We start from the raw sequence: 71,892 nt of genomic DNA on the forward strand, positions 1-71,892 counted from the left end.
TAAGTTGTAAGAGCTAGTTAGTAACAAGCCTAAGCTATCGACTGAGCTTTTATAATTAATAATAAGTCTCCATGTTGTGATTTGGGAGCTGGCTGGCAGGATAGAAAAATCTGCCTACACCTGTGGGCGTGTAAGAGGCCCTGGGTGATCTGTGGCACTGAAAAAAAGAAACAAAACAAAAATTGCTCGTACTCAGAATCCTTTCTGATGTAACTAGTGAACTTTGAGGCTGTATGCCTGGTTACAGCAACAGAAACTGACTTTTTCTAAGTTCAGAAGAAAGGGGATTTGTTGGAAAGGTATACAGTAATTCACAGACAGCCTAGGACTGGATTCCAAGGCTGGAAACTGCACGGGAGATGGGAAAGGTAAGAGAACAGGAATCAGGCCCAAGTCTCATTGACTCAGTAAGCATGATGCCCACACTTGGCCACAGCTAGAAGCTCTTGCATGAACTGCTTGAAAACTGGCCCTATACAAAAGCTTTAGTGAACTCAAATTCAAATTCTTGGGCATGAACATCCAACCGCTTTTGTCCAGAGGAATCACACAGCATAGATTCCATCAAAACAGATTCTAGGTGGCCCAGAAAAAATTTACTGCACACTGCTTGTGAGTTTATCCAAGTATTGTTGTAATGAAGACAGAATTTCAGTGAAAGAATTCAGAGCTATCTGTAAAATATAACAGAGAAGGTCTGCTCAGGAACTACCTCCTGTGGGACAAGTGACTGTGGGGTTCCCAGTCCCAGTTGATACGGCTATGACACCTCCAGCACTGAAGGCCCAGGGGTCATCGAGGAAGAGTTGGGATTGGAAGATCCAGGGGAACCGGAAGTTAGCTATGAGATTGAGTCTCCCAGAAATGCGCCCACACCCATGAAGATTCATCAGTAAGGCTGCCAAAGCAACACCCGAACAAGGACAAAGCCAATGGACATCTGAATTTGGAAGGAGGTTAGCTCAAGGGTTTCAGCTTCAGGCAAAGAACTACAGGCAGCTAAGGGTTGCTAAGAGCCAGAGAAATAGTCTTCCCCATGGAAGAGCTCACCAACTGCTCATCTAACACCACATATTCAGGCCTGAAAATATACATACAACTCACATTATACAGCCTGGGCACGGTGTATTTATGTATGTAGGTGTGCTGTATGTAGGTGTGTGTGTGTATGTGTGTGTGTGTGTGTGTGTGTGTGTGTGTGTGTAACAATAATTAAAGAGGCCATAAATTTGAAGGAGGTGGGGAGGTTCCTGGCAAGAGTGGCAGGGAGGAGGGGGGAGGGGAGGGAGGGAGGAGGGAGGGAGGGAGGTGATTTTAATTAAAAAAGAAGTATCTTCACTGACCAATTCACACATACGTTACCCTAGACATCCTTGATTTGTTTCTTGTATCTTAGAGCAAGGCTCTTCATCAAGATTTCTACTTACTAAGAGAATTTTATTTGTTATCAGAAGCCTCCTCCATCTCTGTAAGGGTGTAGGAATCACCATACTGACATACCCATTTTACACATTCATGTCCATCTCAGAGAAGGTACTAGAGGCAACTTGGTTATTATGGAGTACAACTAGATTTGGAACAATTAGTTTCTTCTGTCTTATTTAATCAAAACTTAAGCAAAATTATTCAGATACAATTTCCTGTAGGAAATATTTGACATTTATTTCTATGAGTGATAACAATTTGAAAGACACAGATGGCTGACTAGAAATTTTACTACAAGTGAAACTGAATTCATTCATTATAAACCAGATTGCTCTTCAAAGCTTTATATTTCACTTGGAAAGAAAACTAATTATTAAGATTGCTTTTTACAAATCCATTTTCTGGCCTATTTCTTTACAGAACTGAGACTAGACAAAGATATTTGTTCTGATTCAGTTATATCTGAGTTTGAAACTTTTCTCTCTGGGCTTCTGTAGTACTTTTATAATACTTTTAAATCCAAATGCATTTTAAAATTAAGATTACAAATTTTAAGAACAATAATTTTATTTTTTGTTTTTTTGCTTTTTTGTTTTTTCAAGACAGGGTTTCTCTGTGTAGCTTTGGAGCCTATCCTGGCACTCGCTCTGGAGACCAGGCTGGCCTCGAACTCACAGAGATCCGCCTGCCTCTGCCTCCTGAGTGCTGGGATTAAAGGCAGGTACCACCAATGCCCAGCAGAACAATAATTTTAGAGGAACATGCATTGCCATTATGCCAAACTAGGTGCTTCAAATTATTTAAAGGAATTTTCCCATTACCTAATTATTTTCATTTACCTAGCACTTCCATTTTATACCTGCGAAGGTAAAGATGAAATTCCCTTTCAGATAATTATGAAGTCTGCAAAATTTGTGTTCTTACTGTGTGCATAGAATGCCCAGACCCAATTCTGGTCTGGTAAAATGGGTTTTGGTGGCTGGGAGCCACTACGGTGCCGTAGTCCAGTGGCATTACGAGCTTGGTCAGAATTCCAGGGCTCACCAGGGGAAAGGTAGATGGCACAAGGGACGGTTTTACTGTGGTTGTTTGGCTCAGCAGCCAGATGAGGCAAGGACAGAGCCCATTATTCAAGTGACCAGTACATGGCCAACTGCCATGTTGAAGCTAATTTCAGAGCGGGGGCGGGGGCGGGGGCGGGCGGGGGGGGGGGGAGTTCAAGCAGAGCCAGATGGAGAGAGGATGGAAGACACTGAGCATCTGGGAACTTATAAATCCCCAACCCTATGCCTTCCCATCTATTAGGAAGAACAGAGACCAGAATGCACCTGGAGAGTTATCTATAGGGCCCATCAGAGACATAGGGTAATGAGCTAGGAAAATTGGCCATCAAAATGAACCAAGGTTGACATTCGGTCTCCTTTTCCCATGACCTTTCATCAACTTAGCAATGACCTGTCCCAAGTCATTCTGGGTACCTTTACACTCTTCCTTCATGATATAAGGATGTTGCTATTTATTTTGATGATTTGCTAAGACGTCCCGGGCTTGCCTACCCACATCCAAGGCCCCCACTTCTAGATCATGCTAAGCCAGTGACCATAACCAGACATCTCAGCTGGTAACTGAGGCTACTCTGCTTCAAGGACCCCATTCCAAATATACATGGAAGGCAGCTAGAGAGCCAACGGGTGGGTCACTAGAACTAGACAGTGACATCAAGTCAGGCTAAGGCAACTGCTTTGAGACACACGACCAGAAGTCAGTTTATGGAGATCACAGGATATGCAAGCCTCAAGCTCCATGGGGAGGTCTGCTCCAGTGTACTGAAATCCTGCCCAGGGCTTCACCACTCCTCCCCCACGGATTTCTTGAACTGTCTTGCAGCAAATACTCTTTGTAACAAAATGATCCCCAGTCTATAAGAACCCATGTATTAACTGGAAATTGTTTTATCTCTGTGTTGTAGCAGACATGCTTTGTTTCAGTCCCTCTCTGTGTTGTCCTCGACCGTCTGATTCTCTTCCCTCAGCAAGTGAGCTGCTATCTGAAGTACGTGCCAACACACCCATCTTCTGTTTAACTTTTCTCGTGCTAGAATTACAGGCATGCACCACCACACTTCAGTCTATGTGGTGGGGATCAAACCTAGGGCCTCAAGTATGCAGGCAAGAATTCTACTAGCTGAGCCACATCTCCAGCCTATTCGGGCTTAGTCTGAAATTTAGCCCCTAAAACTAATTTTCTCCTTTAGTGGGGTGCATTGTGGGATAAACATCCAGAAGCATGTCCCCCTCCCTCTCTCTGTGACTAGGCTTCTCTGTCCTTTGCAAAACGTCTTGTGTATACACACACTGGACCCGGCTCACTGTCTCCACCTACAGCGTTCTGCCCTCTGCTCTAAGGTGTGTATATTTTGAGTTTTGTGATCCATTCATCTCTACTATCTAACAAATGACTTATACACCCTAACGCCCTTCTCCCTCGGGAGAAAGACTATTAACCTGACCTTTATCCATTGACCTAGAACAGAAAGTTTCTAATGATATGGCATTGCTGGAATATATCTCTTTCTTTTTTAATGAACAGGAACGCACGGAGAGGTCTTGAGTTTACTTTGAAAACATCCCTCCTCCACTCCTGCTCATCCCTGCAACAGGCTAGTCTCTGCCGGTATTTGAGAAACACTGCCCTTCTCTGGGGGGCTGTTCCTTCCCCAGCAGGCAGGCTTTTCTAGTGTGCTACTGTGTCATCCTACGAAGACATCCTAATGCTCTGCAATTACTCATTTCCTTTGAGACTGACCCCTTCAGGTTATGTAGATTGAGTACAGACTATGAACTGTAATAAGGCCTCCCTTTGGGGGAATCTTACGAGAATTCAAGGGAAATTAGTTTCAATTAAGTATGTTGTTTAATAAACAGCAGGTCAGCAGCTACTGTTGTTACAATTTTTAATAAAGCCTGTGGTCTAATAGATTTTCTTGAGAATCTCTGTAGGTGGTAGGTGTGCTATTCAAACAGAGAGTGCAAGAGATGACATTGAGGGTTTGGAGAAAAATAATGAGTTCATTTCCTGGCATTGGCTTAAGTGCTCATGGAGAAAATCAAGTACAAAGATGGTATCACCCTTTACTTAAAAGGCACACACACACACACACACACACACACACACACACACACACACACACACACACACACACACACACACACACACGGCTGGCGATACAAGAGCATGTGCACACATGAGCACCTGCCCGTTAGGGCTCAACAAAGGTTGATGAAATCCAAGATCACATATTCAATAAAATAATCCATCCACTCACAATATCCAAATACTGGCAAATACCAATTCGTGATGCTCCCAAGTCCCTGCCACCGGTACTTTCCATGTGGCTTTAAGGTCTCCTGTGAATGAATTAAGTGTTCACTGGGCTGTAATCAACTTTGAATTCACTACTCCACAACCCAAACTGACCAGGACTGCTCTCTAGACATCTGATTACCTCAGTCTTTCTTGCCCGTCACACAACATGACAAGGGGAATTACAAACAAGCTGAAGAGCAACCTGCTTTCTTTTCCCACCAAAGAGAAAGTCACAGTGGCAGTATGGCAAGGCTTAATGACAAGGCATCTGACAGATGCACTTTTCTTCCTAGGGCTACTCTAAGCCTTATTTCCTTATCTTCTTCTGTCTAAGCAGGTTCTCATTACCACCATCCCCGCTTCCTTCAGGTTTTAGCCTGACGACCTCACTTGAGGAAACCCATCCATGCATCTTCTTACAAAAGACTGAACCCCAAAGTGACATTTCAGAATGGTCAGAATCATGCTAAGTCTAGATTAGTCCAGGCTCCAATTACAGGAAATTGCTCATGTCTGACTAGTCAGGCTCTGTAAAGTGTGGGACACAGAACTATCACCATGGAAACCAGGTTGTGGCAGAGCAGGAGGCGTGTCAGTGACTTGGCAGGTGGCACTTCTCTTCAAGGAGGAGCACCAAATGCTCTGACAAGACACCAGGCAAACACCACGGTGGTTTCATTTGCTACATCACAAATGAATCAATTGACAGCTGATTTTGCTGCTGTGCAACCAGCTTTTAGATCAGCCAAAACTCGAGTAAGAAGAGCAGAGACAGAAGCAGCGTGAAAAGACAAGAACACACACAAGTGCAATGTTTACTATGAAACCAGAGTCGGGTCGTTTATTTACAGAGTTCCAATCACAAGCAGCAAATAATTATATATCAAGCTTGATAGGAAGACAAAACATTATTTCACAACTGCCACTACGTGCTTCTTCCTCTCTGACACAATTGGCACAGATCCAGGCTTGCTATGTTTACGACGATTCATTTCCCTAGAAGTAAACAAAATACATAAAATATGAGCAAGTACGTAAGAAATCATCTCAGCCAAAGGGAAAAAAATTTAAATCGTAAAGCATTTTCTTTCACTAGAAAAACTACTGAAAGCAGGCGGTGATGGCACACGCCTTTAACCCCAGCACTCGGGAGGCAGAGGCAGGCGGATCTCTGTGAGTTCAAGGCCAGCCTGGTCTCCAGAGAGAAGAGGAAGACAGTTAAAAGGACTGAGGGAACAGTCAGATGCTCTAACACGTACTTTCGGCGGCGAGCTTCCTTCATGACGCGCTGCTCCTGAATCTGGCTGTAGATAGATTTCGGGAGATGCCGATGTCGAGCAATCCGTTTGACATGCGGGTGATACTGAAACTTTTCCTTTAACTTCTGGTTATAATCGTTTGCTGCTTTTTCCCGTGATGTAAGCTAAAAACAAGGAGCATTTGGCATCTCGAATTCTTTCATTTTCCTGAGTATAAAAACCTAGGAAGCACCCTCTGCTCATTCTCCCCAAAATTCAACTTTGACAACTACAGACAAAATCACCAGTGAGCTTGCACGCCTCTGCAAAGTTGTTAGTAGCACTCTGCAGACACCAACTGTTCTGAAGGCAGCATACCGACCACGCAAATAGACGCCAGAGAGTAAACACAAGTGTACTGCATGGGCAGAACTGTGGACCCCACAGAGGGGAGCCTGCTGGGCACAGAGTACAGAATAGGCATCCATAGCAATCAGTCAATCAGGTTCTGGTAAAAATCTAACTATGTGAAAGAAAAACAGTGATCCCCAAGTAGGTTTTGTTTAAGAATGCTAAGAATAAAACAAACATATTAGACCATTTAATAATGAGTGAAGACATAGTGCAACTCCTAATGATAACTGAACTTAAAATAGAATTACCTTTCATTGCTTACTGTGCCTGGATTCTACTACTGGGCTAAGCCGAAAACACTTCAAACCTAACATTCCCTTTTCAGTACTTGCTTCTCACATCAACCACGTTTCATTCAGGAAAGTGGACATTTAGAAATATCAACAATAACAAAAGCCACAAGTCACCATTATCCCGACAGCCCAGATGCAGCTGCATTTTCATGGAACCAACTTTGAATTCAGGTTGTCAGGTCTTAGATATTAGACGATGTGCCCAATCACTACCGCTATAACACAAGAGGGGTCTCCCAAACCTCAACTTCTAGTCCCCACAGCATCTTGCTCTCCCAACAAGGAAAACAACCAGGAGAACACAAGAAGATCAATCTGAATTGATAAAAACCTGCTGACACCAGGTGGTGGCGCACGCCTTTAATCCCAGCACTCAGGAGGCAGGGGCAGGTGGATCTCTGTGAGTTCAAGGCCAGCCTGGGCTACTGATGGAGTTCCAGGACAGTCAGGGTTACAAGAGAAAGATTGTCTTGAACCCCCACCCCAAACCACCAAAAAACAAAGCAAAACAAAACAAAAATCCCCCTCAAAACAAAACCAGAAAGCCACAAACCACAACGAAACCTTCTGAAAGTGCATTTGTGTGTGTGCACACAGACAGCAGGTGCCTGGAAAGACTCCAGTCTACATGGGGCCTCCCCCACTGCTCTCTATCTTATTTTGTGAGACTAAGTCTGTCTCTGAACCTGGAGCTGGCCAGCCAGTCTAGATGGTGGCCCCAGGGATCCTCCTGTCTCCTTTAGGAAACTGTCTGGTGTACTGGTCTGTTGCTATGTCTAGTTTTTTGTTTTTTAAGAAAGAAGTGTGTTCTAGGAAGCCAAGTCCCAGCCTTGCAGGAAAACATGTCAGTGAACCTTGCTTGGGTTAGCTTGGGTAAACTGGCCTTACCACACCCAGTTTCTCCGATGCATTGGCTTTCCACAGACGGATGTTCATTTCATCAGACCCACACATAATGTACTTGCTGTCAGAGGTCCATTTCACACAAATAACATGCTGCATCCGTTTTGTATGGTAGACTTCCCTGTAGAAAAGGAGTTAAGTTAACATCTTCGGGGCTCTTAGAAAAGATTTTCTCCAACCACTGCCTACCAATGGTCAGAAAAGCAGGTCCTGAGGAAGTATACAAGGAACATTCAATTGTGTTTCATTGCATTTTCATTGAACTTAACCCATAAGTTCTATTCTAAGTACTTGGGAATTAAAACAAACAAACAAACAAACAAAAATGGATGACCTGACAGAATGTATTAATAGAAATAAATATAAACACACTAAGCAAAACCAGACATAGAAAGCTTCGAAGAATTGCAGAAAGCATAAAATAAAATAAAAAACATTAATTTTAATTCAGGGACAACTTTGGAAGCTTAAGAAATGACAGCCTCCCACCCACCCCGTTTTAGAGATAGGGTTGCCCTATGTAGCTCTGGAGACCAGGCTAGCCTCAAAGTCAGAGATCAGCCTGCCTCTGCCTCCCGAGAGCTGGGTGGGAGTGAGGGAGTGAGTGTGCTCCCATGCCAATCTAGATAAGGCTTATTCTTAATAAACACTCACTCACCCCATTCAACTCCCAATCAGATAAGGCTTATTCTTAATAAACACTTACTTATCCCCAATTTAATTCAGGTCAAAAGCCACTCTCTCCTTGGTAAAATAAAATGAACCAAAGGGCCTACAAAAAGCACCCCCTAGCACGCTGAACCCAGTTCTGATTTTTGCTTGGGCACACTGTTTTAAATGGCTAATTAAAGTGAGAGTTTATTTACATGTGTGAAAAACACAGGGAGGGCTGCAAAAGTGTCTGATAAGTTGAGGTAAGTATCATCTAGTAAATGGCGACGTCAAGTCATACCTATTTGGAAAGGCTGTGAAACATGCTAAGTGAATTCACAGGAGATACTATATTGGGGAGTGTTAAGAAGGGCATTTCAAAGCAAGTAAAAGGTCAAAGAAATTAAGATGAGACCTCTTAATTCCAAATATGGAAAAATGAGTCAAAATGCAGACAGCCTGATAGAAAAGAAAACAGGCTGGCCAAATTATTCACAGCAAAATAAAAACCACAGATAACCAAATCAGATATAACTCATATTTATACACTGTATATCTAAAGTGTACTCACATACTAGCCTTGTTCACCACTTTTAAGATATGTACTAAACATTAAAACTGTAAGAAATTTATGTTTGAAGAGGGAACAATGGTTATTAAAATGAAGCTTAGATGAGACTTTCTCTTCAATGTCCTGTTTTTTTGCATGTTGATCTCTACTTTGTTAAAAGCCATCTGACACACACACATACAACTTTTCACAAGGTGGCCTGAGTTTATGTCTGGAATTTCAGTTAAGCCTTCCTTTCCATACTAAGACTCCCCTTCTCTTTCCCACCGCCTATAATGACTCCTACTTCCTGTCACCATCTTTCCACGTAACTATAATTTTCTCAAGTAAGCCTAGGCCACTCAACCAAGAAAGGATATGTACACACACACACACACACACACACACACACACACACACACACACACACACACATATATATTCATTATTTTCTTTTTGTATTTTAATGTGCATTTATTATTATTAGCCTCAGTGACACTATCGGAATCTTTCAATAGTTTTGTTTTACTGTGGTCTTGGAGGATAGCCCAGGTTAGCCTGTATGGTTAGTATTTCTGTCAACTGAACACAGACTAGAGTCAGCTGGGACCAGGGAACCTCAACTAAGACCTGCGTCTGTCAGACTGAGCTATAGGCAGATCTGTGGGGCATTTTCTTGACTAATGACTGATGTGTGAGGACACACCCCATTGTGGGAGGTGCCATCCCTGGACAGGTGGTTCTGGCAGTTAAAAAAAAAAGCTGGCGGATGAAGCCATTGGGAAGTAAGCCAGTAAGCAGTAAGCAGCACTCCTCCATGGCCTCTGCTTTAGGTCTTGCCTCCAGGTTCCTGCCCCGACTCTCCTTCATGACTGACTAACTAGGATGTGTAAATCAAACTCTTTCCTCCCCAAGTAGCTTCTGGTCATGGTGTTTCACCACAGGAACAGAAAGCAAACCAGAACTTACAACTTCCTACTTCTACCTCCTGGGTACCACCACCAAGCATCACTGTCATAATTTCTATGGGATCATTTGTTTCAATTTCTTGTGGTTTATGTGTGCTTACAGGAACATGTCTCAGCAGGACTAACAACAGCAAGAGTGCACGTGTGAGTGCTCTGTAAATCACAGCACATGAGTCAGGGTCTCGGGCAGGGGATCGTCTACGGAAGAATTCACTGGTACAGCGCTTGCCTGAGGACCTAGGTTCAATCCTCGGCAGCACAAAGCCAGCCAGTAAAGCAAAAAATAAAGTACAAAATTTCCCTGAAGTCTCTGAAAATGCCAGCTTCCTATGTATTACCTCAACATAAAAGTACATGGATGCATAAATGCTACACTGAACTACATATCATAAGTAAGAAAGTTAAGCTGCAGAAGCAACTGAAATCTTAAAGACAGGGGTCACGCTAAGTGTGCTCACAGACTGAGAGACACACACGGGATGGCTCACCACTCACATCTCCTCCTCCCAGTTCACAGAGAATACAGGGGAAGTGACCAAATTAAGACCATCTTGTCCCCACTGCATTTATGATGCCGCATCTCAGCCTTCCACCCCCCTCAACAGCCACGTCTGCCTTGGCAACGCTTTGGGGACTGTCCATGACCCTAACCACGGTCTAGACATATTACACAAAACATGTGGTGTTCGTGCAAACTTAAACATAAAACTAAAGTAAATCAGAAATAATTGTCATGTAGTATCTGAGAAATATTGCTGAGCTTTGCTAGAGAGCAGATGTTACTAGGTAACATAACCCCGCCCCACTGACACCCCCCTGAGCTGTCTTTTAAAGCGCTGTACCCCTGAGCTGGGTCACCAAGATATGTTTCAGAAGCACAAGCCTGCTCTTGTTCTGGCCATTAATAAAATGCCTCAAAATTTTTAACTCTTGGTTTTCATAACTACCTGTGTGGAGCACTTCAGACACTGACCAACAATCTAAACCACTTTTTCCTTCATCTTTACCTGGTGAAGTAAGCTGGACTTGAATGCATAAAAAACAGTATCAAGGAGTATCATTTATTGCTTTTAAAACTACTTTCAGAAAAAATTTTACCTGAGTTCTTAACCATCAAACTAATTTTTTTAGTAAGTTTATTAATTATATGGAAATAATCACCTACTCAATAAAACAAACCACCAGATCTGTCCTTTCACGACACAGTAGAAGACTATACTCCATGTCACACTACCTGGGCATACTCTATCATACACACACAGCCAACAACCACCTTCTAAGAAAAAAACATGTTTATCCAGCCTAAAGAAATATCATGCAAAAGCGGCTTAGCCGGGCGTTGGTGGCACACACCCTTGATCCCAGCACCTGGGAGGCAGAGGCAGGTGTATCTCTGTGAGTTCGAGGCCAGCCTGGTCTACAGAGTGAGTTCCAGGACAGGCTCCAAAGCTACACAGAGAAACCCTGTCTGGAAACAACAACAAAGTAAGCGGCTTGCTGGCAGTCACATACCTGCTTCGGCTTTTGTCCACAGGAAAGATTCTAATAGATTTATCGAAACTAGCAGACACAAATTCTTTGCCAGTCGGAGAGTAGTCCACATCAAGTACCGCAGATACGTGATCCATGTGGACCATGACAGGAATGTCCAGTGCACGCATATCGAAAGTATACAAGCTGTAAAACATGGTTAAATATGTCACTCCCATTTCTAGAAAGAAGACATTAGTAAAAACAAGAACATTAGCTAAATAATGACCCTCTTAGTAGGCAGTCTGATTCTGAATACAGTTAAAGAACTTAAGACACATAGAGAAACACAACAATCCCTACTACTTTGAACATCACACAAACCCAAAAAACCCCAAACCACTGAGATGGCTCAGCGAGTAAAGGTGTATACCACCAAGACTAGGGGACCTGAGTGCAGTCCCCAGAACCCACATGGGAGGAGAGAACCAGCTCCCGCTAGCTGTCCTCGGACCTCCACACCTGCATGCTGGACAAGGGCCCCAGCGGCCCTGATTATGCCGGCAATTCCCAAACTAGGATAAATAACTCTCCTTGTTTAAACCACTCAGTCTACGGCAGTTTGTTAGTTGTCTGCACTAGGATAATGATACAAGACAGTGCACGGAGGCAAACATTTGAAAAATTCATGATATTCTTATCAAAAGGCAAACCACTCTGGGTACGGTACTTATGCCTTCACGCCTGTAACCTCCGCAATCAAGGACTGAAGCAGGAGGCTCACAAACTGAAGGGAGGCCAGCCTGAGCTAGGTAGCAAGTTCTAGGCCACCCTGAGCTTAGTGATTCTCAACATTTTTTTTCTTTTAGCAAACTGCTTTTTTTTTTATCAACTTCTTCCAACATTCTGTGGAGAAAAAAATGCAAATTTGTTCAAATTCCAAGCACCCCAATCCCTCTGGACAGGAATACCTAATGCTCTGAGTTATGGCAATTCTCAGACAGTCACCTACTTTACGCCCTTCTTCTCACAGACAGTGAAACCACAGCCCTAAGTAAGTTAAGCGGCCTGCCCACTTTCAGCTTAACAATCGGATGCCTTAGATCTGAATTTGAGTTTAATTAAAAATTACTGTAATATTTAAAGAAAAACAAGGAAGAGAACAGAGATACCACAGCAGACCCTTTCTGTCTGAGACAGGCTCTCGTGTAGCCCTTGAGCCATGTAACCAAATTTTCTCGGTAGCAGATAACCCTAAACTCTTCATTCTTCTTGCCTTACTTCCCCAGTGCTAGGATTACAGGCATATACCATCAAATCCACCAAGAATATTTTAAAAATAAGGACAATTATGGAAAACTAGCAGTCATTTCTTATAAGAGATACACCTTATTTTAGGAACTGCATATAATTCTTCCCAAGGCAAGAGATGAGAAATTCTAAAAAGGCTCTGGAAAAAGATTATCTTGACAAAACAGCTAGTTGACAATGTACTTTAGAAATATTAGTAGAGGTCACTACACTGCAGAATTACTCTTGTCTTCTATGGTCTTTCATTGCAACAGCACCATTTCATTTCAAAGCATTTATGACAGCAAGTAAAGGCTTCAATGTGGTTGGCACTGCTAATGGCCAACTGCACGTCTTCTCAGTATAGGAGTGTAAGGCACTGTAGTCCCTCGTATGAGCTGACACCACTTACACTCTCCTATTTATACGCTGGACACAGGGAAAGCTATACTGTGTGTGTGTGTGTGTGTGTGTGTGTGTGTGTGTGTGTGTGTGTGTGTGTGTGTGTGCATGCTTCCCTTTCTACACAAGCACTACATATGTGCAGGTGCCTTAGAAGCCAGAAGAGGGCATCAGATAACTGGAACCAGACTTAAAGGTGGTTGTGAGCTACCCAACGTGAATACTGCTGGCAACGGAACATGGGTCCTCTGCAAGAATAACCAGTACTCTAAACTGCTGAGCAGCCCCTAGTGGACAGATTTTTAAATACAGAAAATCTAAAGTTCGAATCCACCAACAGGCTTGTACCCTCTCAAAAATATGTATTAAGAATGTACTTAAAGCCAGGCAGTGGTGGCTCACACCTTTGATCCCAGAACTAGGAAGGCAGAGGCAGGCGGAGCTCGGAGTTCAAAGGCCAGCCTAGTCTACAGAGTGAGTTCCAGGGATACAAAGAGAAACCCTATCTCAAAAAACTAAAAAAAAGAAAAGGGGTAGGGGGGAAGAAGTACTTAAAAACAATAATCAAATGCATTACAGATATAGAAAGACTAATACATAATTTTCACTAAATTAACCTCTCTGGTTACACATCTTACCTGAGAACAATACTAAAAAGATGAAATGAGACAGCCAATGTACAATGTTTCAACAAGAGTAAAGCATTACATAAGGAATCATAAAATCTCATAGTTCAAAGTAAGTCTACTAGGTCAGTTTTACAGCACAGAAAATACACAAATTTAAACTCTCACTCAGTTTGACTCTGTGAGCATCAGCTACTTGGGAAGTCACAAACACCTATAAAACAGACACTGCTTCCAACAAAACATGTATGGGCCACGCATTACTTGCTCATGAAGACTGAAACAATGTCTTCCTATGTAACACAAGCTGGCTTTGAACATACCATGTAACTCTGGGTAGCCTCAAACTCAATTCTCCTGCCTCAACTTCTGGAGTAGTAAGAACACAGACAGAGACCACACCTGCTGGTCCAGTCATTATTTAAAGCCTACATCAGAGGTCATCCAATTCTTCTGTGTGGTCAGGTGAACCATCGGGTCTTTACTGAAACTATCCACCACAGGCATTACAACATAAAGGCAGCCATACCAGTACATAATCAAACGGCATGGCCATTTTCGTGAACTGTTGTACAAACAGAATTTACCCAGAGATGTTAGTTTACTCTTCTTTGACTAAGTTATTCTAAAATCGGAGAAAATAGTTTTTCTAAAAATTTTTCTAAAAACCTACTTTTCCATTTTGGGAAATTATTTTCAGCAAAACAAATGACAGTTTTCAGACTTCCTCATGCAAGTGGATTTGCCAGGTGAAACACACTGTATTAACAAGGCCAGGCATGGCAAGGAAGCCATTTGTGATAGGAGTAAGTTTTTCCTGCAGAAAGAGACACTTACTTATAGTCCTCATTGGCTGCGGTAAAATGGAAAGCTTCCATAGGGTTCCAACAGATTGTGTTTGTTCTCATATCCAAGACGACCTGAGAAAGGAAAGACGCTGCATTACCCCATTACCGCAGAGTTAACACGCACAAACGAGTACGTTGTCTACTTTCGTCTTTCTGATTCAAACAAATCCTTTTATGTGCACAGCACACAATGCAGGCCAGTGGGGAAAGAAATCAATGACTGTTTCCTCAGAACAGAGTGGTTAAAATACAACAACAACAACAAAAAAGTTTAACACCTAGCCCCTGAACTTCAAATCTTCAAATGACTTCATAGTTTAGTTAGGAAGTGGAGGCATACAGTCAAACAACAACAAAACTACACTCAGATGCAAGAAAAAGCAACAAATGGCAGCATAACCAGTGAGGCACAAAACTAACAGGGAGCTTAGGGCTAACGCTCAGAAGAAATGTTTCAAAGGGGAAGCAAGATTTGAAAGGACCTGTGATGACTGGAAACTTCTATTGTTTCTCAACAAAATGGTATTGGTATTTGGGGAGGAAGAAAGTAAAGAAATCCATGGATTTACTGTACAAAGCTTAGCTCTCAGGTACTTTCCCCCTAACTAACTGCTCCTGGGGGAGAACTACCATTAATAAAAAAGATAAAACAAGGTAGCCTAACAGACATAGGCAGGCAGATCTCTGTGAGTTCAAGGCCAGCCTTCTCTACATAGTAAGTTCCAGGACAGCCAGGACTACCTAGTGAGACCCTGTCTTGAAAGAAAATAAATAAATAAATAAATAGCAATTTTTAAGATAGCAAACAAGATAAAGTAGCAGTGTCCATTACTATCTATGAGACAAACCCCAATTAAGCACTGCTTTACTGTTTAAAATAAGCATAAATGCAATGCTCCGGTTTTGAGTGCACTGAATGACAGGCTGTAATTATTTTCTTCAATTTACAGCTAATATAATCCCACTACAAATGGACTGTGCATGGAGATGTGTGTGCTTGCCAATGACTAATATTTAGTAAAATGTCAGCACTCTGCTAAATGCTAAACAGTATCATATCTCACTTCTATAAATACACTGCCAGGTACTAGTTAATATCACTATTTTACAAAAGAAATACAGATAGCAGAGTTCATTTGTCAGACAAATAACTGAATAATGAATATATTAATCTCATTCTTCCTACCTTTAATATCTCTGAATCTATCAACTCATTAGGAAAATGTTTTGTTTTTTTCTTATTCTTTTGACAGTCTCATAAAGCCTGGAACTCAGTGTGTTTCGGGGATGACCTTGAACTCCTGATTCTCCTACCTTTGCCTAACAAGTGCTAGGATGGCAAACCTGGACCACCACATCTAGTGGACAAAAAGAATTTTATATGTGAACTGTGTCAACGGACTCACAGTGCATGAATGACACCTAGCCCTTCTTTTGTCCTGACAATACTACAAATGCTAGATATCATTCTGTGTACAAACAGTATTTCTCTCCTGAAAGTCAGCTTTGATATCAAGGCCCTGAAATGACCATGGTGAATGAAAAGACTATTGAGAAACCTCATTGACAAGACAGTGCTTTCAATGTAATGAAATACCTTTTGTTTTAAGAGTTTCATTTTAGCAAGTACTGATTTAGATGCCTAAAATTACTGGCATTATGGAAGAAACAAAGAAACAGAGTCTAAATCAGTGGAAAGATGAATGTTATCGCCTTCATCCTGGGGGTTAAGGAACAGCTCTATGAAGGAGGGAAAACAAACTGTGAAGCACTGGTTTCATTTCTTCAGCGACTTGCTATACAGAATGCTGTAACAACCTCATAAACAAAGATGAGACGGAAACGCACCTTCTTCAGGGGAGTTGCTTGTCGCATGTCATACAGTACTATGTTCCTATCAGAAGCACAGCTTCCCAAGAGATATGTCTAAAAACAATTGTAACAATCATCAGTTAGAGGCCAGGCTCGGAAGCAAACCGTGTCTATTCAAAGCACAAATTATTTATCTTTAAAATTTATGTTAAATCCTCAAGCCGAATCCCATTTTATCAGGATATGATCAATCACCCAAAATGTCACCTAAGTCAAGTATTGTCATGGTTAAAACCCCATGCATGTGTTTCAGGTACTGGCAACAGCAGCGTGTCCTTTTTATAGCAGAACGTATTTTACTTACCTGCTCTCCAATGGAAGACTTAAGTTACTGCTTCTGACTATTATACATAACACTTCAGCAAATATTTCCAGACCTTTAAATTCTTCTTTTGAATTTTTCCTTAATGTGAAATTTCAGGAGTGGTATTATCGAGTCAAAAGTGTAAATAATTTTACGATTTTTGTCATTTAAGGCTTATTTTTTAAAAATGATACCACCATCACTGTAATGTGACAGATAATGTACTTTTTATGCGTGTGTGGTGTTTGTGTGTGTGTGGACTTGCATACGTGGGAGCCAGAAGTCCATTACGGTTCTCTATCACTCTCCACATAATTTATTTAGTGCATGTGCGTGATGATCAGGAAACAAGTTTACAGGAGTGAGTTCTCTTCTTCTGCTCGATGGGTTCCAGGAACTGAACTCAGGCTTCAGCCGGTGGTGTATGAGCAAGCGTGCTAACCTACTGAGCCATCTCCCTCATCTCCCCGGCCCCATACAAATCTCTGAAGATTCATTTGTTTTATGTGACTGACTGCTTGGCCTGCATGTATGTCTATGTACCACATGCATGGCTGGTGCCCCTGGATGAAGAAAAGAGTGTTGGATTCCTTGGAGCTGGAATTACAGTGGCTGTGAGACACCATGTGGGTGCCGGGCACCAAATCCAGGTCTTTGACAAGAACACCAAGCCCTATTAAGCACTGAGTTATCTCTTCAGGCCCTCCTTATTTTCTGAGACAGTCTTTCGCTGGCCCTGAAGCTAGCCATTTTGCTAGAAGAGCTGACCTTGGAATCCCTGCGATCCCTATCTTTGTGCCCTAACATAGGCTACAGACACGCCACCATGCTCGGCTTTTACATGTGTGCCGGGGATCCAGGTGCAGTCCTCATGCTTCTACAGCAGGCTCATTAGCCACTGAGCCATCTCTCAGCTCCTCACCCCACTCTCTGTAACAATATTCTTCCTTGCCTGGTGGTGGTGGTGCACACCTTTAATCCCAGCACTCAGGAGCCAGAGACAGGCGGATCTCTGTAAGTTCAAGACCAGCCTGGTCTACAAGAGATAGTTCCAGGACAGCCTCCAAAGCTACACAGAGAAACCCTGTCTCGAAAAAACAACACCCAAACCAACCAACCAAACAACCAAAAAGATATTCTTCCTTATTCATGGATCCAGACACTTCAACTCTTAGCTCCTGCCTAAAGTTACTTCCTACTGAAAACAGAGCAGGAGGAAAGGGATTTACTACACAGTCATATGGCCAGCTAACTCCTATTGTGTCCACACAGTTTAATGAAATATCATAAACTAATGTTAAAAACATGATTTGGGTCCCACTCTTTTCAAAAGCATGTCTCAACAGCTGTTTCTGAAACCTCTGTTAGTTGCCCCTTAACCTCCTAACCTTTAGTGGCTTTTCATTGTACTTCTATTACCAATTTCTAAAACAAAGACTTTAATCTGAACATAGCAAAAAGTTCCACCTAGACTGAATAAAAACTTTCACACTGCAAAATGTGGCAATTCTCAGTATTAACTTTTGGCTTTACCAGAATTTTAGGCTTCAATAATTTAACAGAAAATTAATTATTAATGAATAAAGGAAATAACTACTCTATTTGTTCACGGCAATCTGCCCTGCCCTTTCCATTAGCTTGAATACTGGGGAAGGCATGTGCATCATTTGCTTTTATCACTAAGTCAATTCATAAGATTAAAAAAAAAAAAAGCCAGTGGACAAATAGAGCTATTAAATAGGCAAGTTTGAAAACTATGGTCGATAGGTCATAACCAGTAATTATGATTTTACAATTGGCTATTAGCTCTTCTGACAGTTCATCAAAACAGGAAAGCAAAATATTTGTCTGTCCCCTCAAAAAGTAGCAATCACTGTCTGTCTACGTTTACTGTTGTGTTGATGATGGCCACCAAAGCGAGGATGCACCCAGGGACACACGGCTGAGACAGAAATCAAGACTAGGGATCAGCCAACCTTTTCCATAAAAAGCCAGAAGGAAAGTATATTAGGCTTTATGGGTATGTGGTTCCCAGAGCATTATTTGAACTTTTCCCTGTGGTATGGAAACAGCTGCAGATGGTACAGTAAGAGGGTCTGCTTGTGTTCCAGGAAGACTCTAACAGGCAGAGGGACAGACAGACACCCTGGCAACCCCTGCTTTAGAACTGTATGTAGACTCACGCAGAGGAGTGTGTGCAGGCGCAGGCTGGTGGCAGGGTGGCCTTGTCTGCTTGTGCCCCCCCCAGTTCACACTGCACTACAGCCCACCATGTCCCAGTGCATCAGTGTCACACACAGGGACTGTCACAAGTTCACACTGCACTGCAGCCCACCATGTCCCAGTGTGTCAGCGTCACACGAGGACGGTCTGCTTAACCTTTCCTCCTTCTCCTTCCACGATGGGTCTCAGAGAGGATGACATTTGCATTTCAGGATCTTCTCTTACAGAAATTAACATACTAGCTTCCTATTAACACTGAAAGAGAAAGCATCCTGGCTGAGTCTTCTGGACAATGGGGGTCGGTTATTGTTACGTATATCCAGAAAAAGATGAGGGAAGGTCTGGAGTCCAACAGCCACATTAGCTTCCAGGCTAGCCTCTCTTCCCAAGTTCACACACAGATGATGGCAGACGACAGCTGACCTCCATATCTGCACTTAGAACGGAAGATCTCAGAGCAGAAAACACCTCTGGCTGCAATTCCCATGCAGTCTAAGAGTGCTCATGCATATCACTGCGAGGCATACGAACAGCATGTTCAGTGCTCACTCCCGTGATCTCCAAGAGGGTCAAGGAGAAGGAGCATCTTCCTCGAGGTACAATCTGATGGAGCTCAAGTGTGGAAAACTAACCAGAGGCTTAGGCAAAAAGATCACAAGCTCAAGACCAGGCTGTGCTAACCAAAGCCTGTCTCAAAAACACAACCAGAAAGAGGCAAGTATTTATTTGCAGTCTATTCTCACGACCAGTTGAGATTTCACAGAACCCAGATATAACATGGAGAACTTATGAAATGCTACACAACCATTAAAATGTAGAAAATGTCTCCCAAACAGAGCTAAAATTTCATGTGAAACAATGAGCAGAACATAGTTTAGAAACAACATACCTCAATAGGGTTAAATTTCACACTGCTTATACTGTCAAAGCCCCAGTTCATTGAGCATATAGGGTTGGTTCTTTGTTCATCCCAAATGTCTACTTGCTGTCCACACGTGGCAAAGGCGGGGTCTTTCCAGTGATGATCAATGCCAGTATACACTGTCTTTGGAAGCAGAGAGGGCGTTATACATGCTCACCTCGCTGGCACTGTAATCAGCAGACCTTAAGTGGTTTCTTTCCTCTTCTCCCACCACCCTTTATCACAAACTGTGCTTCCTACATCTGGGGAAGTCACACGGTTGGCATATCCAGAATGTAACAGGTAGATTTCACCCTGGGAAAGCCACCTTACCAATCATGGTATCTCCCCTTTGGGTAAATCTAAAGAAACTTCTTTGAAGCCCTTCAAAAGGGGCAAAAAAGTGCCAGACGATGATGGTGGTGGTGCACACCTTTAATCCCAGCACTTGAGAGGCGCAGGCATGTGGATCTCTGAGTTTGTGGCCAGCCTGGTCTACAGAGGGAGTTCCAGGGCAGCCAGGGCAACACAGAGAACCCCCCCCAATCAAAAAATGCTAAAAACATTTCATAAAATGAAGTCAACTGTTTTTTTGAATTACTGTTACCACCTGGAAATGTTTTTCATCTTGTACCCATATCCTACCCCATCTCCCTTTAAGAGTACTCTGAACTTGCTGAACCCTGAAGCAGCACCTAAACATATACTAACGTGTAATAGTCAGACAAAGCAGCACACCCAGCTGAACCTAGCTTCAGAATTCTGTCTGCTTCATGGAAGAACGCCAGCATCACAAAACATTTGTCAGCCACTTAGGCTGCAACTGAACCCCATGTGACTTGGAGAATAATCTGTGACAAGTCTATGATTATACAAGAAGCACATACTACTCCACGTATGTCTTCAAGTCTTGATGGGTTCCTTAGGAAATTCTGAGCTTTACATAAGATCTATGATGATATGAACCAAACAGAAACCATGCCTTTACTCTCCTACCATTCACCTTACACAGTTCTTCCATGGTCTTCTATGAGAACTGTTTCACAGCATCCTCCACACGACCTGTGAGGTCTAGTGTGACTGGTACTAGCCAAAGAGAAATCAAACTCTACTACCGTGAGTGACAGAGAGATGCTCGTATTCTTTAGCTTCAAAGGATTTTAATGACATAAAATGTTGCTTTTAAACATTGCTTTAGTAGGACAACTACTGAAACGAGGCCCCCTCAGCTGGTACATCACTCCCTTTTGTAATTACCTTTCCTAGGATTGTGTGTAGTGGCTCCTCCTCTTCTCCATAGCCTGGTCCATCCATTTTCCACTGCTTGACAGTTTTGTCATCACCAACCTAGACACAAACAGATATCAAAGCGTAAGTATCCCATTCCAAACAGTACCTCGGGCCAGCCTTTCATTCTGATATGTACTGATGCACTTGTTTTCTACTACTTTATTGTAACAAAGATTTGTAACAAATACACAAAGCATAGAAAATCACAAACAAAACAGTATGAGTAAAACAAAGAGCTAAGACTAGATCAAAGTTAGGGCATATAAGAATAGCATTTCAAATCAGGAAGAAAAATGTATTATAATAAATGGGTACTGGAATATACGGGTAATCATTTATAAAGTTTTGAGCCTGGCACTGTGGCACACACCTACAATTCCAGTATTCAGGAGATAAGGCAAGAGAATGGTGAGTTCGAGGCCAATATAGGCTACACAGTGACTTGGCAGATGGCTCACTATCCTATCTCAAAAAGCAAGCATGGTGGGGGTGGATTTCCAGGATCTCTATCAGACAGCTCATGACTGCCTCTAACTCCAGAGGATCCCATGACTTCTTCTGCCCTCACCTGCATGCCTGTTGTCCGCTACATAAACTCAAAGCACACATACACATACATAGTTTTGCTTTTAAATCTCTTTTGCCAGTATTGTGACACATACTTTTTAGTCCCAACTCTCAAGAGGCAGAGGCAGGTGGTCCATACAAGTTTGAGGCCACCCAGTTTCAGGACAGCCAAGGCTACATTGTAAGACCCTGTTTTGGAAAAAAAAAAAAAAAAAAAAAAAAAAAGGCAGGGGCTGGGGCTGGGGAGCTAGCTCAGAGGTAAAGCATTTAGCCCGCAAACAACAAGACCAGTCCCTAGAACCCATGAAAATGTTCTGTGGGCATGGCAGCTCGCTAGGAATTTCAGCCTTGGAATTCTAATCAGGGAATCCAGAGACTAAGATTGCTAGTAGGACAGTCCTTTAGTCAGAGCTACTGAGGAAAAGCCTTAGTGTGTGAGACTGACACTGAGACCTCTACACACATGCCAATTCCTATGAAAACACACACACATACACACACACAGAGAGAGAGAGAGAGAGAGAGACATACAGACACACACACACACACACACAGAGAGAGAGAGAGAGAGAGAAGTGTGAGCCAAAACAATAAACTCCAGATTGTTTCAAATGACAAGAAAAAAAGAGAAAAGGATGAAAATGCTTGCTAGGAAGCATTTTTATAATCTTAAGGCAGACAAACCCCTTCTCTGCATGACACACAACTCCAGAAACTATTAGCTTGGAAGCTTTCAAACTGAACTGCAGACCTCTGGAGACGGTCTCAACATCCCACAAGATCATCTCTTTTCACTGTGCTAAAGTTACAGAGATACTGAAAACATGATGCTGGTCACTGGTGTCACCTCTGCCCAAGTCAGACTTGGATGCCTGGCAGACATGTTTGAGACAGATGAAGTAAAAACTCAATCTAGAATGTGTACTCTAATGTGGCTCGTGAAAGCAATGTGAAAACCATGCTTGTGGCACTACACAACACTTAGAAGCACCTGCACACTTGGGAAGGAGACTCAACCCCAGAGCCATCATCCCCTGAAGACAATGTCACACAACAGTTTCAATACTTTGTATTGGAAGCAGTTTTAGAGCATGAGTCTTCTATTTCTGCCATCACGTTGAAGGCTCAAAAGAGCTGGGATTTCCCAGTGTTCTGATTTTTATTAAAGATGTTCAAAATGTACCATACTCCTGGTTTTTAACTCAAATCATATCTTTCTATTAATGAATTATGTGCATTTCCTCTTTCTGCCTATCCAAAAGTTTATACTCTCAGAACAACATCTCAGTCTCTTCCTCTCTGAAGCCACTGGAACCACCAATCTTTCATCATCTATATAAAAGTGAGATTCTGGCTGGACGGTGGTAGAGGCAGGCAGGTGTCTGTTGAGTTGGAAGCCAGTGTGGTCTACAAAGTGAGTTCTAGGACAGCCAGAGCTGTTACAAAGAGAAATCCTGTCTCAAAACCAACCAACCAACCAACCAACCAACCAGAAGCTATTCTGCGGTGTTCTTTCTGTGGCTGGCTTCTATTGTCCAGCACAGCATCCATCTATACTGCTGCAGGAGACAGGGTCTCCCCGCTTCCTTCTGGCTGAGTAGGGTTCACTACATCTATTCACCAAATCTTCTTTACCTATTTGTTGATGGACACTTAAGTGAATAATACTTCAGAGAAGACTTTATTCATTTTGAATGCTTAAAAAAAGAAAGCAAACCACACCAAACAATCACACAGCAGGGGTGAGAATGAAGTTTGGTGACAGAGCCTTGTCTAGCACACACAATGCTCTATTTAGTTCCTGGCTCCATCAAAAAGGGAAAACCATACTGCAAATGCTCTGGCTATATTATTACTTATCAGTTCAGATATTCAGAGGAAAGTCTTAGCTGCCAGCAGTGCCAGCTTGCCACCCAATTCCTTCTACTATACATGGTATTTTCACTGAGTCACACGATGTCTGCTGGATGTTACCATGTTTTCCTCCTTCAGCAGAGGCATCCTGTAGTGCCCATTCCCTGACACCTTCGGATGCTTGCATTTTCCGCATACTGATGTCACACTATAATCTCAACCATTAGTTCTGTAATGATGACGCCAACGTTAGTTCTGACTTTCCTTCTAAGTCCCAGAGTGTCATCTATAAAGGACACCTGCAGTGGGTCTAGTTCCTCACACTAGACCCTTCCCCTCCTCTAAGCCTGCTGGTGACTACTGACTTGTCCTTTTCCACAGCAGGAACGGCTGTCTTCCCATGCACCTCTCAATCACCGGATGGGCTCGCCAAGCCTCCAAAATTTGACCAGGTTTTAGTCACCAGGTGGCCCCCCCATGCTTTATGCAAACAGTGAGAACAGCCTACAAGCTGAGCACTCACTACTTTCAAAGCCATCATCTCACAGCACAGCATGGAATCTGTGGTTCACCTGTTATGAAACCATCAATGAACTCAAACTAGTATTGACACTCCAATATTTGTAACAGCATTACTCATAGCAAAAAGGTGGACACAAACTAAAACTTCATTGGTAAATGAATGGGTTAAAAAACAAAAACAAAACAAAACAAACCAAAGTGATATATACATCACTGTTGATCTTATGCAACCTCAGAAAAGAAATTATAGATACGCTACATCACAGATAACCTTGACGTCATCATGCTAAGTGAGTAAAGGTATGGCAACTGCACACACAAAGATCACATGATTCTTCTTATGTGGAGCATCTACAACAGTCAATTCAGAGGAGCAGAAAGTAGAGCAGTTGTTCCTAGGACTGAGGGGAGAGCGTGGGAGCTTTCACTGACTATAGGGTTAGCATGGCAAGAGTTCTGAAAGGGGATAATGATGACAGTAGCACAATAAGAGCACACTGAATGTCCTACTTTGTATACTCAGCAAATAGTCTATGCATTTAATCTTCTCCATACATACTGCTTAGTGATTCCTTACTGACAAAATACAAATGATTCATCCTAGCACTGCAAGTTTTCCATAGTAAGTCACACAATCAATTGCACCTTCATTCCCTTTGACCTCACTTCTCCATGTTCAGATGGCAGACAGCTCAATGGAGCTAAGCTCTTGTTTATGAAAAGGCAAAGGCAGTATGGGGAAGGCTGGGTGACATAAAGGAAAGTGGGACTTTTGTACTAATGAGCTCCAGAGGTCCTGTGCCTGCACCTGTGCCTGCTGGGAAGAGTTGCTGAGTCAAGGTACACTCACAGTAAAAAACGAGGTCCCACAAAAGCGAGTGCATATCCCTCGTACAAAACCTTCATGCGCTTGTATCGTGCGAACACATTTTCGTTTAGTCAGGTTCCAAATCTTAACCTATGATAAAACAGAAAATTTCAGTGAATCCTAAATGTAAAATATTTTAGAAACCCCACATTGAAAAGGCTATGAATCACTCTACCAGACACTAAAACAAAAATCCTTTGGATTAAAATAACATGCTGCATACAGATAACTGTATCAACAGCATAAAATTGGAAACTGTCAGATACTCTGTTGATTCCAAAGTGTTTTAGAGTCTTTTTCCCTTACTAGAATGGGAAACGAAGTGTTCAGCTATCAATAATAACTTCTGTGAAAAAATTAAATACCTTTATTATAAACATTATGTACTGTCAAATTGAACCTTGCACCGCCGAACTGATACCATTTTAAGATTAGATAAAAAAAACTACTAAATATTATTTCAGAGTTTAGGCTTAAGAATTAAACTGAAGGTAGTCAAAAGGACAGGAGCTTGTAATGGACTGTGTTAGTTTAGAACAGCAGGGTTACAGTGGACTTGCCTCTCCATCACATGCTCCAGAAAGAACAGTCGTCAGGCTCTTTGGGTGCTTTGCCAGGCAATTGACTCCATCACGGTGACCATCCAGGGATGCAAGGAATGGTTTTGCAAACACTCGTTCCAATTTGGTAGCATTTAAAGCTCTTACATATTCTCGTGGGACTTCAAAAGGATGTAAGGTAGGATCATAGTTTCTTGGAACTGGAATAAGAATAATCTCTCTTAATAAAATAACTCACATTGACTATTTCCTGTGAAAAGCCCCAGCTAATCATGTAATCAGTTACTCAATAAGCCTTTAATTAGGGATACTGCTTTCTGCCTAGCACTATGAAAGATACAAAAGTGCACCTGTCAACTACAAACCTTTTCAAAATTATGGGAAAATCATGGCATAAATATAGCCTTATACAACAGACTACACACACACACACACACACAAATATAGCCTTATACAACAGACCACACACACACACACACACACACACACACACACACACACACACACACACACACACAGCTTTCCTTCTATAAGGTCTACCATATTCAAATAGATAGGGGTTCCAACACATTGTTCATTTGTACCCCTATGCCTGGCACAGTATCTGGAACAAAGCCAAGTACTATGCTGAACTTCTGTTCAACTAAAATCTATACTGCTTGTGCCAGACGCTCCATGACACTGACAGAGAACACAACACTGATTTTTAACTATGCAACCCAGCTACTATTTATTGAGGACTTTCTATATTTGTTTACTTACTTGTAAAGCACTGAAATCAGAGTTCACTGAGTTCCAGGCAGTATTCCAAACATCTCATCTAACTCACATGCTCTCCACAGTACAATACGGGCTACAGTCTACTACTATCTTCTACTCTATAGCTGGCAAAACTGAGGCACAGAGACACTGAGTAACCTGCCTATCAGCCATGTTTCTCAACTAGTCTGCCAAACATACTGTCTCATTCTAAGTCCATGTCTAACCCAATCTAACACGTAACAGTAAATACACTTTCCCCTTGACTTCCCCCTGCTATATTTGCTTTCTGATTAACAACAGTATATCATATCCAACATGGAATAAAGCTCAGACCTTGGTCATTCCTGAATTCCATCTTCCACAGTCTCCAATCCCCAAACCCAAATCCTCTCTGAAACAGTCACTCTTCCCTTTCCCAAATACCTACTAACTTTAGTGTTGGCCCTTATTATGCTACACCCAGACTCCTGTAATGTCGCCCCTACTTGATCTGGCAGCAGCACTGTCACCAGATTAATCAAGCACACGTCATTCCCGTAACTGAGATTTTGAGGATCCCTGCAGTAGTCGTCAAACCTTTAGACTGTGTGTCTCACTGTAACACGGTTTTTGAGCAGTTATATTTGGTACAAGCATGTATTAAAGATGCTTTCTTTTCATTAAAATTCTGTTTCCAATTAAGCCTCCTGAGAGGAAAGTTCAAGGCTTCCAATCGTGTATTTCAACATCTAGTTTTAATGTAGGAAAATTCACTGATTTCCACAGTGCCGTGTTAATGACGTGCAAACATACTCACACGGTGCTGACCTCTGGACAGGACCATGTTAATGGGATGCTACCATACTATGACCGAGAGCTTGCTGGCACATTTTCTGTGGTGATACACGACAGTCCCTGTGAACCTCTCCCTGTATAGTTAATATGGTGCTGGACAAAGTGAGGACTGTACTCCACAAAAATAAGCAGATCCAAAGAGATGTCTAGAGCTGGCAATATTCATTTAGGTATATTTACTTTTTGGCCATATCCACCAAATTTTTGAAAGTTATTTCTGAAGGATGTTTAATAGTTAAACTGATATTTAATAGTTAAAAGAAGGTAGGTCCTGCTGTTTCCAAGCAGACAAAATCCATCATTATACACATTCAGTATAAGAGTTTTTAAATAGTGAAAACATTTCCAAACATATATTTTCAAGAGAATCTCTGAACAGCACAACATTTTTAAAAGCAAATTCCTCATTTATCATTAAAATAGACTTGAAAAAGCTGAACGTGATCCTGCACACCTTTAATCTGAGTACTCTAGAGGCTGAGGCAGGTGATCTCTAGGAGTTCGAGGCCAATATGGTCTATATGGAAAATTATAGGCTAGCCAGTAAGACCCTATTTCAAAATCAAATAAACAGGAGGAAAGGGGACTTGGAACACATTATATGCTTTACTTTTCTTTCAAAAGTGGAAAAAAAGTCACTAGGGAAAAGTTTAACAATTTCCGAAACACTTAATTAACAGGTTCTTCCAAGAACTCTCCCATAATAAAGTAAAGCTAATTCTTCAAGAACAAACATTTTTTACAGTCTTTCCCTTCATGGGACAAATTATTATACCACACAATAATATAGACTGTAATATACTACAGTATTCAAAAGGTAGAAGCAAACCCTCCCTTGTCAAATCTACTCTTCTCAGAACACTTAGCATTTGGCTGAAATGAGGTTGCAAGTTCATTAAATATTATAGAAATAAAAATTAGAGGATCTTGTTTGTTTATAAACAGGGTCTCACTAGCCCTGGCTGTCCTGGAACTCATTCTGTAGACCAGACTGGACTCAACTCAGTCTCAGTGCTGGAATTAAAGGCTTGAACCACCAAGCTTGGTGGTTCACACTGATATTCTAATCGTTCCCCCTTACTGCAATGGATACTGTAAACACCTACTTTTAGAGGTACAGAATTAAGTTCAGACCCCTTGCTGGTCTTCTAAAACTTGGTCTCACTGTCATTTAAAACTACCTCATGCTTTCCTTCTGTAAATCCCTTTCATCAAGACTTAACTTTCATCTAAATCTACCCAACCCTTTAAAACATTAAGCCTTCTAAATCACAACCATTGTCTCCAACTCCAACTCCACTCACCCAGTCAAGGGCAGACAATTAACACTAATGTGACATGTGACACACACCATGAGCTCTGAGGACACCACAGTTTAAAACACCCAGGAAAACCACATGTAAGGTATCCTACACGAGCCACCTCAGAATTATTGACATTTTAAAAATAAAGTTCGCCAGTACTTGTCCTGGTATTTAAATATTGCATAAAATTTACAAGGAAACAGCACTAAGTAAAAACAAACAATAACATTAACCTTATTGACTTTTACTAAGGGCATTTTGAGATAATAATTACAGCTCCAAAAAATAAAAAATAACAAATGTATTTCTTGTTTTATATTTTAGAGTGCTCCAAAAAATTCTATTTTCCCATTTTGCTGTTAACATTTCCATTATAAAATAAAAATGGTGAGTTATTGTAAAAAAAAAAAAGATGTTAATAATAACAAAAATGGCTGTATCTACTAGAATAAGGTTCTGTGCCCAGGCTGTCACCCATTCATTCATTCATTCATTCGTTCTCACACACACACACACACTCTGTCTCTGTCTCTCTCTCTCTCACACACACACACTGTCTCTGTCTCTCTGTCTCTATCACACACACACTGTCTCTGTCTCTCTCTCACACACACACTCTGTCTCTGTCTCTCTCTCACACACACACTCTGTCTCTGTCTCTCTCACACACACACACACTCTGTCTCTGTCTCTCTCACACACACACTCTGTCTCTGTCTCTCACACACACACTCTGTCTCTGTCTCTCTCTCACACACACTCTGTCTCTGTCTCTCTCACACACACATTCTGTCTGTCTCTCTCTCTGTCTCTCTCTCACACACACACACTGTCTCTGTCTCTCTGTCTCTGTCTCTCTCTCACACACACACACTCTGTCTCTGTCTGTCTCTCTCACACACACACTGTCTCTGTCTCTCACACACACTCTGTCTCTGTCTGTCTCTGTCTCTCACACACACACACTGTCTCTGTCTCTCACACACACTCTGTCTCTGTCTGTCTCTGTCTCTCACACACACACTCTGTCTCTCTGTCTCTCACACACACACACACTCTGTCTGTCTCTGTCTCTCTCTCACACACACACTGTTTCTCTCTGTCTCTCTCTCACACACACAGTCTCTGTCTCTCTGTCTCTCTCTCACACACACACTCTGTCTCTGTCTCTGTCTGTCTCTCTCACACACACTGTCTCTGTCTCTCTGTCTCTCTCTCACACACACACACTCTGTCTCTGTCTCTGTCTGTCTCTCTCACACACACTGTCTCTGTCTCTCTCTCACACACACACAGTCTCTGTCTCTGTCTCTCACACACACACACTCTGTCTCTGTCTCTGTCTCTCACACACACACTGTCTCTGTCTCTCTCTCTCACACACACACTCTGTCTGTCTCTGTCTCTCACACACACACACTCTGTCTCTCTGTCTCTCTCACACACGCACACTCTGTCTCTCTGTTTCTCTGTCTCTCTCACACACACTGTCTCTCTGTCTCTCTGTCTCTCTCTCTCACACACACACCCTTGGCTGCATCTGTCACTCTCTTCAGCCAGGACGTCTGCTCACTCGACAGTGGTGGCCTCCTGTCATCAGGGGACCAAGAGCTCCCCACAGAGGGCCGGAGACACGTCACCCCCATCCCTGACAGCCCGGGGAGACACTTCACCCCCCCATCCGTGCGAGCCCGGGGAGACACATCACCCCCATCCGTGCGAGCCACGGTCTCTCAGACTCTCCCGTCTTTTCCTTCCGCAGACGCTGGGAACCCGCCCCCTCCGGCCTGCGCCCGCCTCACCTCTCTGGATGTCCAGCTTGGTCTCGCGGACGTAGTCGTCGGGGTTCCGGCTCAGCATCTTCACCTTCATCTCGGCGGCTCCGGCCCTCCGACTCCACGAGCCTCAGGCCCCGGGGTTTCGCCTTAAGCCGGCCGCCTCGCTCACACACACACACACACACACACACACACACCCGGCTTCCGCCTTCCGCGCGCGGGCTTCTTCCTGTCACGTGGTTCCGCCGCGCAGCCGCCCGCTGGGCTCCGCCGCGCTCCGTAGTCGATCAGTCCGGAGTTGGAGGCCGTTGCTTCGGCTGTCGCTCGCGTGACGTCAAAGGGCGGGCGGCCGGGCGGCCGGGCGGACGCGTGCGCGGCAGTTGTGGGCGTGGCCCGGAGGGCTCGGCTCGGCTCGTTTTCCAGCTCGCGGCTCGGCTCGGCTCGGCTCGGCTCGGCTCGACTCGGCTCGTGTTCCGTCTAGCGGCTCGGCTCGTGCTCCACCTGTCGCCTCGGCTCCGCTCGGCTCGTGCTCCATTCCCTCGGCTCCGCTCGGCTCGTGCTCGTGCTCGTGCTCCATTCCCTCGGCTCCGCTCGGCTCGTGCTCCCTTCCCTCGGCTCCGCTCGGCTCGGGCTCGTGCTCGTGCTCCATTCCCTCGGCTCCGCTCGGCTCGTGCTCCGTCTCGAACCTCGGCTCTGCTCGGCTCCGCTCGGCTCGGCTCGTGGGTGTCCCGGGCTCGGGTCCCGGAAGTGGGCTCGTGTCCTGCGTTCTTGGCCCCCCTGGCCGCCGCGAGTGTCGCCACGGTGGCGGCCACTACCCCTCGCCCCACGTCGGCCGCGCTCGCGAGCCCCGAGCCCATGACAGGCCAGGGGCAGCCGGCGGCCGGATCGGCGGCGTGGAGCACGGTGTTCCGCCACGTCCGGTACGAGAACCTGGTGGCCGGTGTGAGCGGCGGCGTCCTGTCCAACCTGGCGCTGCACCCGCTGGACCTGGTCAAGATCCGCTTCGCCGGTGAGGGCTCGCCCAGCCCCGGGACGGGGGGAGGCATTGCTCGCCCAGCCCCGGGAGGGAAGCAGGCATTGCTCGCCCAGCCCCGGGAGGGAAGCAGGCATTGCTCGCCCAGCCCCGGGAGGGAGGGGAGGCATTGCTCGCCCAGCCCCGGGTTGCAAGGAGATGATGCTGTGTGCACCGCGTGCCCCGCGATAGGAAGGGAGCCCCGGTTAGTGTCCCTTCGCGTCCCCCGGGCATGGGACAGTGTGAAGTTTGGGAGAAAGGACCGTCAGGCACATTTGACCCTCGTGCGTGCCAGTCAGGGGGCGGCCGCGTGTTTGGCTGTGCAAAGTCAAACCAAAGTGCGAGCATAGGCCGCCTCGCCAGGAGTAAGGACTGAGTTGGGGACAGATCGAGTCTTGGAGGTTTCTTTGGTTTGGAGCCTTTATTTGTAGCACGCATTGTCCAGGGAAGGAGGGAGGGAGGAGCCGCTCGCTGCTGCACGCCCGAAGTAACTGCATTCGAGTGCGGATTGAGTGCATGGAAGTTTAGCGTTTTAGGGATTGACGCCAGGCCGAGTTAAAAAGGTGATCTTTGGTAACTATTTAGAGACCATCTCCTGTTACCGGTTTCAGTTATTACAAGCCAGATTTTTCCTTGAAAATAAAACCTTTGGAAATGGCTGTAAGTAGAATTCTAGTTTTGTACACTTTACTCACTGTTTGAACAACGGTATCGGAGCTACAGAAGTACCGACAGTTTGTCAGGGAACTTAAAAATCTAATTAGCCTAAGTTACATAAGAAGAGCGAAGTATACTGGGTACAAATAGACTGTCCATAAAGAAAATCGGGGCTGGAGAGATGGCTTAGCACTCCCCAGGACCCAGGTAGGGTTCCCAGCACCCACTTTGAGCAGGTGGCTCATAGTTGTCTATATAGCTCCAGCTTCAGGAAAATCCAACACCTCTGGCCTCTGCTGTTCCCTGCACATGCCCACACAGGGACACGTATAGGTGATTTAAAATAATAAAGGTAAATATTTTAAAAAATACATAGGTGACTTTAATGAACTTGTAAATGTTCCATGGCTATTACAGTTCTTAACAGGATTAATATTTTTGGCAGCCAGAGACATACGTCTTTGTGGTCTCTTTTCTAGGATATACTCCACAAGTGCCACCTATTTTCCACCATAGAATGTCTTCTTGTCTCCTCTCTGGCTGCCAAAATATTGATACGCATCTATAAATAATTGTTACAGTGAACAATTACGACTGTTGACAAGTAACTTTCATTGAACGTCTATAGGAATTTCTTACCCCCTTTATGTGGATGATGGTGGTAGGAGTAAGACTGTAAATAGCAATCTGAGATTTGAATTCAGCAATTTCACTTTAAAACCGCCTTGCCCTTAGCCACTCTCCTCAGTAACTCTGTGAACCCCTGCATACCGTGGCTTGGTGTGAATAAAGAATCATGGACTTAGTATTCTGCTTCCAGGATTAAGCCGCTTCTTAAACAATAAAGCGATACCTGACACTGCATTGTTCCCTGTTGTTTTCCTGCAACCTGCCCAAAATCCTGATAAGCACCACGCATTCCCCCAAATTATCCTATTTCAAATGCATTTTTCATTTCCTGTAGGAGGAGAATAAAAATAAATGCCAAATTTATTCCGGCATAGTGGCACTCTAAACTTCAAAATACTACACTGCTTAAAAACAGATGGCAACATTTTCTGAGATGCAAGCGGGTCCAAGAGAGCCTTATGTAGTAGAATAAAGAGATAAAAGGATTAAAAAAAAAGATAAAAAAGGACTTTTAAAAAATTGTTTAATTAAAAAGAAAGGGGTGGTGACTGGTATCGTGTCCCCTCCCCCCCCAGCATCTCCATAGATAGCAGTGCCGTTGGGAAAGGATGGAGGAAGCTAGTTCAGTTTTAGAAAGTGGTGTCCAAGTGGAATACTTAAGTACTTTATATTCTGACTGTGTGTGTCGGTAAAGAAAGAGTGTCCCAGAGTTTGCTGCCCTGCCTCCAGGTCCCTACCCTGCTCCCCCTCGGATCTTGCTAGCATTCTTGACAGAATTGAAGCAACTGATTGGTTTATTAATTTTTAAGGTAATATTTTTCTTTTATGTGGATGTACCATTTGCACGCCTGATGCCCACAGAGTTCACAAGAGAGTGTCAGATCCCCGGAACTGGAGTTACAGAACTGGAGTTCCGGTTAGTTGGGAACTCCCTGTTGGAGCTGAGAATCACACCCAGGTCCTCACAAGAGCAAAGGAGTGCTCTAAACCACTGGGCAATCTCCCTGGCCCCTGACTAGTGTTTGAGTTGATAGTCTTGAGTATCTGTAACAAACATCATCCAAGTGTTACACTTGGGGGTTATTTATGGGCGACTTCCTGAAATACTAGAGGTTTTAGTATGCTCTGGCTGGATACTTTGGTAAGATGACAGAAGTACTAATTTTAAAATGCTAAATATCCTGAAAACAGTTTCTTGCACCTGAGATTTCCCTTTCCGCATCTGATGGTGTGCTGCGTCTGTGTGTGATTCACGGGCTAGCACCTCTTCTCACGTGTGTGTTCCTCAATTCAGTGAGCGACGGACTGGAAGTAAGACCAAAATACAAAGGAATTCTGCACTGCTTGACTACCATTTGGAAAGTTGAAGGACTGCGAGGACTCTATCAAGGAGTAACCCCAAATGTATGGGGTGCGGGTTTATCCTGGGGACTCTACTTTTTCTTGTGAGTAGATCTGGAGGGGGGCTCTTACATTCAAAGGAATCTTTGCTTTAATGTTTCCTGCTTATTACCTTTGTTCACACGTGTGACTAATGAGTCATTTAACCCTGTTTATAATTGGAAGGGTTGGAAAGCAAAGTACTTCTTAGTGTTCCCTTTGCCAGCTGTTATCAGTGACAGTTAACCTGGGACAGAGTTGCTAATAGGACAAAGGTAACAAATGGAGGAGAAACATCCTCACAGAAACCGTTGCTTTGGGCCAGCGGTGGTGGCTAGTACCAGCACTCAGGAGGCAGAGGCCGGTGGATCTCTGAGTTCGAGGTCTACAGAGCGAGTTCCAGGACAGCCATGCCTACACATAGAAACCCAGCTTTGAAAAAACCAAAAGAATAAAAATAAAAAATGTTGCTCTGAAATGTATTCAGGAAAGTTGAAGTGCTCTTGCTGGGCTGGTCACTGGGCAACAGGATATTTTGATACATTTAGAGCCCTTTGTTTTGGTGGAAGCCATTGGAAAAACCTGCTGATTCTGAAACTTACAGTGGCACTGTGCAATCTCTTCAGGAATTCTGGGGTGCTGTGAGCGTATTAGGACTCTGGTACACTTTTTTTTTTAATGCCCAAAATAGACCAGAAAGAGGTGAATAAACCAGTTATTTATTAGTGGTTTTGTTCAAGGTCATCCCTAACTCACAGTGAGTTTGAGGCCAGCCTGGGTGCACATTGACACATAATAAAACTTTTTATTAACAGAACAAGTAACAAAAAAACGGGCCTGGTTTATCTTTCCTGCTCAGAATCATGCAGTGGCTGTTTCCTGCCAGACGACCTAAATCTCAAACTTCCACTCCACGGTTTCTTTTTCCCTATCATGGCATCACTTGTTATCACTTTCCCCCATGTGTATCTCTTTCCGTAGTGAAACCCTGCCTGTCTCAATGTCCAGGTCAAAGCCACTTCTACACGAGGACTTCTGGAGTCCCTTTCGGTCGGTTTCTGAGTGCCTTAGCCAGTGTGGTTGACACTCCCTTGTCAAGGCTGTCAGTGTGCCAGCATCCTTGTTAGTCTGTTAAAGGAGCCAGTGAGGCCAGGCAGTGGTGGCCCACGCCTTTAATCCCAGGACTCTCGAGGCAGAGACAGGCGGCCGTTGACTTTCTTTGGAGATGATGCTTTAAAATGGACATTTGCTTTATGACTCGTGTTCAAAATTAAACTGCTTGTGTTTAATGTTTCTAGTTACAATGCCATCAAGTCGTATAAGACAGAGGGAAGAGCTGAACAACTAGAGCCGCTAGAATACCTCGTCTCAGCCGCTGAAGCTGGTAAGGCAAGGGATAGCATCACCTTCCAAACTTAGTTCCTTGGGCGGGGCCGGGAGTGGGGCACTTGAGTGTATTGACTGAGGGTCGGGTCGCCCTCTGTGGTCCAGGTTGGGCTTGTGACTTTCTGCCTCCAGGCTTGATTTTTCTTTCTCTCTCTTTTTCAATCCGCCCCTCCCCAATTAAACACTAGGGGTTTAAATGTGTTCGTCTAATCTTGTTAAGTTAGGAATCTCTAGGCTAAGATATTTGGATGTGGCTAGAGAGGCGGCTTAGCGCCTAAGAGCATTGGCTGCTCTACAGAGGACCAGCCGTAGATTCCCAGCACCCACACGGTGTCTGAGCCATCTGTAGCTCCAGTTCCAGGGGATCCAACACCGTGTTCTGGCCTCTGAGGGCACTAAACACACGACGTATATACATTCATGTGTGGACAACACTCATAGACACAACATAATTCTTTTTTAATTATTCTTGAGAGATGATTTGGATATGGCGTTTTAAAATCATGTAACTCAGTAACGTTATTCTCTTGCTCCTGTATGTGTGCCGTCAAGGAAAGCCAGTGTGAACCATGAGTGTCCATAAAGCCTGTTTTATCCCTTGCATACCTTGGTTTCCTCGTGTCTACCAAGTGTTCTATTAAAGCAAGAACTGTCTACTTTTGAATACTTAGCCACATGCAGAGACCTAAGTCATGATAGAATATGATATTGATTTACTAAAAAAAAAAACAAACAAACAGACAAAACTCCTCAGGACACTCAACAAATGAGAAACGTGACCAGATATGTTTTTTGGTGGGGCAGGGGGTTGGTTGGTTTCTTAGGTAGACTCGCATATAATATGCCCAGGCTGGCCTCCAAACGATCACTTCTGTAAAGACTATGAAGTGTGCCTTATTAGACTGTTAGGGGCGGGGCCTTTGGAAGGATCTGAGGAAGGTCGGGGTGGGTCATAGGACATACATGTGCGCGTGCAGCTTGAGCAGCCACACTTCCTGGTTCACCCCTCTTTTATGTGCATCTAATGTCTAGCCTCTACCCTGGGCACTTTGTTTAGGAGTCTGGATAGCTTTCCTCTGTCCTTGCAAGGAAACTGTTTGACGTTCTATCATTTAATTGACCTCTCACCAAAAGTTTTTGGCCACCAAAAACTTAAGTTTTCCTTTTGACTTTGGGTGATATGACAGAGACCACATCTCACTGTCCTGGATGCAGCCACTTCAAGTCTTATTCTATTAGAATACCCATGCGCAATTGACTGGAATATCAGTGCCCTCGTTTTCTTAATTAAATTTAATGCCCTGCTCATGCAGGGGGGGAGGGGGACAGCGTTGTTGTTTTGTTTTTAGGACAGGGATTTACTTTGTAACCCGGTTGTCCTGGAACTCACCATGTAGACCAGGCTGGCCTTGAACTCACAGATATCCACCTGCCTCTGCCTCCTGAGTGCTGGGGTTAAAGGCGTGCGCCCCCCACACCTGACTTTACCCCTATTCTTGATCGAGTGGGCCTTCTTTATGCTATGTGCACACTGTTGAAAAACATGTTCTTTTCTAATGAACTATTCTTAATTTGGATTAAGTGAAACAGTACCTGTATGCTAATGAATCTTTAAATATGATTTTAGGAGCCATGACTCTCTGCATCACAAACCCACTGTGGGTGACGAAAACTCGCCTTATGTTACAGTATGGTGGTGTTGTTAACCCCTCGCAGAGACAGTATAAAGGGATGTTTGATGCACTTGTGAAAATATACAAATACGAAGGTGTGCGTGGATTGTACAAGGTAACAAATTATCATGCGTATACTTTGAATAACTGGACATTGCGATTAACACTGGCTTTTGTTTTGGTTTTGAGACAATGTCTTGCCATATAACCCTGTCTGGCCTTCAGCTCTCAACCGTCCTGTCTAAGACCACAGTATACTGAGATTGGAGGCATGTGTCACCACACTGTCTGCTGCTTGTCCTGGACATCAGCTCCTTTGTTTCACCTCTGAATGACTGATCTTTGGTCCTAAAAAGAAACCAAACTTTCACAAGAAATAATTGCAATTGTTCTTTAAGCTGGGCCTCCCCTGTCCTCATGACATTGATGTGGGAACGGCCTAAAAGTTTGTCAGGTGTCTGTTTAGTGAGTCACACTGTTAGATCCTCCTTTCCTTACTGTAGCCCTTGGAAGTGTCTGACAGTATGTGGAGACCAGTGAGTCTTCAACAGGATCTATTTTTTTGTTTTGTTTTGTTTTGTTTTGTTTTTCGAGACAGGGTTTCTCTGTGGCTTTGGAGGCTGTCCTGGAACTCGCTCTTGTAGACCAGGCTGGTCTCAAACTCACAGAGATCCACCTGCCTCTGCCTCCCGAGTGCTGGGATTAAAGGCCTGTGCCACCAACGCCTGGCAACAGGATCTATTTTTACTGACTGTAAATATAACATGACTTTAAAATAACCCCCAAAAGAAAAGCTCAGCCTCTTGGAAATTGAAATATATATATATATATATATATATATATATATATATATATATATATATAATTTATTTATTTTAGAGACAGAGTTTCCCTGTGTAGCTCTGGCTGTCTTGGAACTCACTCTGTAGACCAGGCTGGCCTTGAACTCACAGAGATCCATCTATCTCTACCACCTGGCAAATGTAGTACATTTGAAATTTCTTCCTAGTGGCAATAAGATCTACTTCCAATTGGGTACCTTTTTTCTCTTGCCTTAATTTCTCTTTATATTGGTTATGTTTGTGTCGCGATGGGCACAGTGTGGGAGAGAAGCAGTTTAGAGAAGGGAGAACTCACATGGCTTGTGGTTTCAGAGGTGTCAGCCTGTGCTGTTGGCCGGGCAGAGCAGAACAAGCAACTCCATGCCCAGGAAACAGAGAGGGCATGCTGGCGCTACACCGCTTTCTCCTTTGCCACCTGTGCACAATCCTTTGAAATACCACTAGCTTTTAATTACTTATCTATCCTATGTGCATTGGTGTTTTAACTGCCTGATGTTTTTGTGCTGGATCCCCGGGAACCGGAGCTACAGACAGTTGTGAGCTGCCAGGTGATTGCTGGGAATTGAACCCTGGTCCCCTGGAAGAGCAGTCAGTGCTCTTAACCACTGAGCCTTCTCTCCAGCCCCTGAAGTGCTGTTTTTAATACCATATATTAAAACATGATTTGTGTAAAATGTAGGTGAAGTTACATAAAATAATATGAAGATATTTTAAGTGTATCTTCCATTGCAAGCTGCTTAATTTTGCTTTTCTTCATCATTCCCTTTAGGGATTTGTCCCTGGGCTGTTTGGGACATCACACGGCGCCCTGCAGTTCATGGCATATGAGTTGCTGAAATTGGAGTACAACAAACACATCAATAGATTACCAGAAGCCCAGCTGGTAAGAGCCCCCCCCCCTTTTTTTTCTTTCTTTTTTTATTTTTTTATTTTTTTCGAGACAGGGTTTCTCTGTGTAGCTTTGGAGCCTGTCCTGGCACTCACTCTGGAGACTAGGCTGGCCTCGAACTCACAGAGATCCGCCTGCCTCTGCCTCCCGAGGGCTGGGATTAAAGGCGTGCGCCACCAACGCCCAGCTGGTAAGAGCCCTTTTAAAGTAACGTCATTTACCTTGATGGACGCTAAATCAGTAGAAGATTTTTAAATATCTTTACTTTGACAATATTGCTATCATACTAAATACTCTGTCACTAATTTAACTAACAGCTAAGTATTTTATAAGCTAGTGGCACAAATGTTAAATAGAACCCCATATTAAATAGACCTTGTGCTAAAGAGGGAACCGTATTTTTTTTAAATTTATTTAAATGGTTTTTTGTTTATAATATTTGCTTTTAAAGAAATCCTATTCATGTTGTCTTTTTAGAGCACGCCAGAATATATCTCTGTTGCAGCACTATCTAAAATATTTGCTGTAGCAGCAACATACCCGTATCAAGTTGTGCGAGCCCGTCTTCAGGACCAGCATGTGTCTTACGGCGGCGTGATGGACGTGATCGTAAAGACATGGAGGTGAGAACATGCCTAGACTGTCCATGCCACAGGTCTTTAGGACTGACCAGTCTGCTGTGGAAGAGACGCAGTTGGCTGTCCTTAACTTTCCTGTTTCCTGTATGTGTCACGACACACAATGCCTCTCAAGCCTGATTCATTCATTTGTAAAATTAGACTCTTGGGGCTCACAAAATTGTAATAAAAACAGATGTCAGTGCTTTGAAAAAATTATCAGCACAGAATTTAAGTCTCAAAATACTTGATTGACACTGGATATAAGAAGTCAGAAAGCTAGTTAAATGTCTTTGAAATTTAACTATATCTGCTACTGGCCCTGTAACTTTTACAAATACTTGTCTCTGTGTTATAGAAGAGATTATACACAAGAAGAATTAAATCATTATAGGTTGACTTCCCTTGTGTTTCTCTTCAATTCTAAAAGACCTGAAGAGACTGCATTTAATTAGTTCACTTTAAGAAATACTGTTTGATAGTCTGCAAGGCCTTATTCCCTATTCCAGGCATTAAGGAAATAAAGTTTTATTTTTATGTGAGCTATATTTAGATTTTGTACCACTGATGTCAGTTAGGAGATCATGGACATACTGCTGCTTGCTTGCTTGTTTGACAGTCTCTGGAATGTAGCTCTCCCTGGCTCCCAGTTGTGTGTCTAGTCCAGGCCGTCTTCAGGGACTCCAGATTTGTAACGATCCTCCTGCCTCAGCCTCTCTCCAGGGTCCTGCCTTAGATCTGCTAAACCCCCAGCACCACCATCCTTGTAAAACATGAGTGACTCACTGCACAGACTGTCTGTTCTCCTCTGAGGGGTCCTTACCCACTTCCCTCATCAGTTTATAAAAGTTCCGTGCATGGCACATAAACTATGTTCCCTCAGGGCATTGTACGAAAGGCTTGCACACACCCACGTGTGAGTAGGGTGGGGCTTGACTGCATATTCAGTGCCCCGAGTTCATGAACTGTTGATATATTCACACTGGCTACTTAGGAAATGAGCGTGTGTCTGCCCCTCCCGTAGGAAAGAAGGCATCGGTGGATTTTACAAAGGCATCGCTCCCAATTTGATTAGAGTGACTCCAGCCTGCTGTATCACCTTTGTGGTTTATGAAAATGTCTCACACTTTTTGTGTGGCCTTCGAGAAAAGAAAGTAAGCTAGAAGAAGATTCCAGCGTATCTGCCTGAGGTGGCTGCAGACTCCTTTGTGTTTGAAACACAGAACTCAGAAGATGACAGCAGAGCAACACAGCTCATGGCCCAGCATCTGTCTGTATTAGAAGTCAGAGGATGAAAAATCTTGGCGTTTTCTGCCCTGTGCTGCTGCTCGTGTGTGTGTGTGTGTGTGTGTGTGTGTGTGTGTGTGTGTGTGTGTGTGTGTGTGTGTGTGTGTGTAGGTTGGCTGCCTCTGCCTGCAGGGGTTGCTGTCAGCATAGTACTGAGGCAGACAGCCAGTGTGAGGATGTACAAGATCTTCCATTTCAGTTCATGTAGATAGAAACTATTTTGCAGTATCTGTAAAAAATTCGATGAATGTTCTTTTTTCTGAACTCTCTTGCCTGGACTGGCTTTAAAACTGACTGATGTGCAATAATACCAAGGAGCGGTAGTGACTGTATTTCAGGGGTAAATTAAACTTGGGGGGCTCACGGATGAGGCGTTACCCAAATCCAGCCAGTTTTGAATGGCGATGGTTTTGTTCTGAGAAATATCTAGCACTGTTTGTTGTTTTTGCTGAATTACTTAAAGTGTGATTCTAGATCCCAATCTTCTTTTTGGCTATAAACACTCAGTTGGAGTGTATCAAGTCTAAAGTTCTGGGGTCCAGTGAATTCTTTATGTAGCATGTGTGGTTGGTCCACATTTCAGAGAAGGGGTGTTTTCTGTGAGTTTGTGGGAAAACTGAGTAGAAACAAACATTCCCTTTTTTTTCCCTTACTTTTAAGATTTATGGATCCATATCCCAAATCAATGATTTGTCTACGTTAGTTGCTCAAAATCAGGTTGAAATACAAATTACGTTCATGGCCATTGCCGATTTGATTTGTATGTTGCTGTAGATCTCCAGGTATAGAGGCCCACCCCAGAAGGATGCTGTATTAAATATAATTTCTCTCAAACAGCTGTCAGTGCTGCTATACCCGTGTCTATTTTTTTTTTTTTTTGTAAATAAAACATGGTGATCAAAGCTTTATGTAAAGGTTTCTTTGAAAATAAGCCTATTTTTTATATTTGGAAATGGCACTGTCTTAAAATAAATTTGAGAAGATAATTTATATTTACAAACTGTTTTCTATAATATTTTTAACTCTTTTTAAAGTATGTTTACTCAGCAACAATGATGCATTTTAAAATTGTGACACACTGCAACAAAAAGCAAATTTTTCATCAAGTTTTCTAAATTCCTGACATGTAACTCTTTGAGACTCAGGGGCAATGAATCTGTGTTCCCAAGAATTCTTAGAAATTTCAAAATTTACACATAGTCCTAGCTGTTAACTACACTTTATTTGGATATTTCAAAATCTTTATGTTTAAAGAATAAAATATATTGAGTTTAGTAGTTTACAAAGAACTATAGCCTACAGGAATACTTAGACAATGAGAAACATAATTTAAAATTCATTTATCATAGCTAAGGAAACAATTTCTTTTTACCCCCAAGATAGGGTTTCTCTGTGTAGCCCTGGCTGTTGTAGACCTCGATCTGCAGACCAAGCTGGCCTTGAATTCACAGAGATCCTCCTGCCTCTGCCTCCTGGGTACCGGGATTAAAGGTAGCAGTATGAGCATGGCCTCACAGTGCCCTCAAACTGGGAAGTAGACAGCGGTTTACAACACACCAGGGCTGCTGTGTAGATGGAGGCACGAACTGCCGAGCTTTGTAGACTGGAATGGATCGTGGGTTAAGAAGCGAGCCCAGGGGGCTTATTATTATTATTATTATTATTATTATTATTATTATTAGGGAAAGGGATCATAAAAAAGGGGAAAGGGAAATGGGGAGACCTGCCTCCAGAGACAGGAGCAGCAGGAGAGAGGAAAGAGGGAGAAAGAGAAGGATGGGAGGTGGGCGGGGCCCTTTTAAAAGGTGAACTCACCTTTAAAATTCACCTTTAAAATGGTGAATGTGCACAGGTGGTGCTCTTAGTGGCTGCAGCTGTCAAAACCCCAAAGACAAGCCAGTCCGGATGCCTGAATGCTAACATTCTTCCCTTTTTATTATAAAAAGGTGAGTTAGAAAGGGGTAGCAGGTAAGGTAGGGATGAGGATGACTTATTCTCAAGACTACTCCCTGCTGACCTGCAGGGCGTCACTCGTCTTTGGGGGACCTGGGAAAGCTGGGGTGCTAGTCATGTCCCGGAGTAGCTGGCTGTTTTCAATTCACTGTCCAGGATCTGTGGAACCATCAGGCGCCTCCTGGACCTGGCAAAAGGCCTTTCTTGGTGGATCCAAGCCGACTCCCTAGGGCTTAAAGCACCTGATCCGTCCCCATCCCCTCAGCATCTCCCAAACATGTTTGGTCGTCTTGTGCCTCCAGCTCTGTGGCCAACAGCTGGAAGTCCCGCAACGATAGCTGCTTAGGAATGGTCAGTGGGTCTCCAAGGGGAGCAAGGAGGTACAGACGATGACACAGCTCCCATGAGTGAGGCCGAGAAAGAAGAGCCAAGGGTCTGCAATTCCTAGCATCCCAGGAATTCAGAGAGGGTCCATTTCTAGATAGGTACAGGCCACCCAGTGGGCCAAGGGCTCTGAGCCTGAGAGAGACACAGTTCCCTGGTACTGGGACTTCAAGAAAAGCCAGAAGGCAAGGAAAGGACTGTAATGGAGAAAGGACGCCTCACATCCAGGGGATTGGTCAGAAGTGGATAACCCCACCAGAGACCCAACTGTTGGTAATGAGTGGAAGGAAAGCCATCGGGGAGTGAAGAGCAGATTTGTTGCGGGTGGAAGAGAGAAGATCCTACTGAAGGTGAAGCAGATGAGTAGGGTCCCTGCATGAAGTGATTACCAAGGGCTGGGAAGCAGATTTTTGGTAGGTTTATTCCACATGACTGAGGCAGAACAAGATCCAATGGCTTTTATCAAACAAGGAAGGGGCCAGAAAGGCACAAGCCGCCTCGGTGATCCGTTAAGGGGCAGGGGCCGAAGGACCAGAGGGTCCCAGACTGGCACAGGCCACCCAGTGGGTCATCGTGCAAAGGGTGGGGGCCAAGGCCTGATACCAGCACTTAACCCGAGGCCAAAAGGTGAAAAGCCACACTAGAGAGACAAGAGGAGTCCTAAGGTGGGGAAGCTGGAGGGCTCACCAGTCCTGGCGATTTTGGATGGAAGGACCCATCGATCCGGAGAACCGAGGCTGCCGTATGTGAACCTGATGGGAAATGTCCTTCTGTGTATGTTTATCGTATTGTTGAATAAAGCACTGTTTGGCCAATGAGGCAGCAAGTTAAGCGGGACTAGGAGTCGAGGAGGATTCTGGGAAATGTAGTAAAAAGAAGTCTTTGGATTCAGGCAGGAAGTGACATAGCAGGGAGACTCATATATAAACAAGGACAAGAAGGAAGTCGTCCCTTTTTTCTTGCTCTTCCTCCTGCTCTCTGCTCTGGAGTCGCCATGTGATCCGACGGCAAGAGAAGGCAGCAGCGGTATTATCGATAAGATAATATATAGATTTATGATAATTAAGACTGAGCTACCGTATAAGAAATCCTAGTCATTTGCCAAGCAGCATTTGTACCTAATATAAGTCTCTGTGTGTTACTTGGGACCTTAATGTGGCAGCGGGCGGAACTTGGGTGTCCTGTCGAAAAGTGCCCACGTGGCAGCAGGGCACAGGTGGCTTTGGAGTAAAGACTTGTTACATGGACCTGGTTCCAGGGGCCTGGCGTGCCTCGAACTGCCTGTGGGCAGGAGGAGATGCCAGGAGAGCCTTCAGTGTTGTAGTTTAAGAAAAGCGGCATTCGAGAGAAAGACACCATGTGACAGAGTTCAAGCAGAGGGTTTTTTTAATTCAAGAGGGGAAAGGGAAGGAGGGAGACCTTCTGGAGACAGGAGCAGCAGGAGAGAGAAAAGGGGGGAGAGAGAAAAGAAAAGAGAGAAGGAGAGGGGGACAGACAGAGGGAGGGAGAAAAAGAGAAAGATGGGAGGTGGGCGGGGCCCTTTTAAAAGGGAACTTAGTGAATGTGCACAGGTGGTGCTCTTAGTGGCTGCAGCTGAGGGTGTATCCTGTCAGAACCCCAAGGACAGGCCGGTACAGATGCCGGAATACTAACAGAGCCTTATCCAAACCACAACAGGTGAATTCACATTATCTTAAATGCTCTAAAGACCGAGCACTACTTAAAAACAACTACAATAACACATCATACCCAAAAAGTATTTATATCATCAATGTTTACTACCTAACTAAAAATTTGACCTTTCGTTTGTGCTTATAATTTTCTTGAATCAGTGTCTGAGTACAAACTTTGCAAAAGATTGATATGATCTTATGCCTTTGTAAAATCTTTTTTTTTCTTGCAGTTTGTTGAAGAAATCAATTGTCTTTCAGTGTTTTGCCTTTTATATCTTTTTCTCTGTCATTGTATCTGTATCTATCTTTTATCCTGTTTCCACCAATTAAATAGCCACATCTACATGCTAAATTGGATCCTTGTTGGACTGCTGATTAAACTGTCTCTTAGGTGGTGCCGTACGACTTTCTTAGGAGGTACTTAGTCTGGTCTCTCTTTGGGGGGATGTTAGGAGCCATAAATCCATACTTACAGATTCCTTAATTCATTAGTGGCTGAAAAGGGTGGTGGCCTAACGTTAGCATTCTTTCTTCATTTGTTAACTGTGAATGTTCAATACTATGACATGTAATTTTGAAAGATACAAATTTGAATATTTTATTACATGTATTTATTTGCTTATTTTGAGTGTGTGTATGTATGTATTTGTGTAGGAGCTTATCTGTGCCATGGTGAGTGTGATCAGAGGACAACTCTCAGTGGTTGTATCACACAGCAGCCTTCCACTCTACAGATCTTGGGGACTGACCAAGGCTTTAGGCTTGGTGACACACACCTTACTCACTGGGCCACCTCACTGGACTATATATACTTTAAAAAAAGAGTGACTCCTTCATTCATAAATAATTTGGTAACTCAGAGGCACGATCCATAAAAAGAAAGCAGAACAAATGATTGGTTCTATATCCCAGTTTTGAATACAAGTTGGCATCCCACAATTTCCCCCAATGGATTTTCATTTTAGCATATCGTGGATTCTCGAATATCATCTTACTTTATCATGTTAATTGATATTTTTCAAACTATTGCAATTATCGTCTTTATCGAGACCCATGTCTTCTTTGCCAGTAGGAAACAATTCAGGCTGAATCCTTGGGTCCCCAAGCAAGGCATTCTGGGATCCTATGGTACATTTCCTGCTCAAGATCGAAAGTCACTCATATCTTACAAGATCTTCCTATTGTAGCTAGCACAGTGCGAGCATCACTGAACCAACCATCGTTCTTAGTAAAGAAAACCTGAGTTCCTGCTGACACTTCCAATGCAAGCCGAGAACTTCATCTCCCTCACACGGCCCCTGGCTTGGTGAATGACTTCTGAGCACCTTGATGTAAAACAATTACTTCAACTTTGAGCTCTACCACCTCCTTCAACACTGTTTTGTTTTGTTTTGAGACAGGGTTTCTCTGTGGCTTTGGAGCCTGTCCTGGAACTCGCTCTGTAGACCAGGCTGACCTAGAACTCACAGAGATCCACCTGCCTCTGCCTCCCAAGTGCTGAAATTAAAGGCGTGCACCACCAACGCCCGGCAACACTCATTTTTGGACGTGTCTTATCTTTCCTACTGAATGGCAAGCAGATTGAGCCATGGGTTTTTACTTTTTGATACATTAAGGTAAAATTCCTAAAATACTGTTATATTCCTGACATATAAACACCCTTATGTCTTCATATCCCTCAAGATACGGAACCATGTTTAGCACAAAACATGCACTAAAATTTCATAAATTGTTAAATGACTACTTAAAGTTTAGAGTTGTATGTAACTTCTCATATATCAAGTACTAGTAATTAAACATCGCTGTCAAAATCCTCAGTTTTAAAATACTAAAGTTGCCAGGCATGGTTAGCACTTGGGAGGTAGAGGCAGGCAGATTTCTGGGTTCCAAGACAGCCTGATCTGCAGTGTGACTTTCAGAACAGCCAGGGCTACACAAAACAAGCAAACAGAAAAAGAATACTAAAGCTCTTTGAAACATTTTATTTAACAGATACAAAATAGTTCTAAACATTTACAGTTCGCACAATGACATAACTTCTATACTTTTAAAAATGTTGACAGTAGGAAATAGGAAATACTAAAGAACAGAATCATGAAAAAGGTAACCTAGGCGGGGGAAGTCCTAAAAAAACATCCTTGGAGCCCGGCGTTGGTGGCACATGCCTTTAATCTCAGCACTCGGGATGCAGAGGCAGGCAGATCTCTGTGAGTTCGAGGCCAGCCTGGTCTCCAGAGTGAGTGCCAGGATAGGCTCCAAAGCTACACAGAGAACCCTGTCTCGAAAAACCAAAGGGGGGGGGGATCCTTGGTAGAAGCAAAATGGGTAAGAAGGGATTTTAAAGTGCGAGATCACACTTTGGTCTGTAAACATATTTAACTGCATTTTCATTCAGCTGGGTACATAAAATGATTGGTTGAATGTCACTAAATGAACCCATTCAAAGGTTTGGTTTTAAAAATACAAGAGGTAGGGAACAGAAACCTCGGAGGATTTATTTTGGTAGCTCTTCAATAATGATGCGAGATACTGAGTTCCACCCTGTAGAAGCGTCTCCTTTAGGGTAATCAGAGCAAGTGCCAACCCAGATGGCCACATCCACCAGCCCAGCTCCGATCCCTTCGCAGAGTCCTTCCACTGCAAAACACAGTTGACCAGTCACAACAGTCTTTATAACAGAAGACAGAACCATTCATTTTGTACCTACTGTGGAAAATCAGATTATAATCCTGTTTAATGTAAAGCTAATTAAAAATTCTAACACCTGCTAAGGATTTCATAATGAAGGTCTCTTTTTCTTAGTCGGTACATAAGTATTTTTGAAGGTAGGTACATAATTACTACGCTACTACCTCAACCGGGCAGTGTTCTCAAACCAGAGTGTGTTCAGTTACAGAGATGGTTTAAAACCAAAGAACAATTTACGGAACCATACAGGAAGCCTGCACTTTTGACTGTCAAGACTTCCCAACTTTGGAAGAGACCTGAATGAACATGTACAAGTCTTTTGAAAGAAATCTCTTTTCAGCACTGCTCCATAGATCTGATGATATTCAAATCAAGTTAGGACTTTTATATGATAAAAGAAACCCTAGTTGAATCTTATACCAATCATTCAATGTATGAATCTATTTTACACAGATTCTTTATTTGCAATCTAATATATCGTCTATCGATCATCTATCTAGTCTATCTATCTTTCTAGTATATCTGTCTGTCTAGTGTGTGTTTGTAGTTGTGAATACACCTCTGGGTCCTTCTGGCCCCTCGGGGTCCTTTTCGCCCCACCCGCTGTGTCAGACTGACAGAGGAACCGAGTTAATACAGTTGTTTTTGCAACGGAATGGGTAGCTTGGCGATTTTGGGGTTCGGAACTTGGGCACAACCCAGCGTGAGCGTGGAGGTCAAGCATCCCCCAGGCAGACCCGAGGCACACTCTGCTGTTGTACTTACCGGAAGAGGTGCGATGGATATTAATGGTTGAATTTAATTCGGGGCTCCCTTGATCCAAATAGATGATGGCTTCGATGGGAAGAGGTCCCGAGCACTCGGCTCCGTTGAAAGTAAAGTACCAGCGCTGGCAGCAGGCGCTTCTGCATTTCAGCCGCAGTGAACCGCTGAACAGGACTCGCAGGGCGCTGTTGGAGCGCATCTTTGTAAAGGTACACTCCTGCCAGGGCAGGGAAACAGGGGCACGCTTTTCATTTCAGTTAAAAAGATACTTCGGCCATCGAGTCATGGAGGCGAACCCAGAGTAATGGGGACAGGCTGAGATTTGGGGGGGTGGGGGGGTCTGAGACTCCACTGACCAACAACTCCAAAAGAGGTCTCCGTGTCTGGTGCGGGGCTTTTTATTTAATAGTCTATGGTGTCTAAGGAAACACCATTTAAGCTCCTTTATATATGATTTGGGGGAGGTCCTTCTGTATGTATTTTTCCTCTTATTGGTTGATGAATAAAACACTGATTGGGCAGTAGAGGCAGGAAGGTAGGCGGGGCTAGGACATGAGGAGAATTCTGGAGAGAGGATGAGATGCCAAAGGAGTGGCAGGTCCCGACACTCTCCGGTATAAGCCAAGACCACGTGAAAATAACATAGATTAGTAGGCATGGGTTACTAATTAAGAGAGAGCCAGCCAGTAAGAAGCCCAAGCCACTGGCCAACAGTTTAATAGTTAATATGTTAATATGTCTCTGTCTCTTCTTTCAAAGGTCTTCTTAGCGTTAGTTATTCCTCTCAACACCCTCCCTTCTCCTGCCCTCCCATCCCCCACCCCATTTAACCCTTTTCCTACTTCATAATTAACGCTTGTTCCCTCCCATTTCCATTGGCTCACATGACTCCTTATTAATTTTATAACTTCTACGAATATGCCCTAATATAAATATTCGAATCTAACGATTCAAAGCTAACATCCAGGCTGGGCGTTGGTAGCCCACACCTTTAGTCTCAGCACTCAGGATTCAGAGGCAGATGGATCTCTGAGTTTGAGGTCAGCTCGGTCTACAAAGTGAGTTCCAGGACAGCCATAGCCACACAGAGAAACCCCCGTATCAAAAAAACCAAAACCAGGGGGCTGGAGAGATGGCTCAGCGGTTAAGAGCACTGACTCTTCTTCCAGAGGTCCCGAGTTCAATTCCCAGCCACTACATGGTGGCTCACAGCCGCCTTGAATGAGATCTGCATGCAGGCAGAAGACTGTATACATAATAAATAAATAAAATCTTAAACTAAACAAAAAAAAAAAACTATAGCATCCATACATGAGAGGGAGCACGCGGTATTTATCTTTCTGGGTCCGGGTGACCTCACTGAGAATGACTATTTTCAGCCTCCACCCATTTACCTGGGGATCTCATAATTTCATTTTTCATTACAGATGAGTTATATTCACTATTTCTGATAATGCCACTGTCATAGGACATGGGTAATTGAGCTGTCACTGACCTGGAAACTCATCTCTACTGGCTAGCTTTCATAGTGGTGGAAGGTTCAGCAGTTGCGATCAAGGACAAAAGTAATCAAAGGTCTTACCCAGCTGTGAACCCCAGGAACTAGGATAGCAATGGCCCCACTGGTGCAATAGTGATGCAAATGTTAGGGGTGTAACCAACTACTTCTGATTGGGCTAAAAGGCAGCTCTACAAAATGAAACTCATGTCTGATAGAGTTAACCCAAAATCGATAGCTGGCTAGCTCATAAGGCCCTAGATACTGTTATTCTGCTAAAAAGACAGAGTAATAACCTGCCCCCCTCAGGTTTTATTTTTATACCCATAAATTCGTACCTCTCTTCAACCTCACCATGTTACGGAATCGCCACAGTGATTATTTTAAACCACTAGCCATCAATTTCAATCCCTTAACCTAAGCACCTATAAGGACAAAGGGACTTCCCATAATGTGGATTCCAGTCATGTGGCAATTTTTTAAACTATTGTGAGAGGCAAAGTTACATTTTAAGTTTTAATTAGTATGCCTTAGAGATCCATGAAACAAAAGTGCCCCTTGCCCAAGGACAGACAAGCTGGGGGCTTGTTGTTTATGGGAGATAACAAGCCACATGTTTTCACTCCCCTAAACAAGTTTGTTTGACCCATCTGCCGGGGATGCTCTTGGTCACGTGGGCCAGAGGTTCACAGGCTGGAGGTACATCAGGATGTGTGCTTGCCCCTGATTGGACCTGATGGGAAATGCAATGAATTATGGGTTTCCCTTCTTAAGTGGCTACAAACCATGATTTGGGGCCATTTCCCAGGAGCTGGGGTATGGACCTGGCCAGAGACCATCCACCTGCCAGAAAGCTTGCTTCAAATTTGGCTTTAAAGTATGGTAGTTGTCTCATTCTGGATGGATGGGATTAGCCTACTTCCAGTTTTACGCCTGAAGCTACAGCAGGATATATTAGACTTTAAATTTAAATTTACTTTTTTTCCCCAACTTTTTTTATTTGAATTAGAAACAGGATTGTTTCACATGACAATCCCAGTTCCCTTCTCCCACCCATCCCCCCCTACCTCCCCCCAACTAAAACCCTACCTATCACATATCCTTTCTGCTCCCCCTGGATGGTGAGGCCTTCCATAGGGGGTCATCAGAGTCTTTCGTATCCTTAGGGATAGGGCGTAGGCCCTTAAATTTACTCAATGATAAGATAAGATTAGAATGCTGGTTAAAGTCTAACTGGAAAAAATGCTATACTTTCTTTTTGCATTTGCTTTAATAAACAAAGTGATTATCTGTCTTAGAAATACCTTTATGAAATTAAATGAAATGTTATCAATTTTTCATTAACTTTAAGTAAAGAAAATCACACATTATTATTCTGCATCCTTTTTTTTTTCTCAAGTCCTTTAGGTTTAAGTAAAAATATACTTGACACTGACTTCAACTTTAATATAATCTGGACTTGACTTACCGCAATTTTCCCAAGATCTATGCCGTAATTCAGCGAACTCCACGAGCACTGCTTGTAGTTTGGGGTCCAGGACTCCTCAAAACTTTCCCTTAGACACTCCCCTTTTTCTCCTTTGAATCCATCCCGACCTGGAATGCCTGGTGTACCAGGAATGCCATTGGCCCCAGGGCTCCCATCGCGACCAGGAACTCCTGCCGGTCCTTGTAGGCACATCCCATTATACTACAGTACAAAGGAGAAGCAGGGAGCATCATTACTTAAGATACAAAATCAGCATGGGGTATAGCGATATAGTTATAGTTTGGCGGTCACAGAGCTCTTGCCCAGCATGCACAAGGCTCTAGGTTTGATCCCCAGTAAATAAGGAAACACACTCGTGAATATGTAAATAAACAATATGTAAGCGTCAAAGGATCACAGCTACATTTATTTTGAATCTGTGAAGAGTCCCTTTAAACCACCTTGTCCATGCTCTCACGAGTTACTATGGAGAACTCACCTTAAGGTTATTTAGAAAACATTGTCACTTCCTCTTATTTCCTTTTATTGCACAATAAATAGATCAGATAGAACATATTTCCATGTCTTTTTCTTTCTACTTCTGATTGTATATCATTTTATCTAGCTGTATTCCAAGGTGCACACCTTTGATTTTTTTTAATTTAAATTTTGTTACTATTTTCTGAGTAAGGTAGCACACTGGGCTAGTGAAAGCTGGAAGAGCTCTTGGAACTGCAGTTACAGGCAGTTGTGAACTGTCATGTGGTTACAGGGAATTGAACCTGGGTCCTCTGGAAGAACAGCCCGTGATTCTTAGCTGCTGAGCCATCTCTCCAGCCCCCAGTAGGTTGTGTTTGTTCCTTATAGTCCCATGTTTTATCAAGCACTTATACTCCATAAATGTACTTTTACATTATCATATTTTCCCCCGAAAAACAGCATTTCCCTGTGTAATCCTGCCTATCCTGGAACTTGATCTGTAGACCAGGCTGACCCTGAACTCACAAGTCACTCCCTCTGCCTTCTGAGTGCTGGGATTAAAGATGTGTATCAACACTGCTTTGCTATCATACAAAAAAAATTAAACATAATTCTTTATTGATTATTTGGGAATTTTACAACATGCACCCCAACTCTGCTCACCTCCCAGTCCCTCCCCAGCACCATGCCCCCTCCCCCCAAATTAATTAAGAACAAAACGAACAATCATACAAAAATTTTAATGCTCAGTTTTTGGGTGCTTATTTCTAGTTTTTGTTGTAAATGTTAATATAAGGAAAATACTTATCCATCCATATAGACTTTTTCTTCTTTTGAGTACCTTTTTAATTGCTAGGGAAAGAACTATGAAATAAAACCTTAATTATCCTATATTGCATTAACTTGTAATAATTGCCTTGCATTTGCATCACCTCTAAGTTGGATACACATATCATCTGCTTCTCCTATTTTTTTAAAGATTTTATTTATTTATTATGTGTACAACATTCTGCTTCCATGTATATCTGCACACCAGAAGAGGGCACCAGATCTCATAACGGATGGTTGTGAGCCACCATGTGGTTGCTGGGAATTGAACTCAGGACCTCTGGAAGAGCAGCCAGTGCTCTTAACCTCTGAGCCATCTATCTCTCCAGCCCTGCTTCTCCTAAAGGAAAGTAGCACTTTCCCAGCCCGTTCTGTCTCCCCAAAGAGGAATCTGTGGCCTAGTTTCACGTGGCCACCTGAGCTCCAAACTTGTAAGAGCTAGGATTCTCTGTGTTGTTGTTCGTTTTGTGTATGGTGTAGAATTTAAATGCATAGATTGTAGAACCATTTTCTTTTTAACTTTAATACTAGCCTCAGCCTTTCTTCGATATGTGAGACCAGCATTTCAGTGCCGGTTTCCTCCTGGATAAACTGGGGATAGTGATAAGAATTCCTGCCTTGAGGTTAGTGGTTGGTAGCACAAGCCTGTGAGAGTTCAGGCACCTCCCAACCGAGCAGGCCAGCCTGGGATACATGAGACCGTTCCTCAACACACACGCGCACACACACACACACACACACACACACACACACACACACACACACACACAGAGAGAGAGAGAGAGAGAGAGAGAGAGAGAGAGAGAGAGACATTGACAGAGACACAGAGAGAGACAGAGAGAGACAGAGAGAGTTCATGTTACAGTCATGGGTATTGAACTCAGAGCCTCGTGCACGTTAGGCAAGCGCTCTACCACTGGCCTAAGACAGTGATACATTGAAGTTCCTTTTTCCAATTCCTGTGCCTCCCCTTGAATGGGTTCACCTGGAAACAAGGGGGCCATTAATTAGACTTTCCAAAATGCAATGCATTCCGACTAAGATTTTTAACACTTTCCTTATTGGTGTAAGTTTCTCTAGTACATTTGACATTTTAAAATTCCTCCCGGGCAAGATGTTACATAAAGTTTGCTTTTTCCCAACTTAAACTCCTAGTCCCAATAGACGTTTGGAATTGTCAGTCCGCAACATGAATGGATGCTCTAATTACCTCTCCCAGCTCCCCGTATTTTTTTATTGGCCACCAGGGGGCAGAACTCGGTGGGAGCTGAAAGGAAGGCTTTGAAAGCCCAATACAAAGACGTTACTTTATGCAATCTGTTGAAACCTTCCTAAAGACTGTGTCACTTTTTCTGTCACCAAGACCAAATCCAGTCTACAGGATGCACCCGAGCCCGGCTGCACGGTATACTTTTCCAAGTCGGGTTAGAGCTGTGAGAACTCACAGGTCCTGTAAAATCCTTCGAGGGGAAAATGTTAGCTTTGTGGGGAAAGGGGATATTTTCTGTATCTTAACTACACGTTCATAAAATGCAAACTGCACATGAGCCACACTCACGTGGCACAATTTAAAAACAATTTAGTTACTTAAAATAGAACTGTAACTCCCAACACAGTGTGCTTCTGTGGAGCAAAACTATATAGCATAGAAAACAACAACGACAAAAACAAACAAACCAAAAACGACTATGGCTGTGTGAAGCAGCACGGATTTTTTTCTCCCTAGTGGTTTTTTTCTTTTATTTGAGGCATACATTTCCCCCCCCCCATTTCCCTTTCCCTCCTCCCCTCTCCTCTTCCACCTCCCTCCTGGCCCCCCACACTCCCAGTTTACTCAAGAGATCTTATCTTTTTTCCCTTCCTAGGCGGGTCCATGTGTATCTCTCTTAGGGTCCTCCAGGGCTTTTGAAGTCAGCTTAGAATTAGCTGTCAGGGAGCTTGCTTTATCACCTTAGCCTAGAATGTCAGCTTAAGAAATTCAAATCTTAAAAAAAAAATCACCAAATGCCTCCTGTCTTCTTACGTATTGCAATGCCTGACAACCATATAGATTGGTTTAAGGACTGGAGTTCATATGTGCCAAGGACTACAGATCTGCCATTGGTTGGCTCTTGCACGGGACAGAAAACCTCTTTCTGCCCTCTGCTGGGTTTGTTGACTTTGAGAGTTTAGAGGGAAAGGCTTTGTGCAAACAGGCTTTGCCACAAATCAGCCCCTCGGAGAGAGCTGGGGATATTTGCCTTCCCGGGAGTGGTTTCTTTCCCCTTAGCTCGATTGCATTGCTCCTGACTGGTAGCCACAGGCTGAAGACCCCAATGCGCATCGGCTTTAAATCGAACAGGCGAAACGGGTCCCTTCCAGCTCCAACCCCCCTCCCCCCCGAACCATTCCTGGGCCGAGCTGTGGTGCTCCGAGGAGTAAATTGCAGTTCATACTCCCCAGGAAGATGACCCAAACTGACTCATAATCTTCAAGTTACAAAAAAGCTGGACACATGCTTTGTGGGGGTTGTTAGTCTCTCCTCCTGGCAGACGTGGCCACCAGTGCAACAAGGGACACGTTGCACAGCCTTGGCGCAGGCCCAGGCGATCAGCTGGCCTAGGGGCTTCCTCAGGCCTGCTTTTGAAATCAGCCCAGCAGCTCAGTCTACTCCAGTTGCAGACACAACCAACGTTCCCCACCTCTCTCAAGGGTGGCCTCCCCTGGAGCCAGAAATTCCTGGGTGAGAGCGACTACACCGACTTGGGACGTCTCACTTGAACCAAGTCGCATCTCTGCGATGACCTCTCACTACGGTCTCCCGCGGAGTTCCAAGACTCCACCTCAAGCATGCCCCCAGATCCTTCCCCCCCACACCTTGAGACAAGGCAGGGCGCTCAGGTTAAGACACAAAACGCGCTGTCCCACGCGCACCCCTAGTTGGGTCAGCATCACCAACCGCTGTTGTGATGCTGTGCGCGCGCGTGGCTGGGTCCTCTCCAGCGCTGAGGTCAGGACCAACCGACTTTCCAAGACTCACCAGGTCCACCACCTCCCTCTGCCGGATGAGCGCTTTTTGCTTCACCTTGGGGTTCTCGGAGGCGTTGGACTTGGCGGGCCCTTGCAGCAGCAGCACAAGGAAGAGGCCGAGCAGCAGCTGCGCGGAGGCGGCGCGACCCCGGGGGCGCATGGCGTGGTGTGGCTGCAAAGCGCGGAGCAGGAGGTAGAGGGGTCGCCGGAGCCCGGCGCTGCTCGGCGTCTGGCCCAGCTCTGCAGACCGCAGCATCAATGCGCCTTTGACTGAGCGCCGCCCTCCCTTCTTCCCTCCCGCCCCCTGGACACCCGGAGCTTGCAGACTGCAATAGGTCAGGGTCCCGGGTTGGAGCCGCCCCTCCTCCGCAGCTCCGCCCGCCCGGACCCCCGCCCGGTGACTGTGGTCGGGAACCACAGATGAAGGGAATCGAGACAGCACGTGTCTTAAATCTGGTCCAGGAATCACCTTCGGGTTCCTTCATTCCTAGCAAAGCTTTGGCAGACGGGGAGGGAGGGAGGGGAGGGGAGAGGGAGGGTACATTTGAGGGGCATGAGCCAGGAGAGCCTTATAGTAACAGCCTTTAAAAGTTCTCTGATCCTGATGTTTGAATAAATGCTATTCCCTTGTAAGAGCCAAGGCACAAGGCTTGGCAGTCCTGTGCGGAACGATGCTGTGTGGCTGCTTCTCCGTTTATAGAGGAAGACCTAAGGCTCTCCTAAGACCTAAGGACAATGACCACCTCTCAGCGGTGAGAGTTCACGTTCATTCGAGTACCCATTCCACATCACATTAACATGTGTTCAAAACTCCAGCCAGGGGAGCAGCCCTCACCCGCATCGTCACTGCCTGTCAGGAAAGAAGGTAGGCAACCTCTCCCTCCAGTCCTCTGGATCCAGCCCCTAGTTTCACCCCCAGTTCTGGAACAGAACACCTGCAGCAGCCTCATCTCTGGCGGGTCCCACAGATTTCCCCTCCTGAACTCCCTCCCCCAACTCATTGCTCTCCTGCCCCCCTCCACACTCCAGCAGACGCCCCTGGGAACCCACAGGCCGCAATGGGCAGTGAAACAGGTAGACTAATAGCAGTTCTTGACTTCTCTCTCTGATCCTCAAAGTCCAAACCCCCAGGCTCATCCCCAGCTCTGCAGTGGACCTTTTGCTATGGCCACTCCTCACTCTCTGCTTCCATTGCCAAGAGACTAACTATGCAGACCGCAATGGAACACCTTGCTTTCCTCCCTCTTGTTAATGCCCTCCTGTGCCGACAGCTCATCCCCAATCCTAAGTGTCAGCTGCCAAGACCCAGAAACACATTTTACCTGGACCCCCAGTGCCCACATCTATCAGGACCCCTGAAGATTTTCCTACAGGCAGCACACAGCTGCCACATTCTCCTCAAAAGTGTGGGGAGAGAGAGAGAAAGAGAGAGAGAGAGAGAGAGAGAGAGAGAGAGAGAGAGAGAGACAACAAACAACGACAACCAAAACAAAAAAAAAAAAAAACAAGGAACAAAACACCCACCCAACAAAGGCAAGACCAGATACCAGCTCCTAGAATTACAATCTTCCTAAACCCAGATGTCTAGATGTCATTGTAAAAACACAATCAGTAACAGCCAGGGCAATTGTGTCTCCACTAGAACCCATCGATCCTACCACAGCAGGCCTTGAATATGCCAACACAGCTGAAGCACAAGAAAAAGACTTTAAAAACAGCCTTTAAGAATATGATAGAGGCCCTTAAAGAGGAACGGAACAAATCCCTTAAAGAAATCTGCGAAAACACAAAGAAACAGTTGAAGGAAATGAATAAAACCATCCAAGACCTGAAAAATGGAAATAGGATCAATAAAGAAAACCAAAACTGAGGAAAATCTGGAAATGAAAACTACAGGAACTGGAACAGCTACCACAGAAGCAAGCTTCACCAACAGATTACAAGAGATGGGAAAGAGAGTCTCAGACATTGAAGACATGATAGAAGAAATGGTACACAGATCAAAGACGATGTTAACTCTAAAAGCCCTGGCAAACATCTAGGAAATCTGGAGAAAGTCCCCTTGACACATAATAATCAAAACATTAAATGTACAGAACAGAGAGAGAATATTGGAGACTGCAAGGGAAAAACAGTAAGTAGCATATAAAGGCAAACCTATTAGAAGTACGCCTGACCTCTCAGTGGACACCCTAAAACCCAGAAGGGCTTGGACAGATATGCTCTAAGAGACCACAAGTGCCAGTCCCGACTACTATACCCAGCAAAACTTTCACTCACCATAAATGGACACAGTAAGACATTCCATGATAAAACCAAATTTTGAGCAATATATATTTACAAATCCATCCCTCTACAAAGTGCTAGAAGGTAAACTCCAACCTAAAGAGGTTAGCTACATCCAAGAAAACACAGGGAAACAACAACAATCCCAGACCAGCAAAGTCAAAAAAAAAAAAGGGGGGGAAGCATGCACACACCACCACCAACAACAAAATTACATGAATCAACAATCATCGGTCATTGAAATCTTTTGACATCATCTGAATTCCCCAATAAAATACACAGACTAACAGAATGGATGTGAAGCACACCTTAACATCAAGGGCAGACATCACATCAGGGTAAAGGGTTAGATAAAATAACCCAAGCAACTGACCTAAGAAACAAACCGGTGTAGCCATTTTAATATCTGACAAAATAGCCTTCAAACCAAAACGAATCAGAAGAGAGAGTAAAGGACAATACATATTCATCAAAGAAAAAAAATCCACCAAGAGGAATCTGAAATTCTTAACACCTATGCATCAAACCCAAGGGCACCTAAAGTACCTAAAAGAAACACTACTACAGCTTAAATCACATATTGACACTCACGCCCTGACAATGGGACACTTCAACAGCCCTCTCTCACCAGTGGACAAGTCATCCAGACAAAAACTTAACAGAGAGATATTGGAGCTAACCTAAGCTATAAATCCAATGTATCCAATAGAATTTTTATAGAACATTTCACTAAACATAAAAGAATATACCTTCTTATATACCTCATGGGATTTTCTCAAAAATTAACCACATACTTGGACATGGAGCAAGTCTCAACAAATACAAGAAAAGTGAAATAACTCTCTGTATTCTCTCTGGCCACCATGGACTAAAGTAAGAGCAGAAACAACAGAAATCTTACAAATTCATGGAAACCAAACAGCTCTCTATGGATGAAAATGGCTCAAGACGGAAGTTAACAAAGAAATTAAAGATTTTCTAGAGTTTAGTGGAAATGAACACACAACATATCCACACTTAACGGGACACAATGAAAGCAGTACTAAGAGGAAAGTTCTAAATAGCACTAAATGCCTACATTTTAAAAAATAAGAGAGATCTTATACTAACAACTTAACACAGAACACCTGAAAGCTCTAGAACATAAGAAATCACACCCAAAAGGAGTAGTTGGCAATAAATAATCAAATTGAGGGCTGAAATCAATAAAACAGAATGTAAATATCTGATATGGAGGCTGTCTGATATGTGACCCTCAAAGGGGTTGCAACCACAGGTGTTATGAGCACTCTTTCCCGCCAGCCTGGTCCCACAGCCATGTTGCCCCAAATGAACACACAGAGACTCATATTAATTATAATACTGTTGGCCGGTGGCTAGGGCTTCCTATTGGCTAGCTCTGTCTTAGTTATTAACCCATTTCTATCATTCTAAGTATTTCCTCGTGGTCTTGGCTTACAGACCAATCCTGTTACTCCTTTGCCTGCTACATCCCAACTGTTAAGTGTCTCTGCAGAGAAGAGAGCGATTTCCCATTTGTCCCTGTTTATATTCTGATTCTGCCCAGCCACAGCACTTCCTGTCTATCTGTACAAACCTCCAGACCTCTATGGTTAGCTAGTCGCAAGTTTCTGCCCAGCCACAGCACTTCCTGTCTGGCCAACCAGCCAATCATTGTTGTATTCATTAACTAATAAGAGAAACATATATACAGAAGAGCATACCTATCACACAGGTGGAGAAATGATGCCTTAGACATTATGGATGAACTCTGAATTCTGAGTGCTGTTTCAGAGTGATGCTTCCTTCTCCAGCCCCAGATGAGCAAATGAGACCTTTCCAGATGGAATTTTGAAATCTGTAATTTCAAATCTGTAATTTAGGAATAAGTCTTGTAACAGTTGTTATGACATGATTTAGTTAATTCTGAGTACATGTCATACTTAAGAAAATTTAACAGTGGGTAGTGATATTAATTTTAAATGAATAATCACATTTAGTCATATTTGTAAAGGTTTTAAGTGTTAATAAGACCTAGTCACTACAATTATAATCCTGAAAATGAATAGATTTTTCCCCCTTTGGGCACGGGGCCTTACTACACGACCCATCTCTGTCTCTGAGCCGCAGCTTCAGCCCCTTAGTCTACTGAATTTATAAGAAATGCTGGGGCACTCAAAAAATTCTGCTTACTATATTTCTTAAGCTTTACTTGACAGGAATTTTGCACATGAGAAAATTGGGTACAATAAGTTTGTAAATGTAGCTTAAAATGTGTAGAATAGTTTATTCAACTTGGTTTCTAGCTAGATCTGAGTTTTAGGACAATTAAGTCTTATAAATAGTTGAGCCAGTTCAACCTAAGTCTTTTACATTGATTTTAAAAGCTTCAGAGCAACATTTAAAATGGAAGGCTTTCATCACTATCTGAGGCTCTGGACTCAACCTCACTACTATGAAGGGAAAATAAGAATAGTTAAGTAGTTAATAATTGAAAGTAGCTGGAGACTATTTTTTCCCCATGCAGATATAGCACCCATTCTCAAACAAACAAGAACAAACTCTACTGAACGATTCGGGAGGGAGTGACTAGGTGAGAGTTACTTAGCGCAGTTTATCTGTGATTCAAGTTCTAATACAATCCCACCGAACCAAAGGCTTGCAGTGTTGAACTTCTGAGTTATCTAATTCAATCTGCATATCCTATGACCTCCAAGCATGATCGAGGGAAACTCATATCAGTAGTTGTAATTTTAATATATTTAATATATATTTATTTAATATAAATAATTAATAAAATATATATATTTAATATATATTTAACTTTTATCCACATCTTTGCAGCCATAGAACAGAGCAATTGTATCACATAGGCATTATGTATGGAATAGAAGGTAAAAACTGTGTAGATCCTGGCTGAATTCTGATCTGATCACTTAATGAGCAAGCAACCTAAGATCCATTTGAAGGTCAATTTTGGCAAATGAAGATGATAGTGCATCCTCACAGGTGTTGAAATTTAAGAAAAGCGTCGGGAGAGCGAAAGATGTCACGTGACAGAGATCAAGGGGAGGTTTTTTTTTTTTAATTATTTGGGGAAACGGATAGTAAAGAGGGAAAAGGGGCGGGGGAAGACTGGCCTCCAGGGTCAGAATCAGTGAGAGAGAAGAAAGAGAGGCAGAGGGAAGGGGGAGGGAGGGAGAGGGAGAGAGAGAGAGGAGGATGGGAGGTGGGCGGGGCCCTTTTAAAAGGGAACACAGTGAATGTGCACAGGTGGTGCTCTCAGTGGCTGCAGCTGAGGGCGTGTCCTGTCAGAACCCCAAGGGCAGCCAGTACAGATGCCTGAACACTAACAGTAGTACTGCATGAAGAGAATGCTGCCTTAATACCCGATTCTTAAAGAGAATTCATCACATTCACTGTGATCGTTTTTTATTAGGTAAGTGAAAGTTCCATTTGAAAGAAAGGCAAGGGAAGTCAAACTTTAGGAAAACACATAATCTGTGCATCAGTTGGCCAAGCCCAGCTGACACCTGGAAAGCAGCCTGTGGAGGTCAGTGCACAGCAGGAGAAACACCAGAATTGTTCTGAGGGCGCGCAGCACCAGCCGGTCCTGGAAGGAGGAGCTGAGCTCTGTCATACAGTCCCCTTAACATTTAGCCTGTGGTGGCTTGTCCTCGAGACATAAATACCCAGATTGCCAGTCAGTTTGACCTACCCACATCTCACCTCGTAGACAGCTAGCTTCCTTACAGCTTACAAATGGTTAGGACTTTTAGAGAATACAAGTGGATGGAAAATTATAGAATCTAAATTATTGGTGAAAGATGACCCGAAGTCCTGGACCTGCAATTGTGGTACATCCATCTCCTTTTTATTTCTAGATGTTTATGACATCAGCTGCAGGGCTTTGGGGCAAACACCGTGAGATTTGCAAGAAGTACATTTCGTTTACTGTGCATGCTACTTGCTTTCTACTTGGGTAGTCTTTCATTTCCTGTCAGATTTCCTTCCTTCTTATTAAGTTACCCAAAGCTGTGCCCAGTTACCCCCTCTTCATTATGCTCCATGTACAGGAGGTTTTTTTTTTTTCTTCTTCAAGTCAGCATCCTCTGAACAGACCTTTTATTGTAAGAATTCCTCAGGAAATAATTGGCCATGGAGATCTGGGTTTGAAGATGGTCAAGATTAAAGCCATTTCTGGGCAGTTCAGATGACAGGCTGCTAAACAGCCTGTGTGCCTTTCAAAGCACAAAGGACTGTCTGTTTTGAGATAAAAGGTAGCCAAAGGAAGCAGGAATTTTGGAATTACATCCCTAAACATTTAGATTTACAAAATATATCTAGTTCTCCCATCTCCCCATCATAGGCTCTCACCGCCATCAGTTTAGCTGTGGTTTCTTGTTGTTCTTCCTTCAAGCTTTGACAGCTTGGTGCACAGGTTTGCTTTATTGATATAAAGTCGAGACACTATAGTGGAAATCATAAAAGAAAAAAACAACAAAACAAAGTGACAAAACAAAAATAAAAAAAAACCCAAACCTTACAATTGCTCTCACCCCACCCCACAAGGGTTTTTGTTTGTTTGTTTGTTTGTTTGTTTGTTGTTTTTGTTTTTGTTTTTTGAGACAGGGTTTCTCTGTGTAGCTTTGGAGCCTATCCTGGCACTCGCTCTGGAGACCAGGCTGGCCTCGAACTCACAGAGATCTGCCTGCCTCTGCCTCCCAAGTGCTGGGATTAAAGGCATGCACCACCAACGCCCGGCTACCCTGAAAGGTTTTAAGCAAATGACAGAGCACACTGAGTTCAGACGCACCTCTTCAAAACCCATCTAATACAGAATGCTAAAAGGAAGAAAAATGGGACTGGATTGGTGATGAGAAAAAAAAGATCAAAGGTTTAGATATAAAACAATGAATGTGTGACTAAATAAAAAACTAACCAATCATAACAAAACAGTTTATTGTCAACAATGACAATAACTATATTGCTCTATGACTTACTGCCATATAGAAAATTAAGTCTTGATGAATTTCCTTCCTATATTCCTTGTAATAATTTGAAAGTAACTTCTGAGCAATATTATTAGATATTATAACTGGGTGGTATTACCAAAATTATCAGAGAATCCTTATTGCCTCTTCTAGTTCTCAATTAAATGAATTTTTCATATGTTCATGGACACTGTTGACCCCAAATTTCTTTATTGAGGCTATGGAAAGCATGATTTGAAATGTATAAGTATGTCAGAGCTGAAAGAGATGATAATTTCAGTGCCCAAGCTGCTTGCACTGATGGGACCAGACCCTCACTCAGCCCCCTGCTTTGTCAGCCATGACAGGCTACAGAAAAGACCCAGCAAGATGGAGGCTTCTGAGGCAGGAAAATGTGCTGAGCTTTCTGACCTTGGCCAACCTCCTAGTCATTAGGAGGTCAGTTACCATCCATGTGCCAAAGAACCAATAAGAATTTAGCTGGTGGGCGGGCTCTGGACATGCTTTATGGTAAAAGTGCAGAGCATAGCAACCACCCTGGGAGGGCCTATAGGCCATAGCAACCAGTTAACCAATCAACATAGGACAGGTTGCCCAAACCTGGAAGTGGACCATTCCTGGGACTGTTGTCTAACGCCCTGGACACTACCCTTGCTCTACCCAATAAATTCCCCACCTCACAGTTCCCCTCGGTTCTTCTCCACAGTGTCAGAGGGACATAAGAGTGAGCTAATACAGTTAACTCATTAAATAATAAAAGACTCTTTGCTTTTGTATCAGAATGGGTCTCTTGGCAGTTTGGGGGTTCAGAATTTGGGCACAACAGCACCGAAGCCAGGAAAAGAGGGTGAGGAGGTGACCTCTTGGGCTTTGGAGTGAAGTGATGTTATTGAAACCCGGGTGCTATTCTATCCCTGTGGTGTCCTTGTCTTTTTCCTTTGCCCTCAGCACCTGTCTGACTGTCCCCAAACATGGAATGACCCTGTTGAACTCTCCCCTTCAAGACCGATAAAATTCTTCCCAGAATCTTCTTGGTAGACTTCTCCACTGTCTCATTGGTCAAGACTGTCTCACATGTCTATCGTCAAAACAAGTCACTGACCAAGTAAATTTCCAAGGACATAGCTGCTTGGAGAATGCAGCAAAGAAGGGCCCATCTTTGGTAGTTAGTTGTTGGGGAGACAACTTGGAGTGTCTGCCACAGAACGCAGTCTTACTGGGGTGGATGGGTGAATATCTCATCAATTCCCCCTTCCTGTAATTAGAAAAGTGTTTTGGTTTTGTAGTCTCCCCCATTGATTTCCATCTCTGTCCCTCGTGGAAATGGGAGACCTCTAGGGGGCAGGCTTAGGGTAAAGTACCAGGACAACTGTCACAAAGTGCCTCTCATCTGTGTCAACCCCCTATTACTATCTCTTCTTGTACCAGTACTTTCTCTAGCACACAAAGTCATAGGGAGAAATTCCAGCTTTGTTCTTACGGGATTGACTTAGCTTACTTCTGCTTGCAATGAAATGTTCCAGAGAAGATCTTTTTTGTGTGAACGCTTCATGCAAAATCCCAAAAAGTTTGCAGAAATTTCCTTGCTCATTGGGGGTCATGCCTGTAAAATGTTTGTTTCCTGCTTCCCAATGGATCCGAGTCTCAATAGTCATCATTTGGGGATGCCATGTGAGGGCCCTGTTATTCTTTTGTTTAAAAAGAAGAAAAGAGAAATATTGAGACAGACATATTGACTATAAGTTTATTATAAGGACCGGCAGAATGGGGAGACTAAGAGGAGGAACAGGGTAATGGCTGACCACCATGGCCGGTCGCCATAGAGAGACAGAGCGGGGAAACAGAGAGAGGGGACAGAGAGCAGGAACAGGGGAGAGAGAGAGAGAGAGAGAGGGCAGGGGCCTATCTTTTAAAGGGGTCCTCTGCACCTGCGTGCAGACTTCTTTCCCATGGAACCTTGGGCTGACCAGGGTATTGCCTGAGTGGATTCCACCAGGTAACAGGGGCAGGCCAGCATAATGCCTGAACCTTTCATTCCCACCTCTACTTATTATTAAAAAAAGGTGGGTGTTTAGACATGGCAGGTTAAGGAATAAGGGCGTCGACTTCTTAAGACTGCTTCCTGCTGACATGGGGGGCGTTGACCATCTTTGGGGGACCCGAGAAGGTTGGGGTGCTGCCACGTCCTGGGGAAGCTGGTTGTTTCATTGTAGTCCAGGCTGTATGCAACTCCCTGGCGCCTCTTAGACCTGGCAAGATGTTGACAGAGCAGAAGACAAGGTTGAGATTAGAAAAAAAAATTTTCTTAGGTCCTGTCACTTGAGGGGAAGATTGTAAGATGAGGGAGGGGTTCCCGAGGTGTCCCAAGATGAGTGAAGGGAATTTGGGACCAGGGAAAGATTGAATATTACCTGGAGTGAATCTGACCTGTTTGGATCTGATTCGGCTCCCTGGAACTTACAAGAATCCTTAGAGTTTGTGGAAACATAAGTATTAGACACATTAGTAGCATATTCATGTTAGAAGCAACTTGGCTAAAAGCATTACCATTTTAAAACAGACAGATTTTTTTTTGACAATGAAAAGTATCATAATCTTGACCTTGTAGTTATGATCCTATAGTGGTATTGGTGAACTTTATTATGAACAGTAGCATGAGAAATAGAGAAATCAGGAACATATTTTATTCTTTTTAATGTCTTAACTCATTTTATCATCATTTAAGCCTTTTTATCCTCAGGCCTTTATAACTACATTCTTAGACTTTCATACATCTTAGACTTTCCTATCTTTATAGATAAACCCTAAAATAACTGTTACTGGAATCTGTTTTGCTTTAGGTTAGCAAGATTATCAGTCGTCAAAAGCATCAGAGTTCTTGAGAAGGATAAGATTTTACCTGAATCAATGATTAAAGAATAACAGAGACTTGCCAGCAGGCTGCATGGACAGCCATCCCCAAGGTGCTCCATCCATAGTAGTGGGCTGCAGGACACCTGCCTTCTTGCTGATAACTTGCGACCTGTGGATTAGAGACTTTGGGAAGACTCGCCTACCGTTGGCCCAAGCAACGCCGGGAAAGTCGATTCCGTTGTCCTCTTGTCCATGGTCTGGAATACTTTGTACCAGTTGAGGTGAAGGGCAGGGTTGCTCAGTGACCAGCGTTGTCACTGAGATGAAGTTTCTTCAGTGCCCAGTCTTCTCGGAGGAAATGGGGTGGGGCCAGCAGCTGGCCTATCTCTCTGTTACAAAAAGCTTTTTAACAAAACATTTTAAATGCCATATTCTCTAGATCTCTGAGCATTTGAGGGCTGTCTGTTTAGTATCTTAGCAGTTAAGTTTGTCTTTAGTTAGAGAAAAAATACCTTTTTGTAATAAAAGCTGTACCTTTGTAAACGGCTTACAGGATAAACTGAGTGGTATAAATATTTTGTTAATTTGAAATAGATCTTTATAATTTTAAATTTTCATCATCACTTAAAGATACATGAGTTAAATTTAAGTTGTATAGACTTAGCTTATATTTTAAGTAAAGGTAGATTAGAACTTTATGACTTTAAATGTTTACCATCATTTAAAGATATATAGCAATTTAGAAATATGAGACTTAGTATAGTTTAATTTAAGTTACATATAGAGCTAGATAAGTATAAAGTTAAATTACAGGTACAGAGACAAGCAGGACTGGATAACAGTAAAGGGGGAATCAGAATGTAATCTCTGATCTGTACATTGTAGCAAACAGACAGGAGATTTAAAGGGACAGAGTAGATTTAAACAGAGGGCCCTGGAAAGGCACAGTATTTAGTAAACAAGCCATGAACAACAGAGCCAGTGAAAGAAAAAGACAAAAAATAAAAATAAAAAGCAAAAAGATCTGGCAGAAATCAAAACTCCGGCAGACAGGTTTGTTCGATAGGCCACTGGAGCTGTGCGTGCCTACAGGTAGGTCACATGACCAAAACGGCGGCGACTGTAAGCCGCTTTTGTCTGTTTACCTGCTTGTTGGATGAAACCAGAAAGGTTCCTCTATGCATTTCCCATGGGTGAGGCAGGTGGAGAACCGGCAAAAAGCTCCTCTACGGATGCACGTCTGCCCGTGGGAGTTGCCAGGGGCCTGGCCCCGAAGGGGACACAGCTGTCCCGAAACCGAAAAAGGACCCAGCAGTCCGAACTGAAAAAAGCAAAAAAGTACCGCTCCTGGAGCGGGATCCCATGCCTGACCTTTAGGAAATGTACCCAACAAGTGAAAGAAATAAAAAGTAAGATGTCAGGTGGCAGTGCTTGCCGGTGGAAGTCATTGAACTGAGTGGGTAGGCCTAAGCCAGGTCACCTGGTTATGACCAAGATGGCGGCCCCCAGGTTAGCACACGTGGCCGATGGCGACCCCCGTAAGCACATTCTCAATTGCCAGAAAAGTTTCAAACCAGCAAACAAACAAAATGGAAACCAGCAAATAAAACTCTCAGAGCATCTCAAGCAGACATTGCCAACCAAGAAGAAACAGTCAGAGAAAGAACAAACAGAACAATGAGGGACATTCCCAGGTGAAAGAAAGTTCCCACTGGGAGGCAGAACTCCGCTCATTTACCTATTCACTGCCAGTAACCGAAAGATCCCGTAAAAATGTATTTCCCGTGGGCAAGGCCGAAAAATGCATAGATTGCCCTGTCTGAGAGCACCCGGCCCGAAACCGAAAAATGGACCCAGATTGAACAGCGCTGGGTCTGCCCCATAGGAACGGTTTGGGTTTCTTACCGGATTGTAGCGAATAGGCAGATCAGTGAGTTTAAGAGATTCTTAGTTGGAAAGCCGCAAGTTGAGTTCCGGCATCTCAGGCTGTTGTAGGCAGGAGGGAGTGCCAGGAAAAGCGGAGATGGAAGTGGATTGTAAGGTTACCCTTAGCCTAACATGCGCCCGCCAGCAGGTCGCAGAAGGTATAAGGGCAGAGCCTATCCACGTTGGGCGCCAAAATGTTATTCTTTTGTTTAAAAAGAAGAAAAGAGAAATATTGAGACAGACATATTGACTATAAGTTTATTATAAGGACCGGCAGAATGGGGAGACTAAGAGGAGGAACAGGGTAATGGCTGACCACCATGGCCAGTCGCCATAGAGAGACAGAGCGGGGAAACAGAGAGAGGGGACAGAGAGCAGGAACAGGGGGAGAGAGAGAGAGAGAGGGCAGGGGCCTATCTTTTAAAGGGGTCCTCTGCACCTGCGTGCAGACTTCTTTCCCATGGAACCTTGGGCTGACCAGGGTATTGCCTGAGTGGATTCCACCAGGTAACAGGGGCAGGCCAGCATAATGCCTGAACCTTTCAGGCCCCATTTACTGAAAAGTTTTGAGTAGGTCTGGAAAATGTCACCGACAGGCTGGATTTTCTTCGAGGTCTCTTTTCTGTAGTGTTTTGTTATCTCTGGATGGTTCTCCAGACAGAGTTTAGGCCATCTCACAAACTTATCTTCTTCTCTATGCTCCCCAGTCTTCAAGTGCCTGGGGTATTAGTCCGTTGGTAGAAAGTTAATTATTAGACATTTAATTTCCAAATTGCTGTTACTGACTCCTTTCCTGTCTCTATTACAATAAACATGAAACACTTTAGCTCCATGGCTGTTTGTTTCTATATTGATATCTTGTTGTTGTTGTTGTTGTTGTTGTTTGTTGTTGTTGTTGTTGTTGTTTGAGACAGGGTTTCTCTGTAGCTTTGGAGCCTGTCCTGGAGCTTGCTGTGTAGATCAGACTGGTCTGGAATTCACAGAAATCTGCCTGCCCCTGCTTCCCAAGGACTGAGATTAAATGCAGTAGCTTTGTATTTTTGCAACAAAATATCAAGCCTGATCCTTTGATAAATTTGAACTACCAGGATCTTCCTCTGGTCTTTGTGCTTGAAGCAGTGTAAGACCATTATTGCCACTGTATTCTGCTGTAACTCAACACACCATGACAGTGAGATGAGCAATTTGTAAGCTTATTTATTTCTCAAGAATGTCTTAGCAGTTTATCTAATGTTCACAAAATAACTTTCAAACGTCTATGTATAGGAAATTTAGGTTTTGATTAGCATTAGAAGAGGTTTGTGATAAATATTCAGAAGGAATGCCACAATTTGCCAACATGCTTTTTATGTCTTCCTGTGTTGCCTGTTTTTTTTTTTTATTGTCATATTTTTGTCCCCAAACACTACCAAGGTGGTGAGTATCATATCTTTCACAATATTTAAAACAACGAGCTGGCACTTAGATGTTAAATAATTAGCATCAAATTGACCTAAAATTGCAGCCCCTGTCTTCATTCCAAGTGTCAGAGCGCCTGCAGCAGATGGGTGGAGTCAGGTTGGGAAGGGGCCAATCTCTTGAAATCTGTCACGAAAATGAAGTTAAATGTTTGACTCAACAGTATGAAAACAACCTAAATTAAAAATGGGCAAATGACAGAGATACTAGTAAACTAAGAAGACCCTAAAAGAGACAAACTTTGTCCCCTGGAGAAGGGGAAACGGTCACCATCCCCTGAACAAACTGAGAACATGGGAAGAGGGGGGAGGGAGCTACGAGAGTGAGAAGGGAAGAAAAGGAAGGATGCAGAGGTCACGAGGAAGCAGAAATTTTGAGTCAGGTGTAGATTAGAAGAAAGGACATATGACAGATTTTAGTTGGGGGGGGGTGGTAGAGGTGGAAGGGAGGGAGAAGGGATCTGGGATCATCATGTAATTCAATCTTGTTTGTAATTCAAATATATAAAAAATATTTTAAAAATTGAAAAAAAAAAGGGCAAATGAAACCTAAAATTTACCTCGGCAGAGAAGATCTGCAGATAGCAAGTAAACACATGAAAAGCATCATGTGTCATGCTGTGATCCAAAATTAGGGAAGCAATATAATGCCAGTGTGTGCCTTTTATAAGTTCATCAAGTATTGGTGAGGATACAGAACAATAGGGACATTCACAGGAGGTGGTGGCGCACGCCTTTAACCCCAGCCCTCGGGAGGCAGAGGCAGGCGCATCTCTGTGAGTTCAAGACCAGCCTGGTCTACAGAGTGAGTTCCAGGATAGGCTCCAAAGCTACACAGAGAAACCCTGTCTCGAAAAACAAAACAAAAACAAACAAATAAAAAATAAGGACACTCAACCACTACAGGTAAAAATGCAAAATGGTACACTTGCCACAGTCTGGCAGTTGTTTTAATCCTAAACACACTCTCACCATGTGACCCAACAATTACATCCTTTCTGTCTACTCCAAGGAGTTGAAAGTTATGTCTACACAGACCTCTGCACACGTATGCTTATAGCAGCTTTATTCATAATTACAAAAGCTTGGAAGCAACCATGAGACCTCAATAGGTGAATGAATAAACTGTGGTACATTTAGACAACAAAATATTGTCTTTTTTTTAAACAAAACATTATTTAACAGTAAAAAACAGCTGAGTTACTATTCCACAAAAAGCTATGGAGGAACTCTGAATGCACGTTTCTAAAATAAAAGAAGCCGATCTGATAAGGCTAAATATAATTTTAACTATAGGGTATTCTGGAAAATGCAAGGCGTGGGAAGAGTTGTGGGGGGAAGGATGGCTTTTTTTTTTTAAGCCAGTGATACCACCTTGGGGGATGCCATAATGGCAGACACATGGCTGTGATGCATTTGTCTACACCCTTAGAACGAGCAACAGTCGGAGTGAACCCTGGTGTAAACTCCAGGCCGTGGATGAGTGATCACCAGTGGCCACAAATAATCACTCTGGTGGGAACTCTGATAGTACAGAGAGCTTCATGTGTTTGAGGCTAGGTTATCTGAGAAAGCTTTGCACCTTCTGCTGATTTTTTTCTCTGTAAATCTAAAACTGCTCTAAAGAAATAAAAACCATTTTAAACATGGATGTGACTGGGAAAATAGTCCCGTACTGACATAGGAACCCACACATGATCCTGGGTCACATTTTGGAGCAGTGCTGGGAATGAGACCCAAGGGCGTTATGAATACCAGGAAGTACATTAGAGCTGATAAACCCTCAGACTTATGACAAGTCTGTAACAAATCCTCCCTAGAATTGCCATTGCTCTGTTGCAAAACTCGATGGAGTGGCGATTGTCAAAGCATCTCATCTCCGCTTGGAGGGGCCCTTCTCTAAGTACTACAGAGAGTAGGTATTGCTGGAGTTTTCTTGTCCCACCAGGTCCAGACACCCTTCAGCCCAAATAAGCACGTGGGCGCTATATTAATTATAAAACTGTTGGCCGCTTGCTAGGGCTTCTTATTGGCTAGCTCTCCCTTAATTATTAACCCATTTCTATAAATCTATGTATTTACACATGGTCTTGACTTACCAGAGAATGCCTGGACCTGTTACTCCTTTGGTGGCTCCATGGCGTCTCCTCGCTCAGTGCCTCTCTGCCTTTCTCCCCAGCATTCTCCTCATCTCCTAGCCCCACCCATCTTCCTGCCTCTATTGGCCAAACAGTGTTTTATTCATCAACTAATAAGAGAAACATATATACAGAAGGGCGTCCCCCGTCAAGTAGGAGCTCAGAGTGCGGCAAAAACCCCTCAATCTTGTATCCTTGAGACACCTAGAGGAAGAAGAAGGTGACAACTTCTGGCATGACCTCCTTGAGAGGAAGGGGATCCTTCTGGAGATCACCTATCCGCTTCTCCCCTCTGGGGCCAGAAGCTGGTCACACATTCAACCAAACGTAATGTTAAACCAATGAATATGACAACCGCAACAGACTAAGGCAAATCAAGAAGCAACCTGTGGGACCCTTTTCCCACCTAGAATAGGACTCTTGACACCAGGGTTCTGCAATGAACAGGAGTGGCGGGATGAGTGCTGAGGGGGCCACAAAAGCTTTAGGTTGAGGACACAGATGGGTTGATTTCCCTGTTGCTTTTTGTCAGAACGTTGGACAAGGCTTAAGCAGAAGACAGCTACCTGGACAGTACAGTGTTTTGAGCCTAACCATCATTCACCTCATTCTAGGCCATGAATTCTTAGTGTGCACAGTTGTATCTGGTTTCCTTCGCTGGGTATAATGTTTCTGAGGTCCATCACTCATTGTATGAGTCAGTCAGTAACCCTGAGTAAAGTCTCATAACTTGATTATCTTTTACCTGAGATCACCTCCCGTGAGCATTTATATTTTGTTTATTTGTTTGGTTTTTATTTATTTATTTTTTATTTTTTCGAGACAGGGTTTCTCTGTGTAGCTTTGGAGCCTGTCCTGGCCCTCGCTCTGGAGACCAGGCTGGCCTGGAACTCACAGAGATCCGCCTGTCTCTGCCTCCTGAGTGCTGCTGGGATTACAGGCATTTGCCACCACGGTCCGGCTGAACATTTCTATTTTAAAGTGAACACGTGTATCATCTCCTTTCCAGAGGGTTGGCTTTGGCCATAAGAGCCTC

General features: G+C 43.5%; 3 protein-coding genes across 5 annotated transcripts; 1 reads left to right on the forward strand and 2 right to left on the reverse strand.

Annotated features, from left to right (window-relative positions):
- Positions 1 to 5,601: 5,601 nt before the first annotated feature.
- On the reverse strand, positions 5,602 to 30,357 carry Dcaf13 (DDB1 and CUL4 associated factor 13). Its single transcript, XM_027431361.2, has 11 exons — positions 30,108 to 30,357; positions 25,406 to 25,605; positions 24,828 to 24,935; positions 21,002 to 21,091; positions 19,733 to 19,888; positions 16,293 to 16,370; positions 14,434 to 14,516; positions 11,321 to 11,485; positions 7,625 to 7,760; positions 6,051 to 6,214; positions 5,602 to 5,787 (listed from the first exon to the last, which is right to left on the reverse strand). The coding sequence occupies exons 1-11, from the start codon at positions 30,175 to 30,177 to the stop codon at positions 5,700 to 5,702; spliced, it is 1,338 nt and encodes a 445-aa protein (XP_027287162.1). The 5' UTR covers positions 30,178 to 30,357; the 3' UTR covers positions 5,602 to 5,699.
- A 391-nt stretch (positions 30,358 to 30,748) lies between these two features.
- Positions 30,749 to 40,472, forward strand: Slc25a32 (solute carrier family 25 member 32; the record flags this gene model as incomplete). Its single annotated transcript, NM_001246788.2, is given in 7 exon segments — positions 30,749 to 31,092; positions 33,677 to 33,827; positions 35,061 to 35,146; positions 36,776 to 36,936; positions 38,433 to 38,546; positions 39,030 to 39,175; positions 40,194 to 40,472. Coding segments are annotated over 7 exon segments (951 nt in total). The 3' UTR covers positions 40,333 to 40,472.
- Positions 40,473 to 46,851: 6,379 nt separating this feature from the next.
- On the reverse strand, positions 46,852 to 55,362 carry Cthrc1 (collagen triple helix repeat containing 1). 3 transcript variants are annotated; one of them, XM_035449693.1, is made up of 4 exons: positions 55,213 to 55,362; positions 50,886 to 51,107; positions 47,920 to 48,136; positions 46,852 to 47,097 (listed from the first exon to the last, which is right to left on the reverse strand). In XM_035449693.1, exons 1-4 carry the CDS (start codon positions 55,360 to 55,362, stop codon positions 46,961 to 46,963), a joined length of 726 nt encoding a protein of 241 aa, XP_035305584.1. In that variant the 3' UTR covers positions 46,852 to 46,960. The 3 variants fall into 3 exon arrangements, with proteins under 3 accessions (XP_035305584.1, XP_027287163.2, XP_035305585.1); XM_027431362.2 differs by having other exon boundaries at positions 46,852 to 47,103; XM_035449694.1 differs by lacking the exon at positions 50,886 to 51,107 and having other exon boundaries at positions 46,852 to 47,103.
- Positions 55,363 to 71,892: the final 16,530 nt, after the last annotated feature.

The sequence above is a fragment of the Cricetulus griseus genome, chromosome 10, assembly GCF_003668045.3.
Source record: "Cricetulus griseus strain 17A/GY chromosome 10, alternate assembly CriGri-PICRH-1.0, whole genome shotgun sequence".
Classification (NCBI taxonomy): Eukaryota; Metazoa; Chordata; class Mammalia; order Rodentia; family Cricetidae; genus Cricetulus; species Cricetulus griseus.

Bases quoted from the DNA above. Each gene is read 5' to 3' on its own strand.
- Cthrc1 (XM_027431362.2), bottom strand. From the start codon at position 55,362: ATGCGCCCCCGGGGTCGCGCCGCCTCCGCGCAGCTGCTGCTCGGCCTC. The intron at 51,108-55,212 runs GTGAGTCTTGGA...TTTGTACTGTAG, and splicing joins AGAGGGAGGTGGTGGACCTG to TATAATGGGATGTGCCTACA. The intron at 47,104-47,919 runs GTAAGTACAACA...TGTGTTTTGCAG, and splicing joins TATCCATCGCACCTCTTCCG to TGGAAGGACTCTGCGAAGGG.
- Dcaf13 (XM_027431361.2), bottom strand. From the start codon at position 30,177: ATGAAGGTGAAGATGCTGAGCCGGAACCCCGACGACTACGTCCGCGAG. The intron at 19,889-21,001 runs GTAATTACAAAA...CTGCTTCCAAAG, and splicing joins TACACACAATCCTAGGAAAG to ACAGTGTATACTGGCATTGA. The intron at 6,215-7,624 runs GTAAGGCCAGTT...CCTTGTTTTTAG, and splicing joins CATCGGAGAAACTGGGTGTG to CTTACATCACGGGAAAAAGC.